General features: G+C 40.3%; 1 long non-coding RNA gene and 2 other non-coding genes across 3 annotated transcripts; 2 read left to right on the forward strand and 1 right to left on the reverse strand.

Annotated features, from left to right (window-relative positions):
- The first annotated feature begins 20703 nt into the window (after positions 1-20703).
- On the forward strand, positions 20704-21486 carry LOC138242456 (uncharacterized). The gene is made up of 3 exons (XR_011191607.1): positions 20704-20736; positions 20866-20904; positions 21405-21486. It is a non-coding gene; the product is annotated as an uncharacterized lncRNA (long non-coding RNA).
- Positions 21487-30921: 9435 nt separating this feature from the next.
- trnaa-ugc (transfer RNA alanine (anticodon UGC)) lies at positions 30922-30994 on the reverse strand. Its single transcript has one exon. It is a non-coding gene; the product is annotated as a tRNA-Ala (tRNA).
- Positions 30995-43425: 12431 nt separating this feature from the next.
- trnaw-cca (transfer RNA tryptophan (anticodon CCA)) lies at positions 43426-43497 on the forward strand. The gene has a single exon. It is a non-coding gene; the product is annotated as a tRNA-Trp (tRNA).
- Positions 43498-72089: the final 28592 nt, after the last annotated feature.

The raw sequence follows: 72089 nt of genomic DNA on the forward strand, positions 1-72089 counted from the left end.
CACCAAATCTGCACTGTAATTTTGAAGTATGATAGCTGAGAATGCAAGGTGAGTATGAAATTCAAATTAATTTCTTGGAAGCTGCTGATGTTGGTCGTTATTGAGCATTCCAGATCATATTCACTTAAGTACTAAATTGATTACTTCTTGTAGCTTTAAACGAGCACAATATTTGCATTTCTTGCAAATATCAAGATGTTTTAGGTGTCACTGAGAACAATAATCCAGTTTGAGCAGATATTATGCTTACATGGGAATCACAAGACGTGCTCCTCTAGGTGGGCTTGAACTACCAATCTTCCGCTTAAGAGAAAGAGTAACAAGAACCAATGTTTTGCCAAGTAATTTGAAGACCTAGATAAAGAAACGTGGTGCAGAATGAAGAAGCACGGACAGGGTTTGAACCCTCATAGCCAAGATGTCCACCTACTATACGATTTTAATGGAGGCATACATGTTTCCATGGGATATTTACTCCTGCTTCCAAACCAATATGCCGCAGCGATATCTGATGATGATACTGTCACTGGTTGTGAGCCATGTGTTTCAGCTGTCAGCCTACTATACCATGTTCAACCAACGCTAGAATATTACTGTTGTAGTAGAGGAGCAAGAGAGAAGCAGTCGGTAGAGCTGGTGACCCTTAAGTTCAGAATTGTGGATTCAAGGTTTGTTTGTGTCCTTTCTGATCCCTCTATTCTTTTAGTAGGACAGTGCAAGCAAGACGTGATAGCGTACAGTGACAACCCAATGTCTTATGTGCTTTGTGTAATTCAGCTTTCTTACCACTTTGGGGCTCGATTCAGATATCGTTGTTAAAGCAAGGGGCGAGCAAAGGCTTTCCTAAATCAAGGTTGGTCTGCTCACAAGTAAATAGAAACACTTGAGCGTTTACTGTATGAAGACCGCACTTTGTCAAAATACTGCTGTTTCTTAATTTCACATAATGGTATTTAGACGGGGCAAAGTAGTGTAGCCCTTGTGCAACTTTGATTAGCGTTTGTTATTCGGTTTTGAGGTTTGAGGAGCGTGATGCAAATCGAGCTTGCGAATAGAAAATGAAACAGGAATCATTTCTTGGGCTAAGAAATCCAAGAAGCATGGAAACCTGTGGATTTTAACACTACAGAACACTCACAAATCGCAGTGTTGCTGCTTTTATATTTCGGTCTTTGACTTTTGAATGCACACCTTACCGGAAATCTTTCTTCACTTACAGACAGCTCAAGAAGTTCTTAAGGCAGAAATCGGAGCCCATCTAAAAGTTCCTTTCTGCTAATCACATTTAAGTATTGACGAAGCATTTTCCTGCCCATCATGTTCTTGAAAAGCGGTTTCTCTGTTTTCCTCCTATTGTCATTGTCAGCACAATAAGACAGGAAAAATGCACAAAAAATAAAAAAGTAGCTGTCAGAGTGGGATTTAATCCCCTGTTTCCATTCAGAGACCAGAACACCCAACCAAGATGGAAGACATCAGTTCTCAAGTCTGACACCTTAGACCACTCAGCCAACCAATGACAAAAGCTGTGCTGAATTCACCAGTAGTTCACTAAACTGAGTTTCTTCCTTGAACATATTTGCTTGTTTACAGAGTAAATTGCAAAGTCCAGGTGTGCAAAGCTCATGGAGACTTATTCACAAACACTTACTGCTGTAATAAATGCAAAAGGATCTTCCACAAAGTATTGGTTGGGGGGGTTCACCAGGGTGTTGTAGGTTTATTAGTTTCAATTATTTTTCCAAAATGTTTCTCTTGAATTTTGTTGGTTGCAAGGTCACATTAAGGATGGAAAGACATCTGACATGATTTATCTTGATTTCTTTTTGATCACAAAAACCTGCAATTTCAATAAAGGTGTGTAGACTTTTTATATCCACTGTACAGTCACTTCCTTTGTTAAGCGCCATGGGGCAACCTAGTTATTGTGAAAGGCGCTATATAAAAATTAATTTAATTTAATTTAATTAATCCAGAGCATCAAGGCACTTTACAAAACATGCATAGGAAAGTAGAGTATAAATGTGTAAAACCGTAGTTTCTGAAGTAACTGCTTGGATAATCCAACTGCCACTGTTGTTACTGCTTCTGCTGCTAATACTACTACTGTTACCACTACTACTACCATGACTTCAGATTCTTATACTAATTCTGATACTAATACTCCTGCTAATACTACTGCTGTCATTACTAGTAATAGTGATAAAAACAGGGCTCTCACAGATCTGTGGATGTGGGTCTGGACTCTAGAAAGTGGTTCCATTCGCAAACAGCTCTGGACCTCAACACCTGTTGATGGGTCACTTCTGTCAGACACACCAGTGGAGCACAAGTCCACCTACACACACACTCACACACACTGACAGATATACACCCACACACTCACACACATTATCACACACTGACAGACACACATCCAAACACTCACATACAGACACTACACAGACTCACAGACACACACATAGACACTACGAATACTTATAGACACACATCCACACACTCACAAACACAAATTCACACACTGACAGACACCACACACTCCTCACAAACACATACGCTCATAACTACAAATACACTATAAATAACAATAATACAAATACCAATTATATCGCAACAGTAACACTATCACTAAGACTTACACTATCATCATCACCAACACTGACACAAAATACTACTACACTTATAATACTAATAATAACAGTAATTCTATCAATAAAACTAACATGACTACTAGTAAATAATCTAACCTTATCTATATAATTATCACTAATATTAACAGGAATACTAGCATTAAAACAATCAGTAGCACTATCATCATTAATACTCACATGAACACTAGCATTAATGTTAAAACTACTGATTGTACTCACACTAATATTAACATGAAGACAATATTAGTATTAGTTGCAATCCGTGACGTCACACCGCTCTTTGTGACGAAGTCGAGACACCTAGCAGTGCACAGTGACTTGGCGCCTGTCGCCGTGGTTACCATTCTTATGATTTGTAAACAGTGGAAAAATACATTTAAGCTTTACTTACACAAATTTGTCAACTTGGAATATAGTTTTTAAGAATTTTTCAACTTGGAATATAATTTTTAAGCTCTAGCATACAATTCCTAAACAATCATTTGAATAATAATTATTTAATTTCGGATTGAACATTATTAACACTAAAGGCGCTATTGTAATTGATCGATACAGGCTGTATTGACTGTTTTCTAGATATTTAAAACAGGGTCAAAACGGGAAAAGAATTAGTACTCACCAATCAGTGAAGTTAATCGATTATTCTACGGTTCTTCAGTTGAATTAATTGGTTGTCGATAGATAAGTGATCAATAAGTCTCCTCCGTGCGCTCCGCGCGCCTCCCGCGGTCTCGCTCTCTGATCCCGGCGCTCTGGCCGGTGAATGTGACATCACAGCGCTCTTTCTGACACGGCAGAGCGCGTCTCCGCTGGAGGAGACTCCTGTCCGGAGCCCGGGGGGCTTTTCATACACATATAACATCTCCAAAAATAAAGGCGATTCATAACAGCTGGAAATGGAAAGCGACAAACCGAGGAATAACATTTATGAAACAAAAAAAATAGTTTACTTCGCAGACTAATGCGTTGTATAGCATACTCCCGTACAGCAGAAGAGAAAGGGCACAAGTCCCTGTAATTAGCGTTTTACACGAATCTCCACAGAACAGAAGCCAGGAGGATCAGACTCCTGATCCTGGAGGTTGAAGAGCATCTCCTGGTTTTATTTCCACTCGAGCTCTCAGTTCCTCAGCCAGTTTGATGATTTAATTAACTGTATAACTGTTATCAGACTCTGTTTAACTGTATATTTATAGGACTCTCCGTGAGAGACCTTTGGGAGACGCTGTATCCCAGGGCTGGTGTGGAATAACACACATACAGGTCTTCTGTGTGATCTGAGTCCCACTGCTCAGAGCTACAGACTGGTCAACTGGTCACTATTGTAGACAAGACCATCAGTCTGCTGCTGCTGCTGCTAATCATATTACATTTATAAGAGTGGCAATACTGCTGTTCATTAAATCAGTAAAAATAATAATAATAGATAAACACATATTGCTCAATTTTCAGTAAAACACTTCTGACACTAAGAGGCTGTGAAGAAGGAGAAAAGGGGGAGATGTGACCTGAGTCCAGGCTGTTCTGTCTGATATTATTAATGGAGCAGCACTGATTGTCTGAATGTCCTCTGGTTCTGAATTGTCGGGATAAAGAGAAGGATGGAGATGAGCTTCTGTCTGTTCAGGAGGGAGGAGTTTTGGTCAAGTACTGAGGGACTCAGAGCTCTGTGTGTGAGTCTGAGCTGTGAATCTGACTGAGAGGAGAAAATATTTTTGTTTTATTCTGCCTCTGAGAAGTCTTTTCCTTTGCCAAGCAATGTAACATCCCCTTCAGATACTCTGCACAGACTGTCAGAGTGAGAGAAGAGGAGAGAGAGATGGACAGATAAGAGCACACACAGCGAGAGAGACAGGATGGGGGAGAGAGAGGAGAAAGAGCAGGAAGACAGTGCAGGTGTTCAACCACACTGTGACCACAGGAGACAGGAGGCTTTTCTCAGCTGCTGAGGAGCTCAGTGCTCATGGCCACTCAGGGTGAGAGGCTCTGGCAGCAGTCAGGTCTGGGAGCTTCTCCTCATACTGACACTGGAGCTCTGAGAGTCAGCCTCCATTCTGACAGGAACAGCCCCTCCTGTTCAGCCCTGAGAGACACCATGAGAGAGCTGTGTGGGGAGAGGACCTGTCACCCTGTAGAGCTCTGAACACTGGACTCTCCTGTGTCTCCCTGTGCAGCACTGGAGCTCTGAATACTGGGCTTCCTGTGTGTCTCTCTGTACAGCTCAGCTCTCAGCTGCCTCATCACACTGACACCCACAGCCTCACAGTACAGCCTGGCTTCCTGTGCTGGAAGAGCTTGGAGGAGCACAAACCACAGTCTCACTGCAGGGTCTGACCTGAGGCTCCAGTACAGCTCTGCCTTAAATCACTGCTGTATTAACAATTAACAAAAAATATGATTTTTTTTTATTTCATAATTTTGTTGCTTTTTCAAATTTGAAACTGACTCCTGCTCTGTGGCTCCTGCTGCTGCAGCTATTATGGTGAAGCTGTAACACAAGAACTCTGCTATATTGAACAGGAGAGTTTAAATACAGCACAACTGCTAATACTACTACTGCTACCACAACTGCTGCTGCCACTGATACTACTGCTACTACTAATATTTTACTGCTGCTCCTACTGCTGCTCCTACTACCTATAATAATAAAGAAGAGGATGTGAGTTGTGCCCTCACACTGTTCAGACTGGTGGTGTATCAGTGTATCAGTATCAGTTCAGCTCCACTGTGCTGTTAGAGAGTCTCAGTCATGCAGTTGGCTCCACACAGAGAGACACTGGGGCCACAGCTGGAGGGGTTGGAACATCTCTGTGGACTGGAGCTGCGCAGAGACAGACACGGGGTCTGAGGGACTCAACTGGAAGAGCTGCTGTCCACCAGGCTCAGTACAGAGGGGACAATCATTGCTGAGCTTTTCTTTCTTTTTCATTTAAATTATTGATCACAGTCACAGGACAGCCAGTTCTTATTCAGTCCACCTTGTCTCTGTATTCCTGTGCTGACCTGAGTGACCTCACTGCCACCTTGAGCACAGGCTCTCCTCACACTGCCCTTGACCATGACCAGAAGACATTACTGTCTGGAGACACAACAACTCTGTGAGTCACTGCAGGACACCAGTCATTGGACACTGCCTGACACAGACAGCAAGACAGGACCATATTCAGGACACCAGTCACTGGACAATGCCTGACACAGACAGCAAGACAGGACCATATTCAGGACACCAGTCACTGGACACTGCCTTACACAGACAGAAAGACAGGACCACGTTCTAGACACTTCCTGCTACAGACAGCAAGAATTACAGGACAATATATACATAATTGATTATCTTGATACTGATTTTCAATTATAATACTTGTCTAGAACTGCAAAGATTTTTTTTTGTTTAATATCTGATCTCTTCCTGCCCCTGTAGCACCTGCGGCCCTGCTGTCTGTATCTGTATCTGTGTTTCCTCCAGTGAGACAGGAGAGCTGCTCCTGTCTCTCCTCTCCTCCGCGCTGCTGGGAGTATCTTCAGGGAGAGGAAACAGTGATGTGTCTCTGATATATATGGAGAAGACTGAAAGGGCCCTGTGTGATTGGCGTCCCGCCTGTGTGAGAGGTTCCTGCTGTCAGTCTAAAAAGGCAGTGCTGTGTGTGATTGGCGGGGCGGGGGGCTGTGTTGTTACTGGGGGTCTGGGGTGCGGAGCAGCAGCTCAGTTGCCCTGTGGGCTCAGGGTTGAAGACAGGGGTCTCAGCTGCGCTCTGTCCTGATGACAATGGAGAGCTGCCTGTCCATCTTCTCTCTCGCTGTCCTGGTGCTGCACAGCTCAGCCAGTAAGTGACCAGTCTTCACCTGTCCAGACAGACAGACAACAACTGGAATTAAATTAAGTAAAGTTTTGATGGAAATGGAGCAATAAGTGGGTTGAACAATTTTAAATGTTTAATTTACATTCAGCTTTGTGGGTATTCATCAAAAATATTATAACTGTATTTTATCTTGGTCTGTAAGTAAGGAAATATAATTAGATGTGTCTAAATATAATTAGTTGCTTTTAATTTTTATTGGATTTTTTAAAAATATTCTTAAGATTTCTAAATATTATATAATAATAATGTTATAGATGGATACAGCAGAAGCTGGCCATTATCACCCTCTATTGATAATTTGTGAAAACATGGAGTGTATAAAATCTTTAAAAAGTTATTTAACTTACTCGTTACTGTAATAATAAACTTTATATATAAGTGACAATTTGAGTGATATGCTGTGACATGTGAAAAAGTCTTCATTTACTCAAAAACAAAAAAAGTGTGAGCAATAAAAAATGTTTCTAGAATAATATCATATTGTACAGGATGATTCAGAAATACCCTGGGTTGTTTATTGTTTTATTGTGTTCAATTCTGACTCCTCAGTATTGTATTATTACAGACTGGTGCATTAATAGAGATACACACGTTTTTAAATAGTGGATTATTACTGAGACTGATATTAAATTATTACAGACTGATGTATTAATAGATATACAGTAAATGTGTTATTACCACCTAAAGTGTTTATGCTAGAGAATTAAGACTGGAGTTTTAATGCTGCCATTATATCTTTGGTGTATTCAGACAGTCCAGGTTTCTATCAGTAAGCTGTGTGATATTCAGTTGCTGTGAAAACAAGTAGTACCTCTAGGTGTTATAAGAATATGTGTTCCAATATGATAGGAAGTTATGAATGTGAATTCTTCATTTTAAAGACATACAATTACATTTTGAAAATGTATTTTCAGTCATAGGACAATTACCTCTTGTGTTTTTATAGTGTGAAAATAAAATGTGTATACTGTATGTATTTGTATTTGTATACCTTGTTCATAAAGACCAGGCTTGCTTGTTTTCACATTGAAAAGCACAGGCTGGTAAAAGTTACATTCATTATTGGTTTATAAGCTATAAAATGAAAAATATTAACAAAATTGTGGAAATTCTTAGTATTGTAGGTGTATTATTATTAACTGGGGTCTCATCAGAAACTGAGGTGTAACATTAATAACATGAACAACTACAAGACATTGTAGCATTACAGGAAGAATTAAAAAATGGTAGTTGTGGTTTGTGTTTATACAGGATTTGCTATTATTTAACAGCTAAATAATTTAATTTGTGTTTTTAGGTTAGTTATCTAATGACAGGTTTTTTTGTAAATTGTGAAGTTTTAATAAGAATGCTTTAATGTTTTTGACTACATAATCTGAAATTATTATCAAATGCAATTATATAAGTATAAGTAATACAAATTAAATATTTAATTACATGTTATCATACAAATTAAATATTTAAAAATTAATTCGTAATCACAGGACTCAAGTTTAGATTTTTGAGCAGTTGCTCAGGACAACATCACAATAAATGTATCTGTGCCTATATGTTAAACCTGTTGAATTCAATTAAATTCAACTGTATTGTCATTAAACTTACACAGGTGCATAGTATAATGAAAAGTGTTTCTCATTAGTCACTCAATACAATAGACAATAGACAGTAACACAATAGCAAAAACAGTAACATGTAATAACATAACATAAATAACATGTAATCAAGTAATCAAAACTGTGCAAAATTCCACAAACAGAGAAAATATAACAGGACAAAAACTGTGCAAGGTAATTATTGAAAAAGTGCAAAAATAGTATGGTTAAAAATAGTATGGTTAATTAATAAATATTAAATATTATTATGACCGGTACAGTTTTACTGGGCTGTCTGGTATTTTTGAAAAATGTTGTTCTTTAATATAATTTAATCTGATGATCATGTGTTAAGTTTAGATGTTGGCAGGTAAAGGCTAGAAAATCATTGTCAACAATTCACATACAGACAATGGGAATATACACCTCACACACATTTCAGCACAACATGTGAAGTACCTGTCAGCCTCTGACTACTGTTGTGACCACAGGTCCCAGTAACACAGAAACACTGGTCCCAGGACTTGGAAGCCACAGAGTTAGTACAGTGTCCAGTATAGTGACCACAGTCTCCTGGAACCCAGGACCAGCCATCTGAGATTCTACAGTCATTACAGCCACTGACCACCGTAGTGACCACAGTATGCAGAAGCGCTTTTCTGTTTAATTTAAAACTCAGCTTTATGGATATTCCTTAAAATTATAATTGATTTTATTCTGGTGCTATAAATAAGGAAAAATAATAAACAATTTGCAGTATTAACAAGAATTTCACCTCTACAATTAATCATAATATTAATTCAGCTTATATGTTTTTTAAACTATTTTCTATTAATGCTGTATTAATAGTTTTATATGCAGTTATACACTATTACACACAACACAGACTAAGGATAATGTTTTTTAAGTACTAACATATAATTATTATAACTATTAATATAGTAGATATTTATCAACTTTATCAAAAATGTTGTACAACTTGACAATCCCTTATCTATTACCATAATAATAAAAAACAAAATATTGGTTGTAATTTGGGTCATGTGATAACACTTGTGGAAATTTTCCCATTTGCAAAAAAAAAAAGGAATACAAATGTTTTAACAATAATACAACGTCTTCAAAATATTTACCAGGGGTTGTTTATTTCATTGTGCTCAATTCTGCCCTCTCTAACAGGTATAATAACAGACTAGTGTATTAACGGAGATCAGTTGTTTTTAAACACTGTTGTATTGATTGGACTGATATTTTATTTTACACAATGATGAATTAATATGTTTTATTAAAGTAATTAACTGATGTGTTATTAAACACTGGAGTATTTTTAGACTAATATTTTAACTGAGATAAGTGTGTTATTAAATACTAGAGTATTATTGAGACTCCAGTATTATTACTATTGACACATTTTGTATTTACTGTATTATTAAAGTAACATTAATAATAATAACATTATAACATTATGGAAATGTTATTAAAAATAGAGCATTTTGAGAGAAGGTGACAATTTTAGTGCAAAGAACTATTACAGACAGGTGATCAGAGATAAAAGTATATTTAAGGCACGTTTCCGATTAACAAATAATATTAGTAACTATTGCAGGTGAATGTGCTAATACAAATAAGAGTACTGAAGGTAAATGTATTAAAATATGGTTGATCCATTGTTATTTTTGAGAATGATTACAGTAGTTTTAGATACTATGGTAATTATATTACAGAAGGATCTAACATTGTAACATGATTGAGGACAAGACATATAGTTGTGTTTATTTGTTATAACAGTCGCATTCAGGTGGTACAGTAGGTATTTGTATTGCAGCGTGTTGTAGTTTTCTGACCTGAATCCATACTGGGTGCTTTTAGACAACAGTGTCCAGTTTCAGTAACAACACAGGAGTCCTGAGGCAAATCTTGTAGTTTTTTCAACCTTAAACAAAAGTTTGGGATCTGTTCAGACTGGAGTCTATTATGTTGGAAGAAATGCGTATTTGACCCGGAAGTCCTTCATTTTGAAAAGATAAAGGTTTAATTCTTGTTCCATGTTTATTCTGCATTTGTCTGATACTTCACAGCTAAATGAATTGTTGTTTGTAAGTCTTAGATAACTAATGATAGGGATTATTTTTCTTACATCATGGAATTTTAAAAAAGAATGATTAATAAAAACAACCTGTGCACTGTGCTTTTAGAATATATTATTAAATGCAACTATAATTCCATCTGTGAATTATGGATTAAGATCTTGAAAGGTAAAAGCTAAAACACATTGTTCACATACAGATGCAGCCATTCAAAATGTGCGGTAAAAACTCGCGGTACAGTAACCTACCCACAAGCCACCGCGGGGCACCGGAGGGCACCGCAGGGCAAGTGATTGGCTGGCCAAAATGACCGACAGGGGCACTCGTGGTGCATTGGTTGGTAGTGCAAAGATTTAATCATTTAATGTCTTTACTGTGCACATTTTAATCCGCTTAGTTTTGAATATTTATATGGATTTTACCACTAGGGAAATTTTAGTAGCTGAGCATAAAAAGAAGAGGAGCATAACGCATCTGAAGGTCATAAACGATATTAATTTAGGAACATAACCATTACTGTATGTATGTAAACTGTACTGTGTATGGCTGGTCTTGGTACTTTAAAGAAAAAAATACACACCAGTATTCCATTTCTCCCTAAACATTGTAAGCTTCGAAGTCTTTAACTAACGTGATACCGGAGTCAACAAGCATACTTTTAGAATTTGATTAAAAGGGAATATAATATGGAATCGCGTATCTCAAGAATTTAATAACGGTATGATTATATCCGTGTACTGCGGCAGGGCTGTGTAGGGCTGTTTCGCCTGCCTGTTCATGCGAGCTGTCTTGTAGCCTATTGGTCTAGGTGCCTGACTACCAACTGGCAGGTTGTGTGTTTGAATCTAGCTGGTGCTGGACCTTTCAGTTTCATTTATTTATTTTTTAATCGCGTAACATAAACATATTACCGTATGCAAACTGTACTGTATACAATATGTATATGTATATTTAATGTCTTAACTGTGCCCATTTAAGTATTGAATATTCATATCTAATTTTAACACTGAAGGGAAATCTTAACATAAACATACAGTATATGGCTGGTCTCGGTACTTTAAAGAAAAAAATACACACACCAGTATTCCATTTCTCCCTAAACATTGTAAGCTTCGAATGAAACCACTAAATAAAGACATAAATATAGAAATCTTAAGATTTGTTTTATTTAATGTTGGTAGCAGGATGAACTGTCAGAGTGTATATTTTGTCGCAAAGTTGCTACAAGATGTTAACAGTGAAAAAGGTATTTAGAAATGAGTTATTTCAAGATGAAAAAGAAAACATACACGAAACATGGTTTCATTACGACCAGAATCGGTCTTGAGATATTTTTAACTTGATTTACAGTATTTGAGAGGTATGTCTTAACACCGATACTACAGTGCTTAAGTACTGCTCACGTATATGTTTCTAGGTTTATATTATGCATTTCATACGGTCAAATTACTTTTGAGCAACTAATAAGAAGCGCGAAACGGTATGCGTTTTAGTTTCGTTTTGTGCTGGAACCCGTGGATTGATTAGAGATATCAAGTACATACAAGTCATTTTTTAAATGTTGTAGTTCGTCTTGAAAAAATGTTACGAGTACATCATCTATCAATAATTACACAGGTTCTGTTTCCATATTGCGGATTTTGGTTAGGTACAGTATTATCAAACCCAGTGGCGCTGTGTGTTACTTTACTGAGTCCCATGTCACATGGTCTGTGATTGAAATCTGTAAAACCGGTTTAATTTGTCACAGCCAGCACTCTTCAGGTGTGAGGGTCTTCTGCTCAGAATGAAACGCTAAAATGTTTGTGTATATTCTAATGGTAGTGGGGGCAGGGTGTGTGGGAACAGGTTTGTTCTTCACACCTGAAACATTTTCTCTGAAAGGATTTTCTTCGCAGTTTAACCGATCTTGTTACAGCATGTTATAGTTTACTATTATTAACCATATTAATTTTAAGTGCTTAATGTAAAATCTTGTAAAAATATATTTTCATTGTTCAAATATACATTAAGTCTGACTATCATATAATAAGTTAAATACAAAACTAAAGAAAAAATAGGGTTAAATATAATTCAAAATATTTTGCTAACAATGTTAACTGTTTATGAATAATAAAATGTATTAACTAAGGAGTAGGATGGCACAGTTGTGAGTATGTTTTTTGTTTTGTTTCTTTTTCATAAATACAACAATAGTACCTGATGTCTCAGTGGCTTTCAAAATTAAATTATGCATGCAAACCTGTGAACTAGAAAGATAACTAAGATATCCATCCATTATATTCCATAATATCCATGAAATATATGGCGCTGAAATATGTGTGACGCAGTGGTGGCCTGACACGGTGAGGTGCACTGGCAGCTGTGTGGTGTGATGCAGTGGTGGCCTGGCACGGTGAGGTGCGCTGGCAGCTGTGTGGTGTGACGCAGTGGTGGCCTGGTACGGTGAGGTGCGCTGGCAGCTGTGTGGTGTGACGCAGTGGTGGCCTGATACGGTGAGGTGCTCTGGCACTGTGCTTTTAGAATATATTATTAAATGCAACTATCATTCAATCTGTGAATTATGGATTAAGATCTTGAAAGGTAAAAGCTAAAACACATTGTTCACATATATATCATGTTATCATAGTAAAAATCATATATGAATAAAAAGTAGTATTACAATGAATTGTAGTATATGATAGAAAAAAATATTTCACACTCCAAACTGAAGGTGATTGAAAATTTAATCAAAAAGAACAAATCTAGTTACTGTAAATGTGCCCTGGAAAAATAAGTATACACACCTCACGTACAGACTGGGCTGGGACTGACTCGCGTCAGCAGCAACATTCCCTCGAGCGCTCACCCTGTCATTCAGACTGGGTCAGGACGTCTTTCAATTAAACCTTCAGTCTTTCATTCAGGCTCCCAGTCACACTAATCACCTCTTTATTTGAAACTGTTCAGAACTCCAAATCTCCATCATTAGAGCTAAACTTTGTGAACCTAGCGATCGCATTCCTCTCATAGTCAAGTTTATCACTCGGTTATTTTAATTTCTCACTACTCCTGCTCTTCGATCCTGAAATATTTTCTCTGTTTTAATTCTTTCCTTTTCCTCGCTGACTCTCCAGCCTTTCTTTTCTTTATTTCAGCTGGGAGACGGGTGTCCCTCTTTATTGTTTCTTTCTGCTCACCTTTTTCATTCAGCCCAGCAGCCTGCATTCGATCTGATATTCCCTGATCATTCAACCTCTGAAAGAGCTCAAAGTCCATCGCCTGGGTTTCAATTATATCTCCAGCTGCAGATTTTCCAACTTTCTGCAGCATTACACTTCACAGATTTCAGCACAAGTTGTGAAGCATCCATCTATTAAGAAAATAAGATTCTGTTTTGGATTTTATAACTTATTTTCAAAGTAGACTGTTGAAAAGACTTATTAGTGTTTAAATCTCTTACTTGATACAGACATGCGGTCAATGCCCACTGCTAAGTACTTGTGGGGCCTGAGACCCAGATACACCAGATACACCAAACCTGGTTTCAGTCATTCAGCCTTCTGACACCACAGCCACTGTCCATTGTACTGACCACAGCTTCCAGAAACACAGGAGCACAGTCATTACAGCCACTGTCCACTATACTGACCACAGCTCCTAGAAACATAGGAACACACTCATTACAGCCACTGACCACTTTACTGACCACAGCTTCTAGAAACACAGGAACACACTCATTACAGCCACTGACCACTCTACTGACCACAGCTTCCTGAAACACAGGAAGACCATCATTTCAGCCAACTGACCACTTCCAGAAACACAGGAGCACAATCATTACAGCCACTGTACTGACCACAGCTTCCAGAAACACAGGAATGCAGTCATTACAGCCACTGTCCACTGTACTGACCACAACTCCCAGAAACACAGGAACACAGTCATTACAGGCACTGTCCACTGTACTGACCACAGCTTCCAGAAACACAGGAGCACAGTCATTACAGCCACTGTCCATTGTACTGACCACAGCTTCCAGAAACACAGGAACACACTCATTAAAGCCACTGTCCATTGTACTGACCACAGCTTCCAGAAACACAGGAGCACAGTCATTACAGCCATTGTCCACTCTACTGACCACAGCTTCCAGAAACACAGGAATGCAGTCATTACAGCCACTGTCCATTGTACTGACCACAGCTTCCAGAAACACAGGAACACACTCATTAAAGCCACTGTCCATTGTACTGACCACAGCTTCCAGAAACACAGGAGCACAGTCATTACAGCCATTGTCCACTCTACTGACCACAGCTTCCAGAAACACAGGAATGCAGTCATTACAGCCACTGTCCATTGTACTGACCACAGCTTCCAGAAACACAGGAGCACAGTCATTACAGCCACTGTCCATTGTACTGACCACAGCTTCCAGAAACACAGGAGCACAGTCATTACAGCAACTGACCACTATACTGACCACAGCTTCCAGAAACACAGGAATGCAGTCATTACAGCCACTGTCCACTGTACTGACCACAACTCCCAGAAACACAGGAACACACTCATTACAGCCACTGTCCATTGTACTGACCACAGCTTCCAGAAACACAGGAGGACCATCATTACAGCCACTGACCACTCTACTGACCACAGCTTCCAGAAACACATGAGCACAGTCTTTACAGCCACTGTCCACTGTAGTAACCACAGCAGAACAGCCCTCTGCAGTCACACAGTGATATGGACAGAGAGATATATAACAGGAGCTGGACACAGGTGTGTGGAGGGAGAGGTAAGATGGCTGCTGGTGGACTTCCTGTCACTCCACTGTCTCTTGTTCCCCATGGGAGGGACTAGCAATCCAATCAAACAGGTAAAACAAAATAACAATTCCAGATGTGCTTCTAAAATGTCTTAGTATAAAAATATCCTGTAGACATGGTGATAAGTGTTGTTTCTCTCTCTCTGCAGGCAGTGCTGATGTGAGGCTGGTGAATGGTGTCAGTCCCTGTGAGGGGACAGTGGAGGTGTATCATGGTGGAGAGTGGGGGACAGTTTATGACAGTCGCTGGGATCTGGAAGATGCTGCAGTGGTGTGCAGACAGCTGGGCTGTGGATCTGCTGTATCAGCACCAGGAGGAGCTCACTTCGGACCAGGGTCTGGATCAGTCCTGCTGAGCTGGGTAGAGTGCAGCGGGTCTGAGTCTGCGCTGAGGGACTGTGGAAAAACTGAAGTGAAAGACTGGGGCTTGAGTCATGACTCTGATGCTGGAGTGAGGTGTTCAGGTAAGAGACAGAGACTCTCTCCAGTCTCCAGCTTGAGGACAATGAAAACTCCTCCACTGATCTAGAGTCCATCATCATGATCCATTTAATTAAAACTAAATAAATTAAAATCTAGTATTGATAATATGATGATAATAATAATTAAAAGCAATATACGTTATAAACATATTATATTAAATGTATATATTAATTTAAGTGTGTCTTGTTTCTGTGTTTCCTCTGTGTTTATGTAGCAGGACAACAGGAAGTGTCTTCCTGTAGCTCATCCTCTCTCTCCAGGCACTTCAGTGTTGTTCAGTGTTGTTCAGTTTAAACAGGCAGGCTGTGCTCAGTGAGTCTGTATCTACTTCACTGCGCCTTTACTGTTTTAGCACTGGTGAAGTGACAATCTACTGTGGTTCCACTGTGCTGTTGGGTGAAATGCCTTTTCATTTTCAGGTGTTTTAATGGTATTTTGGTGTCAGTGTCAGTGGATCTGGTCAGTCTCAGGTGTGTTTAAATGGTATGTTGGTGTCAGTGTCAGTGGATCTGGTCAGTCTCAGGTGTGTTTTAATGGTATGTTGGTGTCAGTGTCAGTGGATCTGGTCAGTCTCAGGTGTGTTTAAATGGTATGTTGGTGTCAGTGTCAGTGGATCTGGTCAGTCTCAGGTGTGTTTTAATGGTATGTTGGTGCCAGTGTCAGTGGATCTGGTCAGTCTCAGGTGTGTTTAAATGGTATGTTGGTGCCAGTGTCAGTGGATCTGGACAGTCTCAGGTGTGTTTTAATGGTATGTTGGAGTTCAGTGCTGTAGTGGAGTTCAGCTGCACTACCAGCTGTCCAAGGGGCTGATCCTTGGTGGTGGAGTGACTCTCGGTCTGATTCTGATGAGCCCAGAATTTAATAATTTAATGTCAGATAAGCTCCTAATGCAGCTTTGGATATAAATAGAAAAGAAAAAGAACAGTTCTGTTGGCTCATTCATGTAATTTAATTATTTCACATTTGCTATTTCAAACTGGACCTCTAACGTCTTAACTGCTCTGCCATATTTTGACTTCTTTAAGGCACTGATGGTCATGTATTTTCTTGTGATGCACTGTAGCCAGGAGCTGACTCTAGACCCAGGTGTGTGTAATTAGTGCTGAACTCCATGAGAGTGTGTCATTCTCAGAGATCTGCTTTCATGTGGAGAAGCACAACCCTGGATGTGTCCAGAGTGTCTGTCAGTGCCCAGGTCAGACAGTCCTGCTCCAGCAGTGCAAGGCTGTGACAGTCCTGGTCTTGTCCAGAGTGTCTGTCAATGCCCAGGTCTGACTGTCCTGTTCCAGCAGTGTCAGGCTGTGACAGTCCTGGTCTTGTCCAGAGTGTGTGTCAGTGTCCAGGTCAGACAGTCCTGCTCCAGCAGTGCAAGGCTGTGACAGTCCTGGTCTTGTCCAGAGTGTCTGTCAATGCCCAGGTCTGACTGTCCTGTTCCAGCAGTGTCAGGCTGTGACAGTCCTGGTCTTGTCCGGAGTGTCTGTCAGTGCCCAGGTCAGACAGTCCTGCTCTAGTAATGCCAGGCTGTGACAGTGCTGGTCTTGTCCAGAGTGTGTGTCAGTGTTCAGGTCAGACAGTCCTGTTTCAGCAGCACCAGGCTATAGGGAATCTTTTCTTTGAGTCTACGACATGTTGTTCTGCTTCTGTGAATTTGGTGATAAGGATCAGTTTTTCCTTCTGTATTTATTAATTCTACAGCCCTAGATACACTTGGAACCATGAATTGGAAGAAGCAGTTAGAAAATGGATGGATGGATTTGTGATCAGTTTCTATTTTTACATATTCTACAGTTGAATGTGTTCCACAGGTGGCATCTTCAGCACTGTGGTTATTGCTATGAACATGTGGAACAGCTGGAATGATGCTGATAGTTTGATTTGTAGTATTCCACAAACTGATAAATTTAGTGTCTCTGATTTTTGTATCTTGTATTTGCCCCAGTGTACAGATAATAATGCACTGAACACCTTCTTTAGAGGCAAATGCTAGAGCACAGAGGTGGAGATTGATGATTTAGAGTCTTAACATTCATCTACAATTATTAGATGTACATGTATCTACATTATTTCCAGAGGAAAGGAATCAATTTTACAATCTGTAAAAAAGTTCAGCCCCAAAATATTTTATGGTTAAACTTTTTGAAGTTGACCTTTCAGATTTTTTTCCGACTCTCCTCTCTTTCATTTAATTTTTGTTTATGTCCTATTATCTACTTTTTTATCTATATCTATCCTATTATCTATATTCTTATTGAAAGCACTCTGTATTATTGTACAATTGATTGTAATAGTGTATGTATTTCTAAAATGTATGCCTAATTATAGGTGTAAATATATTTATGAATGAAACAATAGGAAGTCAAGATTTAAATTGAGAATCTATGATATCTGTTTTTCACATGAAGTTAATTTATTTTCATAGGGTAGTAAGTTTAATTTTCACAGACACCAGGTTCAGCGACAGTGAGCAATGAGCTGCACTATGAGAGATTACCTGCTCAGACTGACAGCCCGTAGTTCTCTATTGCAGGTTTTGTGAGGCTGGTGAATGGACACAGTCTCTGCTCTGGGAGAGTGGAGGTGAATCTCAAGAACAACTGGACCTCAGTGTGCGACTCTGACTTTGACTGGCAGGATGCAGAGGTTGTCTGTCGGGAGCTGGACTGTGGGGCTCCTTCAGTGATACACAAAAGGGCTCATTTCGGACAGGGCCAGGGTCCACTCAGGTCAGAGCAGTTCCAGTGTAAAGGACAAGAGTCCAAGCTAAAGTACTGCCCCACTGCAGCCAGGCCAGAGCACAGCTGCTCCCAGAGCAGAGCTGTGGGTCTGACTTGTACAGGTAAGATTGTCACACTGTTTTCACTCATGGAAACAATCGTTATAGAGTCGTAAATTATACATATTGTGATTGGGTGATCTCCTGAGGAGTGTCGAGTGGGGTCCCAAGCACACACCTCACACACCAGACTTAATTTAAACCAGTGATTTATTAGCTGGAACTTACAGTATATGACCTGGACCTGGCACAGTAGACATAGGAGTTGTTTTTGAGGATGTCGGTTGGCTGTGTTGCTGTTCCGATCGGCACCTGGTGTGGAACTGCTAGGGGAAGAAAATAACACAGGTGGTTCAGTGTAAGAACTGAGGGGATGGTGCTTTCTGCCTGAGCTGTCTTGTGAAACGTGTATCTACAGCCTGTGCAATGGCGAAAACTGCCCTTCAGCCTTGAGGCTGGGAAAACGAATCAGCCTTGGCTGTGCCAAAGCCTGTTTTAATAGCAGCAGCCTACCCTTCAGCCCACTCAGACTGTGTGGGAAAAAAGTACAGTTAGCAGGTAGTAGGTAGATTTTTCAATTGTAACAAAGCTCCTCACCAATGAAGCTAGGAAAAGTAAGGTAAACAGCCAGTGTGATGGCAAGGACTGTTACAGAAATATCAACGCTATTCTTCAGGCCTAAGACTGGAATTGTAGAGATAAAAATATAAGTGAAAACCTTCATCTTGGGGACGGTTTATTAATACTTTATTTCAATATGTGCCAGGATGAGGCAATTATTGGGGAATTTTTCTGTCTTCTCCAAGTCCTTCCTGGTTTTATGTGACCTAGAGCAGGGTGCTAATTTTCTCCTATGAGCTGCACATCGTTATCTTACGTATGGGGAAAACTTGGAAAAATCATTCCCCAGGGAAAGTAGCACCCTTTGAGGAAACAATCACTTATGGCATCACAATATCTGTTCTTATTCTATGCCTGCTATTGGTTTCTCAGTCACTATGTGCTGAATCTTATAGTTTTTTTCACTGTATTGGTACTTTAATTTGTTGTATTTCTTGTAGCCTGCTGTGGTGTCATGCTGGTGAAGTTCTCTCCTATCTGCAGGATACACAGGGTTCAGGCTGGCGAACGGCTCTGACTCCTGCTCTGGCCGAGTGGAGTTACAGTGGCTCTTCAAGGACTGGGGGACAGTGTGTGACCTGTACTGGGACCTGAGAGATGCCAGGGCTCTCTGCCAGCAGCTGGGCTGTGGAGAGGCTGTAGCAGCACCAGGACAGGCCTGGTTTGGACAGGGCAGTGGACCAGTATGGGCTGATGTGTTTGAGTGCCAGGGCAATGAGAACCGTCTCTCACACTGTGCTGTCTCTTCATGGGGGAGAGCAGGGTGCTCTCATGGACAGGACGCAGGAGTCATCTGCTCTGGTGAGAATCATGTATTTAAAACACAGTGACACTCCCTCTGCTTACACACAGAAGCACACTGTTTTCATGATTGAATATCTGCTCTGTTACACACTGCCAGTTATGTAAGAGATGCAAAGATGAAAACACATATTCCTTAAAACGTGAGTGTGTTTTTAACATGTCATATCTATCTCAAATATTCCCTCAAGGTGTTATTAGGTTATTATTTTCTTTCTGATGGATAGATGCACAAATACACTGAGGACTAAAGCTCAGTTTTATATTTATGTTGATATCAATGCTCTAAAAGATTAAAGAAAGTTCTGTACCTCAGTATCTGTTAAGGATTCGGTAGAGGGACCGAAACCAGCGAGTGAACCCACTTGCGAGAGCTGACAAAGCCTAGCCGTGATCCAAAAGCAAGCCGTAGTCGAAGGAGTGAGCCAAGAGTCCAGGGGAAGCCAGAGATCCAAAGGGAACGAGTTACCGAAGCCGAAGCGTGATCCGAAATCGTAGACAGTAGAGCAATCCGATAGTCCAGGGGTAGCCAGTGGCCCGAAACAGAGCGTAAGTAACGGAGCCAAGCCATGATCCGAAAAGCCGTAGTCAAAAGGGAAAAAAACGTAAACCGAAAGCCAAGACGAACACAAGGTAGAAGTAGGAGTAGCGCAACCAGGAAGCTCGAAAGGAAAACCAATACTGAGCAAAGAGGTAGGGAAAGACAGGTGTTTAAGTAGGATGAGACGGGGGTGTGGTGGTGAAATAGTAAAACTGATAGGTAAACAGATGGATAGGGGCTACGCCTACTTCTGCCTCATCCGTTGCCGGGACAGATCGTAACAGTATCCTGTAATTAACATCTGACCTGCTTAATTAGTTTAATTAATAGAGCCCAATTAAACAGGAGCCTGAAAAGAAAGTGAGTCTCAGAAAGTCAAAGTTTACAGATGTTATGTGCAGTTGAGCCCCACACACAGCTGACATTCCACTGGTGAAACATCGCTCCCGTGGACAGAAATGAGCTCTTTTCTTCTCTTTTACAGACTCAAATATGACCAGAGATTCACCTGGAGCAGGTAAAGAGAGAATGAGGACTTTCTTAATCACATCAGTGCTGTTTTATTTGTAGTTTCATTTCTGGTGTTAAATTGCTCCTCTCACACAAGGTTAACAGTCTGATTTCTCTCCCTCTGTTTGTTTCACAGACTTCCTTTCTTCAGCTCTTCCCTCTTCCAAAACACCAGGTATGAATTAGCCCCTGTTCTGTATCTCCAGGGCTCTCAGTGTGTGCTGATGTCTCTGTTGCTCAGTGGAATCCCAGATCAGTCGGTGAGGCAACAGCTGTGTGTGTGCAGTTTTTTCTGTGTCACAAACACACTCGGGTCTTTGGGATCTACAGCAAACACATCTATCTGAATACTGCAATTTGACACTGGTGGAGCTATTGTCTCTATGCCCAACAGTGGGTCAGAAAAAATAACTTATCTGGTATACTGTTTATGAACAATGTGGAATATGTTAAACTTACTGTATATATTAAATATATATATATAATATTATATATATATACTGCTTATGAACAATTTGTTACAGTAAGTGTATATATTAAATTAATCAAAAGTCAAGAAACACTGTACTTGAACTGTATCTTCTGTGCCTAGTGGGCCAACTTGTAACAGGAGGTCATGGTGATCTCTTAGAACTCCTGATCTCTGACCCCTGACCTCTAATTTTCTGGTCCTAGATCAGCTATCCCTTAGGCTGGTTGGGAGAGGAGATGATTGTGCTGGGAGGCTGGAGGTTTATCACAATGGCTCCTGGGGGACAGTCTGCGATGACTCCTGGGACCTGGCAGACTCTCAGGTGGTGTGCAGGCAGCTCCAGTGTGGGCCGGCCCTCAGTGCCCCAGTGCCGGCCTCCTTTAGCCAGGGAACTGGTCCCATCTGGCTGGACGAGGTGGGCTGTCTGGGGAATGAGTCGTCCCTCGGGGAGTGTCCCTCAGCATGGTGGGGACAGCACGACTGTGGACACAAGGAGGATGTGAGAATCCTGTGTTCAGGTAGGGGAGATAATTAAAATTACAATGATTCAGATAATTTAATCCCACATTGTGGATATGGCTTGCATCTAGAGTGCCTAGATATGTTTGACTTGTGAGGATGTGAGAATCTTGTGTTCAGTAAGTTAGTTAAGTAAAATAATCCATATTCTTAAATTCCACGTTGTGGATATGGTTTGCATCTGGAGTGCTTAAATACATCTTGTTGAGGAAAAGACTGAGCTGGATGCAGAATTAATTTTAAAATAAATATTGATATTTATGATACAGTTGTGAATGCACATATTCACATCCCAGCAAAAATAAATAAAGAGAGAAAGAAACTCAAGATAAATTCTACTTTCATGCCTCAGTCTCTTAGTTGTGCTGCTGCTGAATAGCCAAGCTGATCAGAATTACATTTTGGGTCAGAACCTGATCATGTAATAGGATTTTAAAGCTCTGTGTGATGCACTGTCCAGGTTCTGAATGAACAGAACCACACAGTCACCTTCATGTCAACTGTGCTATTGTACAGCTGTCCTTGTTTCATTACGTGAGTCAGTTATAACTGGATTAGTACGGGAAATGAGACTGGTTGCTGTTCACATTGTTTGCTGGTTGTTTCTTACCAGTTCAGATTGAAACGTTGGGCTGTCTTGCCAGGGTTTGTTTCCTTTGACTTTCCCTGCTGTCTTGACAGATCACACTCTCCTGAGACTGTCTGCAGGCTGTTCAGGACAGGCAGAGGTTTACTACAATGGCACCTGGGGCAGCATCTGTGCCAACAGCATGACAGACTTCACAGTTGCAGTGATCTGTAAACAGCTGGGCTGTGGAGACAAGGGCACCATAAGTGAGATAAACTCCAGGCTGAGCCCTGATCCCAGATGGCTGGACTTTGTCTCCTGTCACAAACACGACTCCACCCTGTGGCAGTGTCCCTCCTTCCCCTGGGGTCAGAATGACTGCACAGACCGAGAAGTGGCTAACATCACCTGCTCAGGTACAGAGGGAAGAGTAATGCTCTGTAAATTAGTGTTTTGCCATATTTAGAACAGACAAAAGCTTTAAACTGAATTCTTAGTATATATATCCAAACATGTATAAAATTAAATAATTATTATTAATCTTTGAAGGTCCTAGAAAAGAAGCTGACAGAAGCACTCCAGCCCCTCAGGAAGAGCAGCCTCAACAGCACTGCCCAGGTGAGTTCAGTGTGTAAAACAGTCAGAGACACTGCAGCCCTGAGCTGAGGAACAGTAACCATACAGCTCTCTTCTAGAGCCACTCAATACCTCACTAACCTCTACTACAGTCACTGAGCTGAAGACACTCAGTAACCTCTCTGCTCTCGTCTACAGTCACAGATCTAATGACACTCGTTAACCTTTCTGTTGGCTTTCAGTCCCACTGGCTCTGCGCCTGGCTGGAGGCACTAACTGCTCTGGCCGGGTGGAGCTGCGGTACGAGGGCTCCTGGGGGACAGTCTGTGACGACTCCTGGGGCCTGCAGGATGCCCAGCTGGTCTGCAGACAGCTAGGCTGTGGGGACGCAGTGAGTGCAGCAATAGAGGCCTCATTCGGACCAGGAAACGGCGCCATCTGGCTGGACGAGGTGAACTGCACAGGCAGTGAACTTCACCTGTGGGACTGCTGTCACTCTGGACTGAATCAGAGCGACTGTCGACACAAGGAGGATGCAGGGGTTACCTGTACAGGTGAGGAGAGTCTTAGAACTGTAGATGAACAAGGTAGCAGATCAATGGAGAAGTTAGACTGATGTTACCCATACTCTATCACTGCTTAATATCTAACTGAACCAACTAAGATCATCAGTCACAAGATTGGGATGTTTTGTAGCCCTGTGTATGTGAACAGTACTAGGCTTTAATTCCGAACAAGACACCATTCATCCAGAAATCCTAGATTTGACCTCAAGGAACAAATGTAAAGATTTTCTTTTTAAGACCACTGTGGATTCAACCTGCTGTAAAACCAAAGGCAAAATAATGACAGTTCTCCTATCTCTTTTACAGGTTTGTCAGAGACAACAGCCAGTCCAGCAACAGCTACAGGTGAACAGAAATCTTCCTTGTCATTGATAACTCCTGTCTTTCTGTCTCTTCAGATTCCCAGTGTAGCTATAGTGTCTCCTCTCCTCCTTAAGTGTGAAGATCAGTGTCTCTTCAGATTCCCAGTGTAGATCTTGTGCTAGTGTCCTCTCTTTCCTCACTGATTTTGTGACAGTCCTGATGGGTTAGATTGGGAATCCTTAACTATTCTTCATTGATCTTGGGTTTACCCTGAAGCCATGATAGCCACATATCAGAACAGGAGGAGAACAGGACATGTGTCGAAGTGTATATGAGCCCAAGAGCACCTCTCCTGATCCCTGTTCATCCATTGTCTCCCCCTCTCTAAGGCAGAACCAGGACAACACCCCAGACACAGCCACTGGGAGGCCTGTCTGCCTCGCCCCTGGTCCTCCTGCTGCTGGGGGCTCTGCTCTTCGTGGTGCTGGCCCTGTTAGTGGGGCAGCTGATCCAGAACAGGAATCTGAAGAAAGGTAGGGAGGGAACTCTCCATCCACATAGTGACCTCTAGTGGTCAGTTCTGTCACTCACATGGAACTTATATTTACATAATTACCTTGAGGAATAAACCTGGTAGAGAAAACCATTTAAAGTTTAAAAAAGATTATCAACAATTACAGATGGAGATATCAGGAAATTTGCAAATCCAGAAGCATAACATTTATGTGCTGTAATGTCCAAAGAAGGTTTAGTAGTCAATGTTTGATCTTGTACTCCTCTCCCTGCATGTTAACCCTGAGTGTCTGTTTTCTCACACAGCCCTATCTAAGGGAGCACACCTATCATGATGCCGTTTACGAGGAAATAGAGTACAAACTGGCCAGAGAGGGAACCTACAGCGCCCCCAGGAGAGGTGAGTGGAGAGAGTCTTCAGGAGTGATTAGTCTCCATCTTCTGAGGAAAATCTGAGGACTTAACACTTGTAGAAAATCTCACCATACTGGTTTTAAATCTGTAGAGTTTTCTTTCTCAACTGCTGTCAAAGTAAGTGAAGAAAAGCATCATAAACTCTGTGTTTCTGTTGACAACCTGGCTTCTCTCTCAGTAAGAGACACACAGTGCTGACTGACTGTAGGATGGTTTTTTCTCAACTGGTGTCAAAGTAACTGACACCACAGTTCACAGTTCCTGATCTGCCTTATACACACAAACTCTGAGATACTGTTCACACCCTGGCTTCTTCCACAGCCAGTGGAAGACAATGAGTCTGCTGTCTGACTGCAGGTATTAGTGATCTGTCCTCCTGTTCACAGGGAGATTCCTCTCTGACGAGCTGCCCTCTGGATACGATGATATGGAGGACAGTGAGGGAGACCTAGTACCAGGTGAGGAGAGGTGGAGTCAGGGGGCTCAGTGTGGGAGTGAGGAGGTCTTCAGTCCAGTACTCACTCTCACCTCAAACCAGGCTGACATTTAGAGAACTTATGTAGAAAATCCTGAATTATATAAATATAACCACATGTGTTTGATACTTTATAAAGTCTGTTTTTCAGTGGTGCCTCACACTAGCCTTATCTCAGCAAATCATAGATGCTGAGCAAAACTAGACCTGGTCAATACTGGGGTGGTAAACAGGGTGCTGCTCTCATTGGTTTTGATAGAAAAGGAGACTGCGGAACAGCATGCTGTAAAAACTGCCTTTCAGATCAGATAAATCAGCGACCCTAGAGTTTTGGCTTAACTATACACCACAAAACATTTAAAATCACACTTTCCAATTACTTTGCAGCTCTATGGTCAAAGTAAGTCTGAGTCCAGAAGTGTAAATTCTCTGTCTCTCTGTGTGGTTCAGGAGACTCGATAACCTCTCTGAAAGAAGAGATCCCAGAGTACTATGATGATGCTGTAACTGTACCTCAGAGTCCAGATGCCTTGTCAGGTGGGTTATTTCAGTCCAATCACATGGGGAAACTCTGCACCAATCCCACAGAGTCTGAATCTCTCTACTCTTTCTTGGATCTCAGCCTCTGAATACGGAGTCTGAACTACTCTGCACCAGTTACATGAATCTGACTCTCTCTCTGTGATCTCAGCCCTGCACACTCAGTCTGGGTCACTGCTGCCGGTGTCCGGCTCCTCTTCAGTATCTCATAGGGTTCACATCACCACCCTCACTGTCCAAATACAGCCCAACTTTCTCTGCCCTGTTTTCCTTCAACATCTAGGAATTGTTTTACATTTATTACAGTTGTGAATAGGACTGGAAATCAGGTTCCCCCTGATCTCCTGTATTTAGAGCCTGGAGTTTTAGATCCTGTGTGATGTTCAGTTAATCAGTGTGTTCTGATGAGCTCCAGCAGTCCTGTCCTCTAGATAACTCAGTGTGCTGATGTGTGACAGTGATGCTGTGCTCTGTGTGCTTTAGGAAAGCTGATGTCCTCTGTGAAAGAAGATGATGCCATCACTGTGCCCCAGAGTCCAGACACTGTGTCAGGTGAGTTATTATAAATAAGACTAAGGAGTACCCCCTGTACCAGCCCACAGTAGCCTTTGTCATTAGAAATTAGTCTCAACCTAATTTCATATCTGCAAATAAACACTACCTAGAAGAGAAAAGGTCTCTGACAGGCCAGTCTGTGTCAGAATGACAGAGCCATTCCTGACCTGCTCTTCTGTTCACAGGGAGACTCCTCTCTGATGACACACCCTCTGGGTACAGTGATGTGTTCAGCAGTGAGGAAGACCCCACTTCAGGTAAAAGGGGCTACAGCCAGGGGGCTCGGTGTGGGTTAGGTAGTTCAGGGATGGGAAAGATAACCTCCAGTAATCCATCTCTGTTGCACTGTCATCCAAGACAGGGGGGAATCAGGCATTTTGCAGTAGCGGTAGCTTCACTCTATCATGTCCTACAAGGATCAATAACAGCCAATAAAGGCTGAGTGACCTGAATTGTACAAAGTTAGATCACAAAGATCACAGTGTCACTGAAACCCACCTACTGACACACCTAGCCAATCAGGTTTAAATTGATTTAAATTGATCAGCAGCTGATTAATGATGAGGGAATGAGGTCTGGGCAGAACAAAGCTTTAGATTCCCCAAGACCAGGAATTCTGTTCTCTGACTGCAGAGAGAATTACTAGGCTCAGAAATTACTAGGTCTTCCTCACTGTGGTTTTAGAGCATTGATACTTCATAAGTATAAGTGAATTCTACACTGAATCATCAATTCTTCCAAAAAGATACAATTTAATTAAAAAAAACTATTAAACGCTTTTGAGTACAATATTGTAACATCTATTCTGTATACTATAACTGTTAGCCCACTAATAGCCATTGATATCAAAGCAAAGTACTTCTCAGATACAGTATGTTCTATTATGCTTATTGTTTGTTATGCAAATTATGATTATATCAATAAATTGTATATTGTCTGGTTAGAATACATGTGTGAGACTATATATTATTATGTTTGATTAGTTCCTAAAAGTCTACAAGTACTCTCAAAATATACTGCTATAATTTCTGATTGTTACAGAAAATTAAAATCCCCATTCACTACACTATTGTGACTATGTAAGTGTTTTAAAAAATCTAGGTACACCTGGGTAATGTCATCAATTCCAATTCCAATTACAGTACATGGCTAGGGGCTGCAAAGCAAGGAGATGTTTGCTGAGATGCTGAGGTGTGAGATTCAGAGATCAAAGCAACCATAAAGTTCTGGGTAAATGATTGTCAATCAACTGTCCAGGAACGATAGAAGGCGAGAGCTACTTCTTGCTTCTACTACTTGTTCAGATCAACTGGAAAGATCAGACTGGAGTTTAGTCTTTGACCCTCATAAAGAGAGCTTGCCTTTCTGTTGTTTTTAGAAACTTTTATTTCTTTTTTAGAGAATCCCTTAGTTAAAGAGTGCCTCTCCTGGCTAGTGGGAGCATCTTTAGAACAGGGAGATAGGTTCCCATTCATGTTGTAACAATTGGGTTCACAAATAGAGATTTTACTGTAGGTTGTAATGTCTTAGGTTTAGAAGGTTTGGTTTCTCTTTCTTTTATATAGGTGTTCTGTAAAAGCTGAATACTTGGTAGCAGTTTGAGGATTTTCTGGGTGGTTAGGATGTAGGTGTCTAAAACACCTTGTTAGCAAATTTGTAATTGGGTGCTGTATATTTATGTTGTGTGTAATTTCGTGTGTGTAGTGTTGTTAATAACAAATATTTAACTAATTGTACTTTTTTCAATAAAGCTGTTCCAAAGAACAAATCTCTTATGTGCCTTTAACTATACCAAATGCTTGGGTATATTGTTGGCAAAATCTTTAAAAGTTGGGGGTTATGATTAATTTATTTTTTAATGTATGTACTCAGTCATTTTTGATATTCACAATTTTCATAATCCTAATATGTAACAATATTATTTCAATAACTGGCTCATTTGACAAATCATGACAAGTCTGTCTCTCTGTCAGGTGTCCTCCAGCCTGTCCCTGGAGTGGACAGGGTCATGCCCACACTGCCCTCTGAAGAAGGAGCCCCTGCCCCTGATAGGACTGACTACGATGATGTTGGGGATGACTCTCAGGGAGAGGATGGGCGCTGTGAGACTGACAGAGCTGTCTGGGAGAACCTCCTCCAGCAGGTCTAGACACAAAAGAGCTTCACCAACAGAGTCACACAGTCTTACAACAGTTCTGAGCACTGAGACTGTCTGTGACCTGAGTCCACTTCACTCCATTGCTTCCACACTGACACTCTCTGTCACCTGAGAGCTCTGACCAGTGAGTCACTGTCCTCATTGACTTTGTCTACAGGACCTGCAGTTTGTGTTTTAAAACAGGGAGACCTTAAAGTTCCCTATTCCACTCAGTCTTTTTTCTTGTACAATATGTTCCTGAAATAAAACTATTAATTGATATAGAATTCTGAATGTAAGATTTCTGATGTGCAGAAATGTATAGACATTTTCTTAACGTTTCCTTTTTAAAAATAAACTTTTTAAAACCATTTTGTCATTCATTTGTAATTTCTTAATTTTGTACAATTAAAGACTTTTAATTAAATATATAAGGAACCTTTGGCCACTCACAATGATAAAATCAACCCCAGAAGGAGAGAATGCCTAAATGTTTGTGATCAATTCATAAGTATGACTTAATCCACACAAGGAGCAAAAGGCACTGTTGACAGAGCCAGATACAACACTACCAAAGAGACAACCTGGCTGTTATTTACATTCCCTTCAAATCAAAAGGTTAAGATAGATAGATACTTTATTGATCCCATGAGAAGAAATTGAATATCTATCTAAGACTCCTTGTCCTGCCTTCAGGAGCTGCTCAATTTAAAATGCAGCATCCCACAGCACTGGAGACACCCCAATATTCACTTTATACTGCACCTCAAACCATAGGTATTTTATAGCACCCAGATTGACCAGTACAGAGCACTAGATACAGTAAAACATCTTCATATTTGAAAGAAATGTGAGTGTTTTGCACATTTCAAGCTACAACAAGTAAACATTTGAGGACCTAAGTCAATATCACCTGGAATGATCAATAATGACCAACATCGGCAACTTCCAAGAAAATCATTTCACTCATTGAATTTGATCTTCATACTCACCTTGCATTCTCAGCTATAATACTTCAAAATTACAGTGCAGATTTGGTGGAAAACTTCACAAATCTGTACAATTGTATTTTAATATCTTGGTATATGTACCTTCATTTTAATATACATGTAAGCATAAATGCTGTTCAGTATATTGTACTTTTGTTGTACTTTTTAAAACATTTTACCTGAGGACGCAAGGGGACTGTTATATCTTGTGATAGATGCAAGACATCTGTAAAAGAAGGTGAAATTTTAATAAAATTGGTGATTAAAAGAAAACCACAACTTGTATGATATTATCCCTCGATATCGAAGATCAATTGAAGGATTTGAAGAAACTATCAAAGAAACAACAGCAATAGCAGATGATTTGGGTTTTGAACCAATGATTACACCTCAATAATCAATTTGTCCTCAAAAAAAGAAGAGACAGGCATGTTTTGAGCCTCATAATGATCCTCTTCTGGATCCACAAGAAACGTTTTTTGGATGTACTTATAACTTCCATCGAAGAGAGATCTCATCAGTTGCATGCAATTGAAACTTTTGACTTTTTGGATGGTATTGAAAATATTTTTTAAAAATAAAATAAACAATTTTCCAAAGAAGATCTCATGAAGTATTGCCAGGATCTATTCTTAGCGTTTGGTAGTGATAACACTGCTGATATTGATGGGGTAGAAACGTACGATGCTTTGACAGGATTTCTGAAGCGAGAAGTCCTGGAACACCGCCTATAAATGAGCTAGGATTCATACCAAGAAATACTTTTTGTTTTTCACCCAGAAGGCTCCTATTGCATTACACATCTTGTGAAGATTACCAGTCTTGGTAGCTTCTGGGTGTGATTTTCCAAAACCGAAACTAATAACAAAATTATTTAAGATGCACCATGTCCAAAAATTGTAAATCGAGACTAGTATTACTACAGAAGAAAATATTTAACTGAAATATTAATAAGACAATGTAAGTATAAAAAGTAGAACAATTCAATTTATATAACTTATTTTTTATTCTTATTAGAAATGGGCTCACACACCGGAAGACACTAACGTTTATCTTTGTTAGAGTATGTGAATAACAGTTTAACCCAAAATGTTTGTAATTTGTGTAAATTGTGATTTTGTTAAAATTCAATAAATCACCTATCAACAATAAGAAATTATTAAGAAAGTAAACATTATTTTATTTAATAAACTAAAAAACATGAAGAGAGTTTACAGGTCATATCCTTCGCTTTGTCTTTTAACTTAAGCATTCAGGATCCAAGCCTCTGTGCGGATGGTTGTGTTTCTCTTGTAATATCTTGTAATCATCAAAAGTTGTTGTTTAGTCCTTTAGTCCTTCAAGAAATCCCGGGTGAGATTCAACAGGTGTCTTCTTCAATTAGTTCAAATCATTTGTTGTAGTTAACAGAACTAAATGCTTTGGAGGTACATTTAAAACAGCAGAGCAACACTGTAGCACTTCGTGTGTGACTGAACTTAATTGTGTAAACCTGGATCTCTATGAACATGAGCAAAGAGTTCTCACTCAGCAGATTTCGATGTGAGCACAGTAATATAAAGCACTTAGAGATGCCAGGGATCAAACCTGGGACCTCATACATGCAAAGCATGCACTCTACCACTGAGCTACATCACACACACATTTTCCGTACAACTCCAGTGATAAAGCTCTGTAAATATTGTAGACGAACCTAAAGGGGTGAAACAACGCTCCAACCACAGTAATGGTAACAGGAAGGATCGTGTTCTTATTTAATGTCCTTTTGAGATGCCTTGTCGATGCACACAGGCGTTAGAGCTGAATAATGTATTTTTAGTGATGTTTGTAAAGTAAGATGGAACATGTTATTTCTATACCAGGAAGAAAGGAGCAGACTCTTAAACTTTAAGAGACAGAAATGACACCTTATCATAGCTAACATTAATTAAAACGACATCACAACAAAAGAGTCGAGCCTTGAGTGAATCAAATTAGTTTTCATTGGATGTCTGTGTCTTCATAAGTTTGTAGGTGAGAGAGAGGTTTGCGAAAATGTGCAGGTGCTTCTTAGAAGTGTGTTGGTGGAACAGGGGCCTTCCAAATAATTGAGCTGGGTTTGATTACGGCCAGTGCATCCCCAAATCTTTTCAAGATAATCTGTCATCCGGTAACATCTTTTGAAACTAGCATTCGAGGTAGGAAGCGTGTTCTTAAACACCAAAAAATCCAATAAGGAAAAAGCAGACCTCTGGACACAAGATGGCAGTGCGATATTAGAATTCCTGTGTTCTTGACGGATTCAGACTCCTTCTCAGATGTCCTTGCTCGACAACTAACTTTGTAGTTGAGGAAGAGCAGATCGGAAAATACCCACTCAACAAGTGAGTGCATTGGTTGCAAGGAGCTGTTTTTTTTTTCCTCGCAGTAATCATTATTAACCAGAAACAGCAGCACAGGAAGGTCACATTTGTGATTATGTCACTTCTCTGCTTCAGCAAGGTCAATAAAAGACTCTGAAAGTAGTAAAGCAAAACTGAACTCAAAATCATATTAGGAATTCTGAGCGATATCTCCATACAGGTAATCCAACAGAACGTTGAAATATTTGAATATCATCTCTCTGTATATTGCGCTGCTTTTAACCCAGAGTAAAACTATTGGATTGAAGGAATGCTAACCGCTGGGTTAAAATGTATAGTTGTTATTTGGAGAAATCTGTAAACTCGTGATCTTATATGTTTTAAAAGACAGCACAGGAAAAAACAGTCCTGATTATTTTCCGGAGACGGAGCACTGATGACCTATCCGAGCTAATTGATAAAACCCACCCAGTGGATACTCTAGCAGAACGTCAAAGAACATTCACCTTTGTATCCAAAGAAACCACAGGAACAACATCAGGAAGCACAATCAATTCCCCTTTTAAATCTTTCCTGTAAGGTATGCTATGTGAATTCATGAAGTTAATCCTCTGATCTCTTTTGATCATGAACAAAGTACTTCTAATGGAGCGCTATGTTCAAAGATTTAATAAGCTTTACCCCTGCCAACGATTTGGCGTGAAGACAGACAAAAGCAGCTCACCACCACAGCCAATATTAAATGTACTTGCCGGTACACTATCATGTGCACTGCCTCAAAAGTGATCTCGGCAGATGTTGTTCCCTACATAAAGCTGAACGTGCCAAAGAGAATTTCTGTTGAGAAAACAAAATATTTTTTCTGCCTTGATGTCAAGCCTGTCTTTTAGAAAGTCTATCTCTAAACACGTCCCGCAGCCTAACAAAAAGCGTTTTTACTGATCGTATTGCAGGTCTTAAAACATTAACATTTGGCAGCAGTGGGATTCAAACCCACGCCCCCAGAGAGACTGGAGCCCAAACTCCAGTGCCTTAGACTGCTCGGCTACAATACTGTACCTTCCTCCATATCCATCTTCCTCACATTGCTGACTTGGACTGGGGGTCTTCAGCTCTTGTCGTCGGATCTAATGATATCATGTGGAAGTGACTGCACCTTCATCTTCCGAGATGCTTTCAATAGCACAAACGCTACTTTCACCGGCCCAAACATAGCAATAACGAAGGAGGTGGGTTTCATCCTTTGTGCTGTTTGTAGGGGTGCAACTGTCACGGACGTCCAAAAGGACTAACCGTGGGGAGCAGGAGAGCGGAAAAAGACCCATATGCGTAGCGGCGAGACGGGAAAAAGGCCCGGGCTCATAGTGCAAAGAGTTCAGGATTGCCGTATAGAAACCTATGCCCTCAGGGAGCGGACGTGGGGCGCCCTGGTGCTAGGTGGGTCTCAGGACATCCGAACATCAATGCTGAGTGAGGACAGAGTGCAAGACCCGGAAATATATAGCCCAAGGGAAAGAGAGGGACAGGAAGGACAGCAGACCGGAAACTAGGGACAGGACAGAGAAGGAGCGCCCCCTGGCTGCAGAGGGCGTGACAGCAACTCTACGGTGATCTACTGACTTGAAGAGCAAAAATCAAAATCCTCTGCTACTACTATTGCTTTTTTCATAGTTTCTTCAAATCTTTCATTTGAACGTAGATTTTGAAGGATATTGATGATAATACCACATAAATTGTGGTTTTCTTGTGATCGCCAATTTTATTCAAATACCAGCCTTTTTTACAGTTCCTTGCGTGTTTCACAAGGTATAATAGCCCCCCTCGCATCCTCAGCTAACATTTTAAAATTACAATAGATTATACAGCATGCATGTTTACATTTATATTAAAATTAAAGTAAATATACAAGAATACATACAGTGCTAACCCAATAATTCTTGTCAGGTTCTCCAACAAATCTGCGTTGTTATTTTAACATGTTTCAGCTGAGGGTGCAACAGGAGTATAAATGAATTTTCACACCAGCCATTCAAAGACCAAATTCCATGAGTGAACATTATTTTCTCAGAAGTTACCGGCATTGGACTTTGCCGGTGGTATTGAATTATGTCCACAACTGTTGTAGTAGTTCCTTCTTGAAATTCGACACGTGCAAAGCACTCGTAATATCATAGGTGTTAAAGTTCGCTGAGTCTATTCGAGTCATGGTGTGTATCCCTGCCTATCATTGGGAGACGGGTAGCTTTTTTACACTCAGATTCCAATCTTCAATGCTTTGTGGGAGAGATTACATAACTTTCATTTTCTCACATTTTCTGACGACTGTTCCAAAGGGGCACCCTGTCAATTCCGAATACTTTTCAAAAATCTGCCTGCATGTTTGATTATTGTCATTTAATTTCGAAAAAGTTCAATATTGATCATAACTAAAGAAAATAATGATCACGAACAAAAAAGGGATAAAGATGCAAGTCGATCTTGAATCACAGCTGGGTGACACGGGCTTCTGTTCTGATATGGTTGTACGAGAAACAGGAGGAATCGCCAATCTCCTATAGAACATGAGTTGAATCAGGAGTGAGACATTTCATATACTTGTGCATATGTCAACGCCTGACCTACATCGTAAAACTAACATTAAGTTGTCAGAGACATTCATTTATGTACAAACAAGAGACAGACCAAGTAATAATTCTACATTAGTTCAGGTGGGTAAACCTGAACTAACTAACTAATAAACCTATTAATAATTCTACATTAACGTGTCCTACACTGATCAGACTAATTGACATGGTCTGATTCAGAGCCTGTGCAGTTCGTGCTAATTACAACAAGGACAGTTCTGAACCCTCATCACCGACCTGAGCACAAGTTCAGCTGTTCTCCAGTTTTGTTACGCATGGTTTTTCATTGCAATTGAGTTCAGAGCTGGAGCTGATCTCCAGACAGTACAGTGTTTTGGGTAAGTTGTCGAAATTCGCATGAGGCTGAAGACAACTTACCCAAAGTGTTTTCTATAGCTTTCAGGTGGAGTTCATTTATATAAAAGAATGTAAGTGGTATAAACGCAACAAGCCAGACGGCAGGCCAACCTATAATTTTCTGACGCGAGGCCTGACACGTTATACATTACGCCACTGACCCTGCTATTGCAGTACTAAAAAAAACACAATTTCTACATTTATGTCTGTTAAAAAATCACTCTAAAAAAGACAAAGGGTTTGTGTGTCGCGCTAAAAATCCTTCGGCTGAGACGTAAAACCGAGGTTCTGACTCTCTGTGATCATTCAGGAGAATGGTGGTGGTGGAGGGGAATCCCCATTACCTGTAAATCGCATTGAGTGGAGTATCCAGAACAGCGCTATATAAGTGTAAGCAATAATGATTATTATAATGTAAAATGCAATAAAAAATAAAAAAATATCAAACTTTGATTCAAAATAGATTAATGTAAAAACTGATAAAGCTAATGCTTTTTTCAGGGCTATATCTACTTTTTTTTTAAAAGCTAAGTCTGTCGCGATTGTGGAAGTTAGAGAAGGTGTACCAGCGGGTGCCTTCATATAGCGAGCGTCAGTCTCGCCCGTAGCTGCGAGAAAGTTTAAAGCGCACAAGTGATCTGTCTTTCGTCAAAGTAATTGCCGGAGCAGTAAGACGCAGAGTACCATCCAGCAGCTGTAAACGATGTTCGGGGAAGAGCTAATTCTGTTTTTAGCACAGGGAGTGAGAATGAGCTCAGTCCGGCTCCGAGCAGAATCCATCCTGGTTTGGTTACAGTGCGTCTGAGGCTCTTTGGATCGCAACGTAAAAAAAACAATTGCTCACATCGTGTGACTTCCACGACAGGAAGGAAAGATATCACTTAAAAAAATCAGAACTGAATATTTGGATCCTGGGCCTCAATTTGATCAAATTATTAAAATAATAATTATCAAAATATCAGATTGTGTTTCTGCAACATTTCGTGCACAGTACGCCATTTTAATCTAAAACAGTCACAACGAGGGCTTTACACGCAGTCTGGGGTATTTTCCCCTTTTATATTTTTGCCACTTTATATCGAACCTGTTATACTCCCAGATGTGCACAGTAGCTTGTACTTAATAAAAATGTACAATTCACCACTGGTATAAACAGATGTGTGCCGTGTTTGCCTTTGTAAGCATTTGTTTAAAAAATAAGTTCACAATACGATAAAAAAACAGAAAGCACAAACTTTATAATACAACGATACAAAATCAATACCAAATCATTATGCCAATTAAGTACCTATCCTTTGAAAACAGAGAACACCTTTATATCTACAAAAAACTTGACATTGTATGTATTTTTGAATTACAAAGCAGACAGCGTAGTCCCTTAATTCAAAGATCAGATCTTGGCCAAAACAAGACAATCAGACGTGGGCTGAATTCGGAACAGGAACCTCTACTTCGTCGTTTATTGAGCTTTTGATCGATGTCTGAATGAAACAGATTCGCTTTTTTATCTCTTTGATTAAAGTACACAAAAATTGTAAATATTGATTACAATATTGTATATAATGTATAATTTGAACTACATATTGTTCAGGTGTGAATAATTGTATATTTTAAGAATACATTTCTAAAACAAATCATTGGCTTTATTTACTAGTTTCTACACCTATAAAAATCTTTCTTTGATGTATAATAGCCCTTTAACTATATATGTATAATAGTCCTCTAAATGTATCCGTATAATAGAACTCCAACCATTTATGTATAATAAACATATAATCATAGATGTCTAATTGACGTATAACAATATACGTATATTAGAATTTAATTCTAGACCAGTTACGGAGCAAATTTACACGTCTAAGGTATGCGTTTAATAGTCGTATATTCTACATCTTTTGCCCACTGGGATGTGCCGATTTTAATTTAACAAAGCTAGATACACAGACAGTTTGTTTCTTGAAAGCGTGTTATGTAAAAAAGAGAAAAACGAAAATATATAGATGACAATCTTTCAAAGCTGAAGATTTTACTTTTGAAAAATTGACATTTTATGTATGCAGATGCATTCGCTGGTTTTAGAACTTTGCTGTGCTTCCTGAATCATTTTCAGAGTTATAAAGTGGGTGTAGAGGGAGTGATCTCTTTGTAGAGCAGTTGACAGGCTGGAGATGTTCAGACTACTCTCGTTATTTCTCAAATGTTTACATCATTTTTCTTTCACGCTAGGACGCAACTGTGTACATGGGCTTGGTTTTCGTTTCACTGACTCTCATTGAAGATTTGGGAATTAACGACGAAAGATTCAGTATGGCAGAAGGTTTGGTTCACAATGGTCTTGAAGACATGCCCATGTAGAGCAGCGTGTGATGATTTGTACTATAAAAGACCAAGTGCTCAAAGTGACGTCTGCGTTTACCATTGAAACTTTTCATCTCGGGCGCACTTTTAGAAAACAAAGATAGAGTAGTTGTGTTGTATCACCCTAAGACATCTGTTAGCAGAGTGGCGCAGCGGACCTGTGCTGGGCCTGTAACACAGAGATTGACTGATCGAAACCATCCTGAGCTATGTACATTTTATGCACGATTGATAAGCACACCATCAGTTTAATGAAGTACATTAAAACTGATTTTTATCTCGTGTGTGTGCAAGCTTCACACTTACAGTACTCTTTAATCTTTACCAATAGCAGATGCCCAAATGTATCTTTGGTTGTTCTGAGATCCTTGATAGTTTCCTCAAATCCTTCAAATGAACATCCATTTCAAAGCAATTATGTTTAATTTTATTATAATTAAGGTACATATACAAAATATCAACGCACATTTGTATAATGCTCATTTAATAATGATTGTCAAGGATTATCAAGTTCTCCAACAAATCTGTGTTCTAATTTTAAAATATTTTAGGATACAACGGGTGTATAAATGAATTCTCCTGACAGCCAGTTGAAGATAAAATTCCACACGTGAAAATGGTTTTCTTGGACATTGACAGGTACTTAATTGTTTACTTGTAGTTCCACACGAGTAAAATAGATATTTCCTGCAAATTTCAAGAGGGCTTGCGAAGAAATCCCATCAAGCTTTAGCAGAGATTATGGTTACAGCGGAACAGTCTGAAGCTCATCCCTTAGTGGGTTTGAACCACCAGCCCTTCATTTACCAGCTCCACAGAGACACACTCCCGTTGCTTTTTGCCATTCACACGTTTGTAGTTAAAGAATTATAAAATACTGACATTTTCCTGCCAGCCGGCAGTATTTCTTCTGCACTGACCATGAATAACCAATAACTTTATTTCATCTTTCGCAGTCTGTAATCCTTAGAAAAGGAAGTGAATACTTGTATTAAGCTAAATCAAGCTGACGGAGATGCACTGCCGTTGTTTTTCTCCACTTTTCGTTGAAAGGAGAAAAATCACTGACATTTTCTTGCGGTATTTCTTCTGTCCTGATTAGCAAGACTTATATTTTATCTTTCAGAAGTTGTATGAATTTCTTGAAGTTCAGAAACAACTTGTTCCACAAAGGAAATGAACACTTGGTTCAAAGTAAATCAAGACGTATGTATCTCTCGCCGCGTGTGCTCTTATCTGTCCATCTCTCTACTTTTCTCTCACTCTGACAGTCTGTGCAGAGTTTCTGAAGGGGATGTAACACCACTTGGCAAAGAGAAAAATTATCAGAGGCAGAATAAAAAATCATTATTCTCTTCTCAGTTCTCAGATTCACAGCTCAGAGACAATCGGACAGAAGCTCCATACTTCTTTTTATCCGTCAATCCAGAACCAAAGGACATTCAGACAATCAGTGCTGTTACATGAATAATATCAGACAGAACAGCCTGGACTCAGGTCACATTTTCCCATTTTCTCCTTCCTCACAGCCACATAGAGACAGAAGAGCTCCTGGTTCTCCTCTCTGTGAACTGGGCTCAAGACTCACTGATCTGTCAGCTGTGGACTCTGTTCCAGGTCAGAAGCAAGAAGCTTCTATTAACCCTTTCCAGGACCTCCAGCCCTTCAGTATTACTTTCTTTACTGTATGTCAGTCTCCAAACATGTTTTATAAATGTTTTATAACACACGTGAGTGTGGAATTATCTTTTTATGTAATAAACACAAGTAGTGACACTTTGGTCAGTACACTGTATATTGATTATTAGTAGCCGATGGGCCGATGGTCGTGTCTACAGTAGTGACCAGTTGACCAGTCTGTAGCTCTCAGCAGTGGGACTCAGATCACACAGAAGAAGACCTGTCTGTGTGTGATTCCACACCAGCCCAGGGAATCACCAGCTCTCATATGTCTCTCACAGGTGTCTCACAGTCTTATAAATTTACAATTAGATGAATTATTGTAACAGGTAATCAGACTACCTATGGAACTGAGAGCAGGCTGGAAATAAAACCAGGATACACATTTTAACCTCCAGGATCAGGTTCCTGATCCTCCTGGCTTCTATACTCTGATGATTCGTTTAAAACATTTAAAAGCACTTATTACAGGGACTTGTGCTCGTTCTCTACTGCTCCACACGGGTACGCCTTGTAACACATTAATCTGCGAAGTAAACTATTTTTTTCCTGTTTAATGAATTTCATTCCTTGGTTTGTCGCTCTCCTTTTACAACTGTTATGATTCGCTTCTCTTCACAGCCCGGTGTGTTGTTTTTTTGGGGGGATGTTATATCTGTAAGAAAAGCCCCCCAGGCTCCGGACAGGAGTCTTCTCCAGCGGAGACGCGCTCTGCTCTGTTACAAAGAGCGCTGTGACGTCACAGACACCAGCCTAAGCGCCTGGATCAGAGAGCAAGACCGCGGGAGGCACAGGGTGCGCACGGAGGAGAGTTATTGATCACTTATCTATCGAAAACCAATTAATTCAATTAAAAAACCGTAGAATAAACAATTAGCTTCACCGATTGGTGAGTACTGATTCTTTTTCTGGTTTTGATCCTTTTTTAAATATCTAGAAAACAGTCAAAAAAGACTGTATCGATCAATTACCGTAGTGCGTTTAATGTAAAAAATGTTCAAACTGAAATTAAACAATGATTATTCTTCTTATTATTTAGGTAACTGTATCCTAGAGCTAAAAAAAATGTATTACAAGTTGATAAATGTATGTAAGTAACAGTTTACATGTATTTTTTCCCGTGTTTATAAATCATAAGTATGGTAACCACGGGGACAGGCGCCATGTCACTGTGCGCGTCTAGGTGTATCGCGTTCGTCACAAAGAGCGATGTGACATCATGGGTAGCAACAAATACTAATACTAGTGTATTCATATTAATATTAATGAGAGTACAACTGGTTGTTTTAATGCTAGTGTTCATGTGAGTATTAATGATGATAGCGCTACTGATAGTTTTAGTTTAAATGTTCATATTCATGTTAATATTAAATATAATTATAGTGTTACTGTTAGAGAATTAACAGTAGTAGTAGTAGTTTTAATACTACTGTTATTCTAGCATTACTGTTATTCTCTTTGGGGGAATTAAAAGCACACGTGGCGAGTGACCTCTTGGTGCAACGGTAGCGTGTCTGACTCTGGATCAGAAGGTTGCGTATTCAAATCATGTTGAGGTCAGCTGATGTGTTTGCAGGTGCTGCTAGTGCTGAACCTGGAAATTACACCATGCAGTTGGGTTTTAGCTGTACACCACATAAGTAATCTGAACGAAATAACAGCGCAGTACAGAACTACCAGTCAGGAGCTTATGCAGCGAATCATCTTGAACACGGCAAGAGAAAAGGCATACTGCACATCCGCGAAACATCACATCCGACTTTAGAGACAGTGACATCAGAGAATGGAAGTTTCAAACCGCTTTTCTGTTACAGGTTCAAGCAAACCTGAATGTTAGGGAGTGTTTGATCACTTTTGTATGAAAAAGTGTCTGAAGCCTGTAATTATAATTTGCCCTTCTTTTAATTGTGGTTGAAATCCACTCCCATGTACCAAGACCTTACAGTATATGCATGTTTACTTAAATGACTAACTATTGGACTATTGGACATTAGTTGGTGTTTTTTTTTGTAACGATTTGCTATTTCATGCAGGAAAGAAAGGAACCCAGACCCAACGTTTGCTTTCAGGTGGGCTTCATTTACATAACACACATCTATTTCTGAGGAGCCTGATTTGAATCACACAACCCCGGTAGAAGTCGAATCGACAATCTTATAAACCGAAATCAGACGCGTTATCCATTAAACCACTAGCCCGTCACGTAAATTAATTGCACCATGGTGAGTTCAGTGCCGCTACTAGTAATACCCCACCCCCATCTTAAATTTCTAAGTGAGAAACGTGTTTTCTACATTTTTTTTAGTTTTAAAAAAACATCACTTTTAAGCAGACAAAGCCTTTATGTGTCGCTCTGAATTTCTAATTGATTTAGAATTCCAAGACAAAAGCGTTTCGTTCCACAGCGGCGTGAAATGATCACGTCTTTCACTCTACTTCTCTCTAGTAGTAAAGCAGATCTTGCTTGGTGAGCATTTGCTCCGGTAAATTAGGTCACTTTTCATGTTAACTCACTTCTTCTAAACACAACATTTCCCGGTGCATGTTTTCTCCATGAAAAAAAGACATGTGCATGTGCATGTTTTCCCTTACATGTTTTCCCTTACATGATTTCTCGTTTTGTTTCATCAAAGTGTACAGAAAGAAGAAAGAAAGGAAAAGTGTCGTTAATGAACTCTGTCCCCCTTGGGAGATGTCAAGCGCATTGGACATGAAAAGTGCCCAATAAAAGCCATTTCTCTTCATTTCTCTTACGGTCAGGGCTCCTGTTCCGTGTAAAGGAGGCAGCTTGCTCAGCCGGCAGACTCAGGGCTTCGTGAACGCAGATGGCTCAGAGCGGTGTGTCCAAGCGGCTATAAAAGAGGAGAATTCTGCCGGCACCGTAGCTGAGTCGGTTTAAGTACCTGTCTCGTTAACTGGAGATCCGGGCTCCACATCCCAGCTGTGCCTTTCTTCCTGTCTTTTTGTGCAGAAACTACCATCTTGGACAACCGCATAGGGCTTGATTTAGTTTAAAGCATGAATGCATTTCCTTTCTGCAACAACTTGTTTTTCAAGAAATTCATACAGCTTGTGAAAAATGAAATGTAATTCTTGGCTATCAGAGCAGTAGGAATATTGCCGACTGGCAAGAAAATGCAACAATGTTTATTTTTTGACCGGAAAGGTGCGAATGGAGAAAAGCCTCTCTCATCAGTCTCTGTGGCGCAATCGGTGAGCACGGTCGGCTGTTAACTGAAAGGTTGGTGGTTCAAACCCACCCAGGACGATCTTCTTATTATTGTCAATGTAAACACTGTCTCCTCTAAAGCCGAAACCTTAACCCTCTTTATATTTGCAGAAAATGCGAGTCTTTTGCCCGTGTCCAACAACAACACTTGAGACCGGGGAAGTCCAATAGTGATCAACACCGCAACTCCCCAGAAATCCATATTCACCCTTGGAAAAGTATCTTTGAATGGCTGGCCGGAGATATCATTTATACTCCTGTTGCGTCCTCTGCTAAAAGCGTTTAGAAATACAACGCAGATTTGTTTGAGAATTTGACAAGCACTGTTACAGTACGTTAGCACTGTGAAGTTGGATGTTGATATTTTGATATATTTACCTTAATTTTAACATAAATGTAAACATACATGCTGTACAATCTATGCTGTTCAATCAAACACAGGTATATTTTGAGTCTCATGCTGATCGTCCTGTGGATCCAAAAGAAAATTTTAAAGCTGATACATTTTCAATTGGAATTTGCATCTAGCTACAACGTCCCTGGATAAGAGATTTTATTAGGTGCGTGCAATCGGTATCTTTTACTTTATGTATGGTAGTGGAAATAGTTTTAAAAATGTTTTCTAAAGAAGATTGTATTGCCAGGACCTGCCTTTAGCGCTCAGTAGCGATGACGCTGTTGATATAGATGGAGAAGAAATGTAAGATGAATTGATGATCTAAGCTAAAATAGCCCTAACACGCCTCCTGTAACAGTGTTTGTATTCATAGCAAGTAATATTTTTTTTTCAAACCCGAACGTTGCTTTTGCATTAAGTGTTATGTATCCATTAGCGGTTACGGTAGCTTCTGAAGACCGCACTTTTCCAAACTGAAGCCTATAAGAACATTATTCAAGACACACCATGGCCCAGAATCGTGCATCGGGACAAAGATTAACATCCATTGAAAGTACTCCCAAATAAAAGATTTGACCGAAAAATTAAAAGAGTAGGCAAGTATTAAAACAAAACCATAACTTCTTGACTTCCAATCTCTTTCCTGGTTCAGGCCATGTAAAATGACATATTCAGTGGACTCATGCCGAGGTTGTGAGTTTAAGCCTCACCTGGAGCAGCCTGGTTTTCTGTCTTGACAGGTAAACAGTGTTTTGTGTTATTTGCTAAATGGAGAGAGGATTCTGTGTTAATTGTGTTCCTCCTGGGAGAGGTCAAGATGAGAAGTTCACCAGGTTGGTGGTAAATATCCTGTCCAGGAATATCGGGGCTGTAGGGGGTCAGATCTATAGATGTAGTAAACACATTAGTGGAGATGGTGTGTCTGCTCTCCGTGAGAGAGCCGGGCGGGAAGAATAATCTGTGGTCTGGGAAGAAGAGACCCTCGTTGGAAGAGCGGCGCTCCTCACAGGAGAGAATGAAAACATCTTTTTCAGGGACGCTGATTTTTCTCTTTGGGTAAATTAAAAGCACTTGTTGCAAGTGACCTCGTGGCGCAACGGTAGCGCGTCTGACTCCAGATCAGAAGGTTGCGTGTTCAAATCATGTCGAGGTCAGCTAATGTGTTTGCAGGTGCTGCTGGTGCCGAACCCGGAATTTACACCACGCAGTCGGGTTTTAGCTGTACACCACCTAGGTAATCCGAATGAAATAACAGAACAGTACAGAATACCCAGTCAGGATCTTATGCAGCATTTCATCTTGAACACGACAAGAGAAAAGGCACACTGCACATCCGCGAAACATCACGTCCGTCTTTAGAGACAGTGACATCAGAGAATGGAAGTTTCAAACCTCTTTTCTGTTACAGGTTCAAGGAAACCTGAAAGTTAGGGAGTGTTTGTTCACTTTTGTATGAAAAAGTGTCTGAAGCCTGTAATTATAATTTGCCCTTCTTTTAATTGTGGTTGAAATCCACTCCCATGTACCAAGACCTTACAGTATATTCATGTTTACTTAAATGACTAACTATTGGACTATTGGACATTAGTTGGTGTTTTTTTTTTTTGTAACGATTTGCTATTTCATGCAGGAAAGAAAGGAACCCAGACCCAACGTTTGCTTTCAGGTGGGCTTCATTTACATAACAGACATCTATTTCTGAGGAGCCTGATTTGAATCACACAGCCCCGGTAGAAGTCGAATCGACAATCTTATAAACCGAAATCAGACGCGTTATCCATTAAACCACTAGCCCGTCACGTAAATTAATTGCACCATGGTGAGTTCAGTGCCGCTACCAGTAATACCCCACCCCCATCTTAAATTTCTAAGTGAGAAACGTGTTTTCTACATTTTTTTTAGTTTTAAAAAATCATCATTTTTAAGCAGACAAAGCCTTTATGTCGCTCTGAATTTCTAATTGATTTAGAATTCCAAGACAAAAGCGTTTCGTTCCACAGCGGCGTGAAATGATCACGTCTTTCACTCTACTTCTCTCTTGTAGTAAAGCAGATCTTGCTAGGTGAGCATTTGCTCCGGTAAATTAGGTCACTTTTCATGTTAACTCACTTCTTCTAAACACAACATTTCCTTGTGCATGTTTTCTCCATGAAAAAAAGACATTTTCCCTTACATGATTTCTCGTTTTGTTTCATCAAAGAGTACAGAAAGAAGAAAGAAAGGAAAAGTGTGGTAAATGAACTCTGCCGCCCTTGGGAGATGTCAAGAGCATTGGACATGAAAAGTGCCCAATAAAAGCCATTTCTCTTCGTTTCTCTTACAGTCGGGGCTCCTGTTCCGTGTAAAGGAGGCAGCTTTGCTCAGCCAGCAGACTCAGGGCTTACTGAACGCAGGTGTCTCAGAGCGGTGTGTCCAAGTGGCAGTAAAAGAAGAGAGTTCTGCTGGTGTCGTGGCTTAGATGGTTAAAGCGCCTCTTTAGTAAACAGGAGATCCTGGGTTTAAATCCCAGCGGTGCCTTTCTTCCTGTCTTCTTGCATGTTTATTGTTATAGACAACATGCTTCTGCATTAAGTTTAATGGAGGTGTTTATTTCGTTTTTGGCACAACTTGTTTTTCAAGAACTCCACACATTGCGAAAGCTAAAATGCTTGTCTTTGTTATCAGTTCAAAAGAATTACTGCCAGCTGGCAAGAAAATGAAAACTATTTTTTTTTTACTTTAGCCAAAAATCTGTGAATGTGGAAAAATATGACATGTGTCAGTTTCTATGGCACACTCAGTCAGGGTGTGCTTCAGTTAAACACAATGTTCGTAGATCAAACGCACCCAGAGACACACTTCGAATTAATCCGATCTAACCATTACCTTCTCTAAATGTGATTGAGTTTCTTTGCACGTCCTTAGCCATCTTGATGTTTGGAGAGATTTTCAACTTTTGACACGAGTCAAACTACAAGTAAATAGTGGAGTACCTAAGTCAATATCACCGGGAATGTGAATATAAATGTAAACATCAATATTTCTGCTGTCTCCTGAGAAACACAAGTATAGAGTCAAAACACAATAAATAATGCTAGAAAATTGTTCAGTTAACACCCAGATGTGACAAAACACATTTAAGACTTACACCCCCTTTAAATATGTATTTCCTTAATATCAGTTCTCTTCCCTCCCCAGGATACCTGCAAATTCACTATATCATATTAAAAGCTGTGTGTAAGTCTTACATGTGTTCTGTCACATCTGGGTGTTAAATTAATAGATGTGTTGTGTTATTTAATATGATTTGACTCCACGCTTGTGTTTCTCGGGAGAAAGCAGAAATATTGGGGATTTGCAGCTACAGAAAATAATGTGAACTTTACAGGCAAAAGTTAGGTTACGTTAAAGAAACAAAAACTTATTGTCACCCTTTTCAACTTGATTATTTAAGACATTTGTTCGGAATAGTATATCTTCTCGTGTCTGTGGCTGTTATCCTACAATAACGGTGGTGAAATAGCAGGAATGTGCGGAAAGAATCGGAGATAGAACAGAAGACTCATCTAGTCGATAGTAATGTTGTGTAGGACCCACCTATCCCAGTGTATTACCTGTAGTGTTATCTTAAAAAAATCATAAAAAATTAAAGAAAGGGGCCACAGCCACAGCAAGGTTATATAAAGTTAGGGGGCCTGTCTGGTGTGTAAAACACTTGGTTTCAACAGTGTGGGTGCTGTATTTGAAATGCTATTGAGCCATGAAGATGACCCACCTATCCCAGTGTATTACCTGTAGTGTTATCTTCAGAAACTCATTACAAAATAAAGAAAGGAGCCACAGCTACAGTAAGGTTGTACGAGGTTCTGGGGCCTGTCTGGTGTGTAAAACACTTGGTTTCAGCAGTGTGGGTGCTGTATTTGAAATGCTATTGAGCCATGAAGACGACCCACCTATCCCAGTGTATTACCTGTAGTGTTATCTTCAAAAAATCATAAAAAATTAAAGAAAGGGGCCACAGCCACAGCAAGGTTATATAAAGTTAGGGGGCCTGTCTGGTGTGTAAAACACTTGGTTTCAACAGTGTGGGTGCTGTATTTGAAATGCTATTGAGCCATGAAGATGACCCACCTGTCCCAGTGTATTACCTGTAGTGTTATCTTCAGAAAATCCTAAAAAATATAAAGAAAGGTTCCACAACCCAAAACAAAGCTGGGAAAAGTCAGAGGACCTGCTTAGTGTGCAAAACACTTGCTGCATTGTGGGTGCTGTGGTTTAAATGCTATTGGTTTGTGAACAGAATACCCCTATCCCAGTGCATTGTGCCATATTAAATAAAAGCATGAGAAAAAGAGATTCAGAATGCAAAGCTGTGTCAGTGTTCTGTGTAAAAAATCGGTTTGAACATCATGGGAGCTGTTTTTAATAAGCTGCTGAGAAAAGAATATTTTAATCTTCCTGCTGTCAGTAGTATTGTGAATATAGTTGACAACTTATAGTTGAATGAAAACAGGGCGTAAAGGAAGGGTTTCAAAGCTTTATTCCCGTGCTTACAGTCTGGGTAATGGGAGACTGCGCTGTTCTGCTTCCTATGGTCATATACGGGTTTTTCGCATGAAGCCGTATTGAACAGTATTTCTCGCGTTGTGAACGTGTGCACACAGCGGTCCCCCGGGTTCCAGTTCGTGCGTAATTACGCATCGATGAAATACCGGAGGTTTAAAAAAAGATAATTAGCTCACTGATAGTTTGATGTAAAGGCTGTTGAAAAATCCACAAGTCGTGGTCTTTAAAATGCATTTGGTGTGACGGCGTTCTGTGCTTCCATTGCGAAGATATGGACAAAAGAATATTCGTGCATGGTCAAAAAAATGTCATAAAATCGAAAAAGTAAAGGCTGAGAAAGCATCCACAATGTATTTTATACACAAAACAAGCATTCTCGCAACTCTAAGAGGTTTCGTGAAAGCGTACAGGCGTGCCAAAATCGTTTTCGAACTTCGAGCTAACTTTACCCCGGTATGTAGTGTAGTGTTCCTCTTTATTTAAATCCCAGTTCGACATCAAAATACTCACTCCCATAGTCTCGTTTAGTAGAAGAAATGGACCAGGCTTCTTCTCTATAAACGTCAATAGTTCTTATAAAACATTTGAAGGGATATCAGTGCAGGTGGAAATTGACTCTTTTTCTTTATGATTTGGTTTTGATTTTGAATCGTTATATTATTAAGTTTGTGCTTTCTCTGTTTTTATCATATTGTGAATTTATTTTTTAAAAAAATGCTTACAAAGGCAAACAGGGCACACAGTACAAGCTACTGTGCACTTTTGGGAGTATACGAAGTTCGATATAAAATCGCAAAAATGTAAAAGGAGAAAATACCCCAGACTGCGTGTAAAGTCCTCCTTGAGGTATGCTTTCAAAATAGCTGCACCAGGCACTTGGACACAGATAAACATAGGTATTTAAAATTCAGGAATATGAATGGTCAATTGCTTACAGTTGGGTTTTTACGTTTCATATTTAGCGATTTGTGTATAAATCTTTTAACAATTCATTAAAATGCTAACAATATGTAAAATAAAAACAACAGCAACGTTAAATGGCGGGGAGACGGGCAGTTTTTTTTTTTACAATCAGATTCCAATCTCTAATGCTGTGTTTGAGAGCTGTGTGTGAGAGCTTACTGTACATAACTTTCCTTTTCTCACATTTTCTGAAAACTATTCCAAAGGGGCACCTGTCACGGACGTCCAAAGGGACTAACCATGGGGAGTAGGAGAGCGGAAAAGGACCCATATGCGTAGCGGCGAGACGGAAAAAAGGCCCGGGCTCATTAGTGCAAAGAGTTCAGGAATGCCGTATAGAAACCTATGCCCTCAGGGAGCGGACGTGGGGCGCCCTGGTGCTAGGCGGGTCTCAGGACATCCAAACGTCAATGCGGAGCAATGACAGAGTGCAAGACCCGGAAATATATAGCCCAAGGGAAAGAGAGGGACAGGAAGGACAGCAGGCTGGAAACTAGGGACAGGACAGAGAAGGAGCGCCCTCTGGCTGCAGAGGGCGTGACAGTACCCCCCCTTCATGCCAAGCACCCTGTCAAGATGTGAGTCGCTCTTGAATCAGAGCTGGGTGACACGGGCTTCTGTTCTGATATGGTTGTACGAGAAGCAGGAGGAATTGCTTCACTCGTATTGCTTCATGAGCTGAATCAGGAGTGAGACATTTCGTGTGTTTGTGCATATGTCAACGCCTGACCTACATCGTAAAACTAAATTAAAAACTAACATTAAGTTGTCAGAGACATTCATTTATATACAAACAAGAGACAGACAAAGTAAAAATTCTTCATTAACTTGTCCTACACTGATCAGACTATTTGAAATTGTCTGATTCAGGTGTGCAGTTCGTGCTAATTAGAACAACGCCAGTACTGAACCCTCATCACCGAACAGACTATTTAGCACAAGTTCAGCTCCTCGCCAGCTTTGTTACGCACAGTTTTGCATTGCTATTGAGCTCAGAGCAGGAGCTGATCTTCAGACAGTACCGTGTTAAGTAGTCTGCAGCTTCGTGCAAAACAGTTCGACAGTTCATTGCAATTTACCCAACGTGTTTTCTATAGCTTTCAGCTGCAGTTAATTTACATAAAGAAAATCTACTACTGGTTTAAAAGCAACATGAGTCAGACAGGAGTCAAACCTACAATCTTCTGATCCAAAGTCAGATGCATTATACATTACACCACTGGCCCTAACCTTATGGTGCTCAACAGCACCATAGTGACCTCAGTGCCACTACTAGTAATGCATCACCCCCATCCAAAATTTCTAAGTAAAAAAAAAACTTTTTCTATACTTGTCTGTTAAAAAATATGATATCTTTAAAAAAGACAAAGGGTTTGTGTGTCACACAAAAGTTTTGATTCATTTCGAATGCAAAGAAAAACCATTTTCTTCCAAGAAATCATAAATTTGTCTCATCCTCCATACTATAATCCTCTCTTGTAGTAGTAAAGCATTTTGAATTCAACCGAACAATATATTAAAGGAACAAGTAATAGGTTTATTCCATGCTGAAAAGAGAAGAGAGAAAACACAATGTTTCAGCTATGAAAAATTCTTCAGGTTTGTTTTCTCTCTTCTCTTTTCAGCATGGATTAAACCTACAATATTACTTGTTTCTTTGCAGATATGCATGCTGAAGTAGCTATCCACCTGAATATATTAAACAATTCATCTATACGATTAACATAATGTTCTCCTGAATAACTACTCAAAAGAAGCCACAGCTCAGGTGTTAGAGAGATTTGAAATCAGATCGATGGATTTAGAGTCCAGACTGCGAACCGACAGTTGACACAGGTCTTTTATAGAACCGTTTAGATTTTTTCTACTTTGTCCCCGTGACATCATTGTCCTGCTTGCAGCCGAGCCCGACACACAGTACCATCTGGTTTCTGTCGCTGGGCGCTCACCCTGTGGTCCATGTGGGTCCTAATGCCCCAGTATAATGACGGGGACACTAAACTGTAAACAGGTGCCGTCCGTCGGCTGATAAGTAAAACTGAGGTCCTGACTCTCTCTGGCCTTTAAAAATCCCAGGTCATCTCTTGAAAGAGTAGGGGTGTAACCCCAGCATCCTGGCCCAATTTTCCAATGGCCCTTACCAGTCATGGCCTCCTAATAATCCCTAAAAAAATCTATGAACTGGCTTCATTACTCTGCTCTCCTCCCCACTGATTGTTGATGTGTGGTGAGCATTTTGGCACAGTATGGCTGCCGTTGCATCATCAAGGTGGGGCTGCACATTGGTGGCGGTAGTGGGATTCCCCATTACCTGTAAAGCACTTTGAGTGGAGTGTCCAGAAAAGCGCTATATAAGTGTAAGTGATGATGATAATAATAATAATTATTATTATTATTATGTAAATTGCAATAAAAATATAATATTTGTTTCAAAATCGATTAATGTAAAAACTGATAAAGCTAATGCTTTTTTCAGGGCTATATCTACTTTAAAAAAAAAAGAGAAGTGAAATTTGGAGAAGATGCACCAGCGGGTGCCTTCACATCTCCAGCTTCAGTCTCGCCTGTAGCTGCGAGAAGGTTAAAAGCACACAAGTGATCTGTAGACGATGTTCGGGGAAGAGATAATTCTGTTTTCAACACAGGGAGTGAGAATGAGCTCAGTCCGGCTCCCAGCAGAATCCATTCTGGTTTGGTTACTGTTAGACTGTGCGTCTGAGGCTCTTTGGATCGCAATGTGAAAAAAAAACAATTGCTCACATCGAGAGGAAGGGAAGATATCATGTTTAAAAAATCAGAACCGAAGATTTTGATCTGGGGCCTCATACTTATCAAATTATTAAAATAACAGTTATTAAAATATTAGATTGTGTTTCTGCAACATTTCGTGCACACTACGCCATTTTTATCTAAAAATAAAACAACAGCCACAACAAGGGCTTTACACGCAGTCTGGGGTATTTTCCCCTTTCAGATTTTTGCCACTTTATATCGCACCTGTTATACTCCCAAAAATGCACAGTAGATTGTACTTAATAAAAATGTACAATTCACCGCTGGTATAAACAGATGTGTGCCGTGTCTGCCTTTGTAAGCATTTGTTTAAAAAATAAGTCCACAATACGTTAAAAACACAGAAAGCACAAAGTTAATAATACAACAATACAAAATCAATACCAAATCATAAAGCCAATTAAGTACAGATGCAGCTATTCAAAATACGCGGTAAAAACCCGCGGTACAGTAACCTACCCACAAGCCACCGCAGGGAACCGGAGGGCACCGCGGTAAGTGATTGGCTGGCCAAAATGACCGACAGGGGCACTCGTGGTGCATTGGTTGGTAGTGCAAAGATTTAATCATTTAATGTCTTTACTGTGCACATTTTAATCCGCTTAGTTTTGAATATTTATATGGAATTTTACCACTAAAGGGAAATTTTAGTAGCTGAGCATAAAAAGAAGAGGAGCATAAACGATATTAATTTAGGAACATAAACATTACTGTATGTATGTAAACTGTACTGTGTATGGCTGGTCTTGGTAGTTGAAAGAAAAAATACACACCAGTCTTCCATTTCTCCCTAAACATTTTAAGCATGAAAGTTTTATGAAACGGTACCCAAATATGCGATTGCTGTATGGAATGAATTTTAATTTAAAAAAATTATTTAACACGAACATTAAGCTGTTTACATCTTCCGCCTGAGAACAGTCACCCGTTGCTACCCAACGCAGAAACACAGCCACTAACTAGCAAAGAGAGGACATTAGCTACCCAATATGATAAAGAAATAAATGATTATTTTGTTTATTTCTTTTGCACATTTATTTGAACATTTCCATCGATTGTACAAGCACCTGGAAACTGTCCAATCCCTAGTTCATCAGACATTTTACCGGTCTGGCGCCGGTCTGTGTCTTCCAGGATATAATGCCAGCGAACTCTTGTTTTTATGTCCACTATAACAGACAATCTCCTTTGCTTTTAACTGAGCGTTTAATAATTTCCTAAAATGAAAATGATATACTTTATTTCCCTCACGGGATCAATAAAAGTATCTATCATCTGTCTAAACTATGGGACAGAATTCTGGGGTCTCCCCATACCAGAGATTATGGTAGGGCTTCAGAATGGTGATTGGCTGACACCATCTGACACGCCTCTGATTGGAGAAAAAAAGACGTGCTGGTTTGCTATACATACTGTACCAGGAAGAGGATTTCTTTCTATTCAAAACGTGTATTTTAAAAGTTTAAGAAGTAAAAACCTTACAGCGTACACAGATTTCTAAACTGATCAGGATCGTTATCTTTGTCTTATGCATAATAATGTTCACCGCCCTGTCCAGCAAATTAATAATAAACTTTATTTTATATAGCGTTTTAAACGAATAAGTAATTAGATTGCTCATAAACCTAATCACTTGCTTTTTCTTTTTATTTAGGCTCAGATTTCAACTATAGATCGTATTATTAATAACCATAATAACAACCAACCAACAAAAACAACCATATAAACATAATACCAACCAAAAACATAGATAACAACCACAATACAAAATCAAATATATCAAACAATTTTACTCTCGCAAATTCCTCCAATTATCATAATCCCGTCCCTTATGCAAAACCAAACCTTCCTCCCATCCCAGTTTATCCTGTTTATCATAAACAAAATCCACCTCAATTTTCAACATAAAGCATTACACAAAATCAATACCTCAACACTCCATACTCAACAACGATAATTCACAAACAACCAGAACATGTAACTACACATTCCCAAACAGACCAAATTTCCATAGCCCCTTATGCAAAACCAACATCCCTCCCCTGTTCTCTCTCTCCCCTGGCGGTTGTAATTGTTTTTATTTTCAAATAAATTTTAGCAAAGTCATGTATTTCAAAAATCTTAAGATTTTTATATTTATGTCTTTATTTAGTGGTTTCATTAGTGACAAAGGCTAAACTTTCTTGGAAAAATGTCTTTTATGTAAACCATGTTTGCTATTAATTCATTCAGGGCTAAAATATGTTCATTGTCTTCTAATGAAAGAAGGGTTCCTTTCGCCGTAGTCGGGTTGAAATTAGAAGCTTGCCACGCCCGGACTGTTACACCAACGCATTAGCATGTTAAAGCGATTTCATTGAGGAGCCTAGCCTTTAACTAGTAAGTACTGTACTTACTGGGTTTTTGAGGGGGGGAAGGTGTCTTTCGCTGGAAATCTCGCCTCCTACTTTGAAAATACCCGTGAAACCGGTTCAACCGTTTTCCCAGCCTAACAGTACTGTTTTTAACCTGTAAAGCGCTTTGAGGAGCCACCTTTAAAGGCGCCATATACAATAAAGTTCATTATTATTACTATTGTAAATTTGCTGGACAGAGAGGTGAACATTATTACACAGAAGACAAAGAGAGCGATTTACGTTGCATTGTGTATCGTGCTGCTTTAATACAGTTTTAAATAATTAAAAGTCTAAACAGTATCAGCTTTATTTATGGGTTTTAAATAAAGGTGATTTAAACGCGATTTAAATCAATATAAATGTTTATATTGTAACGCATAGGTGACTATTCATTGTTATTAAAATGACTTAAATTCGATCATGTTGTGGTATTTAGAAATATACATTTGTTTGGTGTGAGTGAAGTTTTATTTAATCTCTGAGCCATACTGATTCTTCTGGAAGCCAGTTTCCGCCAGGGAGTAAAAAAAAAAAACACACTATGGTATTCTCTCCAATGCAGTGCAGTTAAAAACATACCTCTGATGCTGCATCTAAATGAATATCGTTTATGACCATCAGAAGCTTTATGCTCCTTTTCTTTTTTCCAGTGGATTGAACAGGGAGAGGCATTTCATGATGTACTTTTCACTGATGAAACAACAGTGGCTCTGGAACAATTTTCAACCATGTCGTTTTATAAAAAGGGGAGATATGTACACGTTACTGAAGCTAAAAGTTTAGCCTTTGTCACTAATGTAACCACTAAATAAAGACATATAGAAATCCCTACGTTACAGACTGTATATGGCTGGTATTGGTAGTTTAAAGAAAAAATACACACCAGTATTCCACTTTCTCCCTAAACATTTTAAGCATCAGAGTCTAACATCTGGTTATTTCGGAAACGTTTGTACGTGCTCCTTCTGACCATGTTACTGTTTACTGTTACTGACCATATTAAGTTTAAGTGCCTGTGGGCACTTTTCCTGTCCGTGGGGGGTGGACCGTCTTTCATTAGAAGATTAGTCTGTTCTACTCTGAGAATGTAGAGGGGGTGGAAAGTGCCCGCGGTCATTTAATTAGTATTAAAATTCGCACTGATTCCCTTGTGAAGATACGGACATAGGAATATTCGTGCGTGGTCAAAAAATGGCATAAAAACTACAAAGTGAAGGCTGTGAAAACATTCACAATGTACTTTATACACAAAGCAAATATACCCCCCCCCCCTCTCAATTCAATTCAAGCTGCTTTATTAGCATGACAGATGGGTACAATCAGTGTTGGGTATTTACTTTGCTTTGAGATGCCACTTTTAAAGGTGATATATAAAATCAAGGCTTTACTTGCTTTAACTCCGCAAGTCTAAGTTCTTGTGTCTGTCCTATTCGAACCCGAAAGTATTACAATATGTATATTTATAGCAGGTGGTGTACAGCTTTTTAGTATAGATTACACTTTTCTAAAATGTATTTAAAAAATGAAAACGATTACAATCTAATCTTTCCACGTTTGATCCCAAAATAAATCTAAACGGGGAGAAAGCTATGCTGAAAGTTTATTAAGATACTTAGAAGACAAAAATATCAATTTATGTTGCATTTGTCTGATTGTGAATCAAAAAACACATATATTTAAACCCGCATTTGCGATTTAAATCAAAACGTTATTTAAATCAATATAAATGTTTATATTGTAACGCCTAGGTGACTATTCATGGTTATTAAAATGACTTAAATTTGATCATGTTGTGATATTTAGAAATATAAATTTGTTTGGTGCGAGTGAGGTTTTATTTAATCTCTGACTCAGTGATGGCCTGGCATGGTGAGGTGCGCTGGCAGCTATGTGGTGTTACGCAGTGGTGGCCTGACACGGTGAGGTGCCCTGGCAGCTGTATGATGCAGTGGTGGCCTGGCACGGTGAGGTGCGCTTGCAGCTATGTGACGCAGTGGTGGCCTGGAACGGTGAGGTGCGCTGGCAGCTGTGTGATGCAGTGGTGGTTGGGTATGTAGAGGTGCACTGGCAGCTGTGTGTTGTGACGCAGTGGTGGCCTGGCACGGTGAGGTTCGCTGGCATATAATGAATATATTTCCATGGATATAATACAACTGTTATTATTGATCACCGAATTATTGTACTTGACATGACTTCATTCAGCCTTTCCTGAACGTCTATGACAGGCAGAGAGAGTGCTGTTTCTGGTGTGATCTTTTGCAGCTGACATTTCACTGTTTTAAACGAACAAGAAATTAGATTGCTCATAAATCACTTATTCTATATAAACACAGCGTAATTGCCCTCCAAAAATCCTCTTTTTCTTGTTCGTTTTAGAGACCTTGATCGAAACTGATTTTAGATGTCAGAAAGGATTTATTTTCTCTGTATTTCCTACATTGCTTTGTCGAGATTTTAACTTTATATCTAACTTTATATCTAGGCTCAGATTTCAACTATAAATCGTACAGTGATTAATAGCAGTAAATACTGATGTTTTGCGCTCTACTACCACAAAAATATATGTTTAAAAAAATGTCATGTTCCCATAAAAAAGTCATGCCTTGGAGTATAGACCCCCAAAGGAATGCCATAGACTCAAACTGCAAAATAAACACATACAGAAAGAAAGTATTTGTATTGTAATTGCAAATCCTGGTATTGTATGAGTGATTGGTATGACTTTCCTCATTACAAATCTCTTATTAGAATTTAAATTTCTCTGTAACTCCAGGTCAGAACAGAGAAAATGTAACTGCCTTAAGGCGTTTAGGATTATGAAAAATAGAAGGATAAGCATGATACGTATGTCTTCTGTCATTTTCTAAGTCATGTTATTGAGCACCAAATCTTATTGAGAATATGAATCCATTTAAGGTTTATACCATTAAAGTAACGGTTTATTCCATGCTGAAAATGTTTGTACCAGACTTTTTTGAGGCCTGTTTAATTGTGTCTGAAGTCTGATGTTGTAAATTTTATTGTTAAAAAGATCCATGAAAATGTCACTACTAAAGTTAGCTGGTACTGTTGGTATTGTAAGTGGCAAGTAGAGCTCATATTTTAGATTTTGTGTAGTTGCTAGCGTTGAACTGTGTGTTGGATGCACATGAATTGAAGGAATGGGCAAACATAGCTGATGCGGATCCACAGAGCCAGCATATTAAGATGTTTATAATTAGAGGCAATTTGTTTAAATAACTAGGTATGGATACTGATGTGCAAGAGAGGTGGAAAGGCTGTTTCCTTAAGCCAGCACTATAAAATATTTTATTCTCAGTGAGATGCTGCCATTTCATAGTGGGTTTCTAACACCGTGTATAGTTCCATCCGCACAGTGCCTTTACTTCCATTTCTAATCTCTTTATCCAGTACAGAGGATTTGGAGCCTATCCCAGTAAGCAACGGACACAAGGCAGAATACACCCTGGACATCGCGCCAGTCCATCACAGGACAGACAGACACAAACACACACACACCAGAGCCAGTTTTCCCATAAACCAATGAACTTACCAGTATGTTTTGGAGTGCGAGAGGGAGTCATATCACACATATGGAGAAAAACCATGTAACCCAGAGAGAACATGTAAACCCCACACACACAGGATGGCAGGAATTGAACCTAGGACCCCAGTGCTGCAAGATAGCAATGCTAACCACTTCGCCACCATTATAAATGGATGGATATCTTAGTTATCTTTCTAGTTCACAGGTTTGCATGCATAATTTAATTTTGAAAGCCACTGAGACATCAGGTACTACTGTTGTATTTATGAAAAAGAAACAAAACAAAAAACATACTAACAACTGTGCCATCCTACTCCTTAGTTAATACATTTTATTATTCATAAACAGTTAACATTGTTAGCAAAATATTTTGAATTATATTTAACCCTATTTTTCTTTAGTTTTGTATTTAACTTATTATATGATAGTCAGACTTAATGTATATTTGAACAATGAAAATATATTTTACAAGATTTTACATTAAGCACTTAAAATTAATATGGTTAATAATAGTAAACTGTAACATGCTGTAACAAAATCGGTTAAACTGCGAAGAAAATGCTTTCAGAGAAAATGCTTTCAGAGAAAATGTTTCAGGTGTGAAGAACATAGATCTCCAATGCAATTTCAACCAAACCTGTTCCCACACACCCTGCCCCCACTACCATTAGAATATACACAAACATTTTAGCGTTTCATTCTGAGCAGAAGACCCTCACACCTGAAGAGTGCTGGCTGTGACGAATTAAACCGGTTTTACAGGTTTCAATCACAGACCATGGATTTTTAGAAACATCCCATCAGTGACATCACTGAAGTCAACTCCTAGGTACTGTAACTGTCGTGTGGGTAGTTTCACAAGAATCAGACAAAGGTTTAAGCATCGCTTGTTCTAGATAAAACTGCAAAAAAAAAACAACAACCAATAATGAACTTCTTTGCGTTTCTGTTTGCCCAAATCATATATTCACAACGTGAAATCTAGAAAATAATATTACGTAACCAAAATCCGCAATATGGAAACAGAACCTGTGTAATTGTTGATAGATGATGTACTCGTAACATTTTTTCAAGACGAACTACAACATTTAAAAAATGACTTGTATGTACTTGATATCTCTAATCAATCCACGGGTTCCAGCACAAAACAAAACTAAAACGCATACCGTTTCGCGCTTCTTATTAGTTGCTCAAAAGTAATTTGACCGTATAAAATGCATAATATAAACCTAGAAACATATACGTGAGCAGTACTTAAGCACTGTAGTATCGGTGTTAAGACATACCTCTCAAATACTGTAAATCAAGTTAAAAATATCTCAAGACCGATTCTGGTCATAATGAAACCATGTTTCGTGTATGTTTTCTTTTTCATCTTGAAATAACTCATTTCTAAATACCTTTTTCACTGTTAACATCTTGCAGCAACTCTGCGACAAAATATACACTCTGACAGTTCATCCTGCTACCAACATTAAATAAAACAAATCTTAAGATTTCTATATTTATGTCTTTAGTGGTTTCATTAGTGACAAAGGCTAAACTTTCTTGGAAAAATGTATTTTATGTGTTGCGGAAAAAACTGACTTGCTTTAACAAAATATGTTTACAAATCCTTTCACCTGGCATTTTCGTAGTTAGAAATTATGGAACGCTCTGTTAAAAGCAAGGGAGTTTTTATGTCCGTTGCAGTTCTTTTGCAACATGAATATAATTATATCGTTATTAATTTCTTGAGATACGCGATTCCATATTATATTCCCTTTTAATCAAATTCTAAAAGTATGCTTGTTGACTCCGGTATCACGTTAGTTAAAGACTTCGAAGCTTACAATGTTTAGGGAGAAATGGAATACTGGTGTGTATTTTTTTCTTTAAAGTACCGAGACCAGCCATATACTGTATGTTTATGTTCCAAAATGAATATCGTTTATGGCCTTCACACGCGTTACAGTATGCTCCTCTTCTTTTTATGCTCAGCTACTAAGATTTCCCTTCAGTGGTAAAATTAGATATGAATATTCAATACTTAAACGGGCACAGTTAAGACATTAAATATACATATACATACTGTATATAGTACAGTTTGCATACGGTAATATGTTTGTGTTACGCGATTAAAAAATAAATAAGAATGAAAAGTCCAGCACCAGCTGGATTCAAACACACAACCTGCCAGTTGGTAGTCACACTCCTAGACCAGTAGGCTACAAGACACCTCGCATGAAAAGGCAGGCGAAACAGCCCTACACAGCCCTGTCGCAGTAAACGGATATAATCATACCGTTACTAAATTCTTGAGATACGCGATTCCATATTATATTCCCTTTTAATCAAATTCTAAAAGTATGCTTGTTGACTCCGGTATCACGTTAGTTAAAGACTTCGAAGCTTACAATGTTTAGGGAGAAATGGAATACCGGTGTGTATTTTTCCTTTAAAGTGCCGATTCCTGGAATCTGACTGGCTGACACCGCTTTGAAGTGGTTCCATAAAATCTGGTATACGGAAAAGAAAGCGTTGATAAATACAAGTGTCTTTTAATACACTCTTTGCTGTGCTCTTGAGGATCCTTGTGATATTTTAAGCTCTAGTTGAATGATAGGTGTCGCATTTTAAATAATTTTCGTAGCTAGAAATTATGAAACGCCCTGTTAAAAGCAAGGAAGTTTTTATGCCCGTTGAAGTAAAACAAAATGCCCGACAGAGTATGGCTTGGACAGATTCCAAGTGCTTGTACAAATGTGCTAAAGAAATTAAACTTTGAGTATACAGCTTGTCCAAAGTCATCCATTATTAATACTATTAGTAATATCTTCAGTAAAGGCTTTGATGCATAAATATTTCTGATAAAGGTAGGTTGTGTACTTTTGTCCAACTGAGCAATCTTGCTTTCATAAAATATACCAACATTTTAATGACTGATGATTAACATGCTGTAATACACAGTTCAAAATTAAAGGCTCAAATGCTGTAAATGAGAGGTTAAGCTCCCCTTGGCGGTTTTACAAGGCGATGCCGGATAGTTTCCGGCAGAGCGTCAAATGATACGTGACACCACGTGATCCCGCGTGACACCGTGACACGCCCACCGCGGTATGCCGCGAAATACCTCACCCATTTTGAATGGCTGCATCTGTAGCTATCCTTTGAAAACAGAGAACACCTTTATATCTACAAAAAACTTGACATTTGCATTACAAAATGTATTTTTGAATTACAAAGCAGACAGAGTAGTCCTTTAATTCATAGATCAGATCTTGGCCAAAACATGACAATCAGACAGGAGCTGAATTCGGAACAGGAGCCTCTGCTTCGTCGTTTATTGAGCTTTTGATCAACGACTGAATTAAACAGATTCACTATTTTAACTCTTTGATTAAAATACACAAAAAGCACCTTCCTTCAAGCCAGAGTTGAACCAACAACCTAAGGATTCCCAAGTGTTTTTATTACAGTTCCCCACTCTACCAACTGAGCTATCGAAGGGATATCAGGAGCTGCTCTCTGGCACATACTGCCCACTGTAGTGAAATGTTCCGGATGAGTAAAATCCCAGATCGACATTGTTTCCAACTCGTTTCCTTAGTCTTTTTTTACTTTGAATTTAAGCCACAAACCAGGATTCTACTGTATAAACTTCCGGGGATATTAAAACATGTTTGATGGGGCATCAATCATTCCAGGCGGAAATTGACTCCTTTTTTTTTCTTGGGGGAAATGAGTAACAAAACTAAATGTCATTCTGTGTTTCTTAGAAGCATTATCACAGCTAATGCATGTAATGCCTTTAGTATGTGAAGGTGAGAGTTCAGTTATGCCAGGGAGTAAAGAGAACTGAAATTTAGAAAATTCATATTTAAATAGATTGCAAATCTTCAAAGTGTTCTGTCACTGCAAAATTATTACAGGGGTCTACCAGCTGCGATACGTGCTTGTTTTGGGACTATTTCCAATAAGTATCGCATTAGTAATTGTGTGTCCTTACTGGTATCTTTTAAACTGTGAGGGACATTCGGTTATATAGTCATAATCCGATTTTAACGTGTCCTGCATTTTAATTTACTGAACAGATAAATTGAAACGTTCTGATTCAGAGCCCCTGCAGTTCGTGCTAATTAGAACCACAACAATGCTCCCGTGTCCTGAGCACCACACTGAGCACATGTTCAGCTGGGCTCTGACTTTGTTCAGCACAACTTCTTGTTGCAGTTGAGCTCAGAGCTAGAGATGATCTCCATATTCTACCGCACTAAGTACTTCGAAAGTTTGTACACAGTACACACTTTTAAGTGGAGTCAGGTTTTTAAAAAATTAAACCAGCGCCCTGTCACAGAAAAGTACCCCGGTCTCCCGCGCAACAAGCGTAGGTACTCAGCACTGTACTAACGAGGAGCACTTATTCGCAGCTGAGCGTGAGCTCTGTTTACTGTCAGCAGACATTTCCTCATTTCCAATGACGTTTTCGCCTGCCCTCAGCTTTTTAAAGACGGTCATAAACGATCATGAAGTAACTCATGTGAGTTTGAAGTCTGTTTCTGTTGTCTCGGCTCTTGACGAAGAAAAGCCGTACCTGGGAGACTCCCTCTCTGAAGAAGTTTGCCGTCACCCTGCAAGGGAGAAGAGCCATCAATCACTGAGACAATTAACATTAAACACGTGAAATGCGAAATGTTGTGATTTTTTTCCCACTTAAGGCTTCTATCATTTCTACTCTAACGAGAAAAGCTTTTCATCAGAAGTGGGATTTGAACAAATGTCTCCAGGAGAAACTGCTAACTGACCGCAACGCCTTAGACAACGAGCCTTCCTGCCTGTGGTTATTGTATTGAATTATATGTTTTATTTATTTATAAGAAAAAAGTGAAATCAAGTAATGAGGGAAACATATTTTTTTCATGGAGGAAACTAGTACGAGCAAATGTAAAGTTTAGAGCAGCGCTTAATTAAAACGATCAGAAACCGAAAGCGCTTCTTTTGCGGAACAGTATATTCCAATACCGGTGGTTCTGCAGAAGAAATAAGCCGAACTCCAAACACTGTTGCCATTACGGCTACTCTGGCTGTAGCTGCTTTAAGATCTACTCAGCGGGCACAGGTTGTAGGAGGTCAGACTGTGTTGGCGCTGTCTAAATAACAGTGTGCGAATTTAAACTTATTTAAATAAGACTGTTTACAATGTAATACATGCTCCAAAAGCGTTAATACTGCACTGGCTGCTATTTGAAACGCCTTCATAAATGACGTGTAGTAGAGATTGATGCAGCTGGCTTTTATGCTTCACAATACATTATGTAGCGTTTGCAGGTTGTTTTCAGAACTAAAGAACAGTGGAGACACGATTAACCAACCAAGCACTAGCTTTATTTAACAACCACACAAAAACCAAACACAAGATCTACACACACACATGAGGAGACTGACGGAACACGTACACATATTTAGGGTGGTAATTACCTAACAACACACTATACTTTTACAGGACTACACAGGGCACTAGAATTACTAGGACATTATTTACACAGGTAGGGTCAGCCGCTGGTCATCGTGCTGACCCTCAGACTCTCCCCGGCTACCACTCCCAGCATGCCCAGCGGTACTACGAGCGCCTAGGGGCGCTTCCTCCTCACCACCAGGCGAGGGCGTTACAATATGGACTCCCAGGAGGCTCCCATACTTCGGATTCTTGCTTTCTTATCAGAACATACTGATGCGCAAACATATTCATTACCATATTTCAAAGCATTGGAATAATATATGTCGTACAGCAACACAAAAACAGGAAGACAAGTATCACAGCTACTATAATCGGTGTTAGTAACTTAAAGAAAAACATTCCCCCTCGCCCAAACAGTGATTCTAACCAGGAGAGAAATGGGTGAGGCTGTAGAATGAGGCATTAAAGCACATACATAACAAGATGCATTTCTTTAACTTTACAGTATGATTTATAAGTTTATACCACAAATTACTCATATCCCCCTCATTATCAGTTTCATTCAGCCAGTTTTTATACAAAGAGGCTTCGCATTTAGATTCTTCCTCTTTCTGGGTGGTGACAGGCTTCCACATAAAAAGGAAAAAGGCTGGGCACATCAGTCCCAAGCATGTGATCCCCATCTATCCCTGTGGAGACATCACTCCTGCGCTTTGCTCAGTTCGTTTGTGACCTTTTTACAGTGGGAAGCATGAATTCAGGGCACCCTTTCCGTGACTTTCACAGCAGTCGCAGTGGTCAGCAGCCTTGGTACGGCCCCCTCCACCTGAGTGAACACCACTTCTTTTTCCTGAAGTCTTTCACCAGAAGAGTAATAACTCTTAGAAAAATCTACACATTGTTCCACTGCCTCAGCTGTGCCATTTTGCAGAACAATTCTAGCTGAAGTTGTAAAATTTCTCATTGGCCCGTTCCTGCAAAACATCTTATTATGAACAAACAAATCATAATAATAATGTGCCGCTGAGTTGAGGTGCGAAGAAGGGTGGCTTTGGCCTTCCTCCAGAAGGTCTTCAGTTTAGAGATGTAGTCCTGAACCGAAGGTACCTCTGTGTTGTGGTGGGAGTCAGGGATAAGAGGAGGCTGATAACCTAAAGCACACTTAAAGGGAGACATGCCGGTAGCTGTAGTATACAGAGAATTGTGTGCATACTCTGCCCATGGGAGCAAAGACACCCAATTGTCATGGGTAGAGGAGATATAAGTCCTTAAATAGGTCAGCAGTTCCTGATTCATTCGTTCAGTCTGACCGTTGGCCTGAGGGTGATAAGCTGAGGTAAGTGAGACTGAGGCGCCCAGCGACTTACAGAAGGCCCTCCAAAATCGGGAGACAAACTGGGGGCCCCTATCAGAAACAATATCTTTAGGGATGCCATGCAGTCGGAAGATATGTTGTACAAACAATTCTGCTAGTTCCCGAGCTGTCGGTAAGGATGGTAGGGGAATAAAATGGGCAGATTTGGAAAAACGGTCTACCACCACCATAATAGTTGTGTGTCCATGGCTGGGTGGAAGGTCAGTAATAAAATCTACTGAAAGATGGGTCCAAGGACGGTCCGGGATGGGTAGGGGTTGAAGAAGGCCCGCTGCCTTCATCCGGGAAGACTTCATTTGGGAGCAGATAGAGCAGGCCTGGACATATTCCTTGACATCCTTGGCCATAGATGGCCACCAGAAGTCTCTGGAGATGAAATCCAAGGTACGGTGGAATCCAGGGTGTCTGGCGAAGCGGGAGTCGTGTCCCCATTGTAAAACTGCCGATCTGCCGGAATTAGAGACAAATAACTTGTCCTGAGGGCACTGAGGTGGTACCGTCTGTCCTACCAAAGCTCGTTGAACAATTACCTCAATGTCCCATCTTACAGCTGCCAGGAACTTACCAGACGGGATGATAGGTTCTGGAATCAATTCGGCCTCAGGGGGGTCGATTTGCCTTGTTTAGGTCCATTACGGGTCAAAGAGGTTATGGGAGTGACCACCGAGCTGAAATTTCGAATAAACTTCCTGTAAAAGTTAGCAAAGCCGAGAAATCGTTGAATGTGTTTTAGATTCTTGGGAGTGGGCCAATCAGTAATCGCCCAGACTTTACTCGAATCCATTTCCACCCCATCCGGCGAGATGACGTACCCTAAAAAGTGAATCCTTGAAGCATGGAAAGTACACTTCTCCTGGAAGGAATCAGAAAAAATTAATATGTCATCTAGATAAACCAATACAAATCTTTGTAGGAGATCCCGAAAGATGTCATTAATAAAAGATTGAAACACTGCTGGAGCATTAACTAAACCAAAGGGCATGACCAAATATTCATAATGTCCATGGGTTGTCATAAATGCCGTCTTCCATTCATCCCCCTGCCGAATGCGGATTAGGTTATAGGCCCCTCGTAAATCCAGTTTAGTAAAGATCTTGGCTCCATGCACCGACTCAAGTGCTGCTGGAATTAAAGGCAAAGGGTACCGATTCTTGATGGTGATCTCATTGAGGCCACGATAGTCGATGCAGGGACGGAGCCCACCATCCTTCTTTTCCACAAAAAAAAAAAACTGGCACATGCTGGTGAGGTGGATGGACGTATAAGCCCAGCCTTCAGAGAATCTTGTATATAGACTTTCAGGGCCTCAGACTCAGAATTGGAGAGTGGAAAAATACGACCTTTGGGAGGGATAGTAAGGCAAAAGGTCAATGGCACAATCGTATGGTCGATGAGGGGGGAGGGCCAAGGCCTCCTGCTCATTAAAGGCTTCCTGAAGATCAGAGTATTGAGGGGGTATGGTAGGAACCCCTGAAGGGGGCGTCGCCATGAGTGCAATCTTCACTGGTAGGTGACAGCATTTTCTAATACATCTGGGTCCCCAAGCTACAATCTCTTTACGGGACCAAGAAATGTGTGGGTCATGCTGCTGTAGCCAAGGAAATCCTAGAACCAGAGGATGTGTAGGAGTCTCCAGGAGATAAAACCAGATGTCTTCGACATGGGTGGCGCCTATCTGCAGGCTTATAATTTCCGTTTGCCACCTAATAAGTCCTGGAGATACGGGGGAGCCATCAATAGACTGGACACGAAGAGGGGTGGACACCAGGGTCAAGGGTAATTTCCAAGCTCAAGCGACGGAGGCGTCTATAAAGTTTTCTGCCGCCCCAGAGTCAATAAAAGCAAGAAGAGGTCTCCTTTCATTATCCCAGAATAGGATAGAACAAATAAAAAATCCTGAGGAAAACTGAGGGAATTGAGTAGTCTCACTCACCTTAGGATTCCGAGAAGGTGGGCGGCGCCTCAATGACGAGTATGCAGCAGGGCAGGCCGCTTTAAAGGGTCCAAGTACAGGCAGCGACCCTCTCGTTGGCGCCTTTCACGTTCTTCAGGGGTTAACCGGGTGCGGGCTATTTCCATAGGTTGTTCCGAGTCGGCAGATCTGAAAGGTGATAGCCGAGGAGCCTCTAGTATAGAGGACCGGGATCTCTCAGCACTCCTATGACGAATTCTGAGTTCCAATTGCAAAACCTGTGAAATAACTTCCTGCAAGGTATTGCCCAATTGTGGCATATTTACCAGATGGTCCTTAATTTCTTCACTGAGTCCTTGACGGAAAAGAAAAATAAGGACCTCATCGTCCCAGTGAGTCTCTGCTGCCGCTACTCGAAAATCAATAGCATAATCATGTACAGACCGGCGGCCTTGGTGGATGGAGGAGAGGCGGAATGCAGAGTCTTGGCCAACTACGGGGCGACAAAAAACCCCCTTAAATTTTTCTAAAAAAAAATCATAATCCTGAATTTCAGGAGCCCCGCGATCAAGCAGAGCAGTAGCCCATTCCAGAGCGCGGCCGGTTAGCAGTGAAACTATGAAGGCGATCTTGTCCTGAGGAGAAAAAAAAGTTTCCGGATGGAGCCTGAAAACCAGCGCACACTGTGCTAAGAAGCCCCGACATTTGGTAGGGTTGCCGTCAAACCTGTCAGGTGGAGTTAGTGGAAGAGGTCGAGGGGCAGGTGTAGCGGCTGGCGGGGGCGGAGCCGCAGCGGCAGCTCCAGCGTTGCTTCCTCGATTGCCGATGGGTGGTATTGCAGACAGGTGCGCAGAGATCTGTTGGACAGAAGCCTGGAGCTGGAGTAAGGCTTGTCCGTGCTGATCCAAAGCTGAGCGAATCTCCTGTTGCTCCGCTGGGTCCATGTTAAATGGCTCAGTATTCTGTTACGAGTTCGGTAACAGGGACCGAACGAGTGAGTGAACCCACTTGCAGGAGCGAACAAAGCCAAGTCGTAATCCGAAAGCAAACCGTAATCGTAGGAACGAGCCGAGAGTCCAGGGGAAGCCAGATATCCGAAAGGGTACGTGTACCGAAGCCGAAGAGTAATCCGAAGCCGTAGTCCGTAGAGCAATCCGAGAATCCAGAGGTAGCCAGAAATCCAAAACAGAGCGAAAGCACCAATCCAAGCCGAGATCCGAAAAGCCGAAGTCCAAAGGGAAAAACCGAAAGCCGAAATCCAAGACAAACACAGAGTAGAAGAAGCGCAACCAGGAAGCTCGATAGGGAAAACCAATACTGAGCAACAAGTTAGGGAAGGACAGGTGTTTAAGTAGGATGAGACAGGGGTGTGGTGGTGAATGGGAAAACTGATAGGTGAACTGATAGATAGGGGCTACGCCTACTTCTGCCTCCTCCGTTGCCGGGAGCCAGGGTTCGTAACACTTTCCCATGAAATCATTTTTTGACCTTCATGATCCCTTCAGGGCGTACAATTAGCACAGAAGCAGCAGCTTTAGTCCACATGTTTTTCAAGCAGGATATTAACAGTATGATTATAATGAATAATACCAGACACACAAATATGTATTGAACCAGAGACCCTCTCCAGGTTCCTAGCACATACTGTAGCCATGCACCAATGCCCCAATCATCTGGATTATAATTATGATATATATTTTTCTTCATCATAGATGTGCTTTGCTAAGTCATTAATTTGCTAATAATTGTCTAGAATACAAGTACTGTTTAGTCTTTGCTCACCTAAACAGCAGTCTATCACCCTAATAGAGAATGACCTAAAACTGTGATTATAGCGAGGAGCATACAGTTATTTCCATTCTAATACATCTGAGTTACACTCAGACTAAAAGCAGGGCTATTTACCCATGCCAATAAACCTAAATAACCACCTCTATCAAAGGGGATTACTCCCATGAGCATCTTTTATAGCAATACAATCCCAACAGGAGCTCTGATTATTATTTGTGGCTGACTGATAAAGTATTGATTCCATATCCCCATTTATAAAAGTAAAACTCCTTACACTTAACAGGTACACTGTCACCCCCCCTCAGGAAGCTCAACAAACACAGAAACAGTGACAATATAATAATGTTCTCTCAGTCTCTGGTGCAGTGGTTCGGTGTCAGCGCAATGCGTAGATCCAGCGAGCTCATCCTGTCACTCAGATGGCAGAGTCGGTAGTCAGTTGCACTTGATATGGCCCTTCCCAGCAGGGTTGCAACATCTGGCAGGGTATATCTTCCTCACCCACACCTACTCGCCAGGTATCAGGTCGTGTCTTCCCCCTACTGGAGGTTTCCAAGCGTCCAGCACCTGTTCACCAGCCCCGTGCACCACTTCAATTAACAACCTACAATACTACAATAGAGAATTAGCAAATTCAACAATCCATTAGCCAAATTCATCCCTCCAGGAAGTTTCGTTGATTGGCCTGTGATGATATCAAACAGGCTCTATTACACAGTTCTGTTTGATCCAGCCCGCATCCCATGGTGTTCCTTCAGTCTGATGTCTAGTCAATCTTTTCTGTTCCTTCATTCCACTGTTCCAGCAGACTGAGGGTGATCTCAGTCCATCTCACCCCGAATAATCCAGCCACAGCCTGTCCCTTGATCATAATACATGCGGTAGGGCAGTGCCCACCAAGGGCTTATCTCCATCATCAAGTGTTTGGTAGACACAGAGGCAGTGACAGCAACCCACTGGGAAAACAGATTATAAGAGCCAAGGTTGTAAACATTCGCTACTGCATGAAAGGTTTCTCAGGAGCAGGCCTTTTGAGCTGTAGCACCTGCACCTGAACTGTAGTTGAGTTCCTTTGATAAGCATCACATTGAGATACCACAAAAGTAGCTACTGCTTCAAACACGGTCCCCACCCAGGTTTGGGTAACCGGCACACCATTTGACTCACACCCAGGTGTCCGACAGAGTGCATTAGTCGAGCTACAAAGGGCATTAGGCTGTGAGGGCATGCAGAGCGTCCAGTGTGCTGGCAGCACCACACTCTTTTCTAACCATGTCCTTTTCTCTGCTTTAGAGGCCTCAGCCTGAATATCCTGTAGCTGTCCCCTTTTCACCAACAGAGGTCTCACAGGGGTCTCAGACTCCTGTTCTACCAGGACTGTGCACCTGACAGCTACATCTGCAAAGTTGTTCCCTCGAGTTACTGGAAACATTTCTTTATTATGTGATTTATACTTTACCACAGCTACTTCAGTCAGTAGCTGCAAAGCTTCTAACAGTTAAGAGACAAACCCAGCATTCTTGACTGGAGTCCCTTCCATGTTGGGGAAATCCCTATTCCTTCACTGCCATCCAAAATTGTGGCATACACCAAATGTATATATACAGTCTATATAAATTGCTACAATTTTCCATTTAGCATATTTACAAGTTTCAATTAAATATTTTCATTCGGTCTGCTAGTTCTACACCAGATTATTCACAGTTTATACAGCCAGGCAGGTAGCCTGCACAACACATAAACACGGCCCTTTGGCCACCGCATCAAGGGGTCCTGAATAATAATAACCCACCAGACGATGCCTATCTCCATGCTCCTGCACCAGCACAACGGCTCACAACCCATTTCTTTCACTTACAGACAGATTACATACAGATGATCAGTCTGAGGGAATACAGTCCAGGGCCAGTGTCTGCAAGAAAGCTTGTTTCAAAACATCAAAAACGGTTTCTGCTGCAGGGGTCAAGGCAATTTTGTCTTTAGACTGCACTACCCCCCTTAAACCAATACGTCACTGGACAAGCTCGTTCTGAGAAGACATTCACCCTTGCTTTATCATGTAGTTGGTTTTATACTCCTTTTTTTCCTCTTTAGATCCAATACTTGGAGTAGCCCAGCCTTATGGATTCCCTAATTAGGTAAAACAATCACAATATCACATAACTCTATTGAGTTAGTTTACATAAATGCTATTTCATGCACTAATTCCTTATAAAATGCTGCAGTCTGGGCCTAAAATAGGTCTGGGGTGTCCCCCAACCACATCAGTAGTTGAAACTGTACATCTTTTCCCAAGCAGACTGTGACAGCTTATATTTGCTTTAAACACAACCCTTGCACCCCTTCTCCTGTAGCCTCCTGTTACCCGTTAGAAAACTTTATATCACATCTTTATGCTGTTTTAGTCTAAAAACAGGACAGCTGTGCTCCTGTGTCCCCCAGTTACTGCACACTGTAAGATTATTTCACTTTTATTTAAATCCTGAGATAAATTTAGGAAGGCTACAGAGGGGTTTACTAGATTAAAACTGTTAGTTCACGCACGGCTCTCGTTTCAGCTTCTGACGTTCTTTAATTGTGAAATCAAGCCTCTTTCTTACAATTTCTCAAAAAAACACCTTTTTTTTAGTAACTGCACACCAGCTTATTAGTAGTTTTGTCTTTGGGGTTTTATATCTCGGTATAACATTAAAGTCGCACAATAATTTCGACAAACTGGCGGCTCCCTTTTCTCCTCCTTGGGAGTCTTTTTACCTCCCATTTGCAGCGCTTGCACTTCTGCATGCATGCTTCACGAGTTATTAAATCAAATCTGTCTCCGCTGTCTGTAATATCAGGAAAGCATAGTTGTACATTCTTGGCAACATCATGTTTTAACCTACTCAAGTAAATTTGTTTTATTACTGTGGAAGTATCTTCATTCACTTCCTTCTCATCGGCTTACCCCGAGTATACTATCCATAAAGCTATAAACCTTTCTGTAAAATCTGAAACATCCTCACTTCCTTCTGCTGACATGCTGTTACTTTTCTCTAATCAGTTTTCGGTGGGTAATGCTCTTTCAAAAATCTCCACACTAATTCCTACCCTTCTCCTAGATTCTCTCTTAAGGCGTTCTATTTCTTCTTTTGCTGTTTCTTTTTCTGCATATATAACTTCGTTTCGTTCAGCCATTGCTTTTAGCTTTTCCATCAGAGATTTTTGCGTCTCATCTATGATATTCTGTTGAATTCTCAAATATTCCTCTAAATATTGTTTATTTTTATCAAAATGTTCATACACTTTTCTACATTCCTGTTCAGCCTAAATTCCGTCTGACATATTTCTTTTAAGTTTTACTTTGGATTAATCAAACTTTTTTTTTTCTTCACACCAAACCATTTTCACGTCTCCCACGCGCCCCGCGGAACCCCCCTAGTCGAGACAAACTGACGAACTATCACAATTCGGGAACACGGACCAGGTTCCAAATCCTGGCTTTAAACACACAGTTGAATCGAGTTACCATTTTCGGCTCTTCTGCGAGTACAGTTCTAGTTACCACCTTCAGCCGTACTGCAGTTGTGTACCAGGATGCAACACCTGGATTGTTTCGCACGGGCAGGGCGAGACGCTATTCCTTCAGCAATCCCTTTTATTCTACCCCACCTTCACAAAACAGGCATCTAAAAACACATACACCATTAACTCATTTTTCTGTTGTACTTGCTTCAGCACCACAGCAACATGGAGAGGACAAGGGACTTTTTAGAAAAGAGGAGTCCTTACCTCTTTTTAGTAGCGGCCGCCGAACTTTTCCTCTCCATGTCCGTGTGGTTTAATTTAGATGGATACTTAGATAGATAGATACTTTATTGATCCTGTGAGGGAAATTGCAGTGCAACAGCAGCTTAACACACACAACACAGCCACAGTGTAACGAATTATATAATAATAGTACAATACATACAATACAATACAAGAGTTACTCACAGTCCGGACAGACAAGAACAAACTAGAACAGAACAGTACACAGAAAATCGTATCACACGTATGAATATAAATATAGATGTAACCATAGATATAAATATAAATATAAATGTATTGCACAGGTCCCTGGCATATATTGCACAAAAGTGGTTGTAAAAGGGAAAAAGAAAAAGAAAAAGAAAGAGAACAGATGTAGCAGTAGATGTGTATATGCGTTTAGTCCAGAAACAGGTCACTGTCGCTGTTGCCTCTGCCAAGACGCAAGGTGGATGCGTTGTACAGTCTTATGGCAGACGGCAAGAATGACCTCCTGTAGCGTTCCCTGTCGCACCGTGGATGAATCAGTCTATTGCTGAACGTGCTCTTCATTCCTGCAAGCCTGTCATAGAGGGGATGGGAGAGGTTGTCCATGATGGCCTCTAGTTTGGACATCATTCTCCTCTCAGCCACTACCTCCAAGGGGTCCAGGTCAGACCCAATGACAGAGCTTGCTCTCCTGATGAGCTTGTTCAGCCTTTTGGAATCTACTGCTATAATCCCAGAGCCCCAGCACACCACTGCGTAGAAAATGGCACTCGCTACCACCGACTGATAAAACATGTGTAGCATCTTACTACACACATTGAAGGACCTGAGCCTCCTCAAGAAGTAAAGTCGGCTCTGTCCTTTCTTATAGATGGCCTCGATGTTCTTAGACCATTCCAGTCTATCGTCGATGTGCACTCCCAGGTACTTGTACGAGTCCACCATCTCCACGCCACTCCCATGGATGTAGACAGGAGTAGGTTTGATCTTTTTCCTCCTGAAATCCACCACCAGTTCCTTTGTCTTTGTAACATTCAGTTCCAAGTGGTTCACCCCACACCACTCCACAAAGCTACTTCTTCATCATTTGGGTCACGTATCCGCCAATCTGCCTTTTCCTTTTTAGAGGACGTTGTAAACCTTTAGGAACAATATGATCTAGCAACAAGGTTATGTCACTGTAATTAGGCTTAAGACAATCAAGAACAAGGCT

This window comes from Lepisosteus oculatus, chromosome 14, assembly GCF_040954835.1.
Source record: "Lepisosteus oculatus isolate fLepOcu1 chromosome 14, fLepOcu1.hap2, whole genome shotgun sequence".
Classification (NCBI taxonomy): Eukaryota; Metazoa; Chordata; class Actinopteri; order Semionotiformes; family Lepisosteidae; genus Lepisosteus; species Lepisosteus oculatus.